Here is a 72,089-nt window from a genome sequence, read left to right on the forward strand (position 1 = left end):
GAGGACGGAACAGGGGAGGTCCAGCTCTACCTCCAGGACGAGGCGGTCTGGATCATGCTGGGTGTGTCTCGCGACCTCTGGGAGGCATTGCAGGGGCGGGTCCTCTCCCGGGGGATGGTGACAGTGAAGAGTCGGGGGAGAAGCGAGATGCCGGTAAGTGCACCGCGGAGCTCATTAAGGGCAATCGTAAAAAAAAAAAAAGCGCAGCAACAAATCAGTCTGGTAACACGAGCGCACTTTCTGCCGCAGAGTGAAGAGAAAAGTGAAGACCCTCTCGTAGACTATCTGACGTTCCTAATGTCCCGGGCAGGAGTCTCCCGCCCCTTAATTCTGACATTCAGACAGCGTGGGGGAGTTCTACCTTCAGGTGAGAGATGAGATTAAAAAAAAAAAAAAAAAAAATCACCATCAGCTAATTGATATGAGGAAATCCCATTTCTGGCACCAATGTCATTTATTATTACAGAATATTATTACACAGCGCCAACTTCTCATACCAGCTGGTGTCAATACAGTAGCTAAATGCAACTGGCTCTGCTGTATGACTCTCTATAGCGGTTTCAAGCCTCATATACTGTAAATCTCCGCAGTCTGTGTGTATATATATTATGTTGGTACACTTTTTTTTATAGGTCGCGGGCCCCACAAACCTTAATCCGGCCCTGATAGATAATATTGTTATCTAAAAATACATAGTAAATTAACCACATACCAAGAAACTATTCTTTGTTTAGAAGAAATCGCACATTATGCCTTTTTATCCCAAAGTGCTTACAATTTAACGTCCAAATCTGTTTTCCTGTAACGTAACTGACTATGAAAGATAGCCCCGGGCCTAATTCAGAGGTGTATACAGTGCCGCTATTTACACAGATGAGCAATTGCGAGTGTTCTGCACGTGAGTCATACTTTGCATGTGTGTAATTTCCACATTTGCATATTTTCACAGTCGTAGAAATTCGCAGATACGGTGGCATTAGTGTCCATCTTTGAATCGGGCCCCCTCCTGTTCTTTATTCCTATAGATATTAATGCTTTGTCTCCGCCCCCAGCATTGCCACAGCCGACGCACTTCAGACGGGGTGAGCGAAATTACGTCACCCGTGTTCCTCTGTCGCCTGTGGTTACCTGTATACAGCTGCAGGAGGTGGAGCCTCGTGCACTATGTCACATGTTCAGAGACCGCAGCCAATCAAATCTCAGGGAAATTATTGTGTGAGCAAGAATGAGGCTTCCATGTTTTTTTCAAGTTAAATATGACATTAAAACACTATTTTAATATATACGGCCATGCCTCTTCATTTCCTATCAAATTGCAAGGGAGGATTAACTGTACTGTAGACGTTGCTCACTTCCAGATACCATTATTATTTAAAAACTTGTTTCAGTAAGTGAAACAACGCAGCTAAAATGTATATGGAAATAATAAGAGTTATGGTATAACATACCTTTAGTTAACTCTTTTTTTCTTCGAAGTCCATAGGGTCCACAGGAACTACCTTGGTGGGTTATGTAGTTGGAGTAATCCATTGCTATATACCCCGCCCCCAGCCACAGGCATTCAGTTTCTAAACAAGCAAGAGACGGAAAGTGGAGAAGGAAGTACAATGTACACAAACGCTCTCAAAAAACGAAGAGGGAATCGGTGACACAAAAAGAAAAGAACATCCCAACCGAGGCCAGGTGTGTCAGGGTGGGTGCCCTGTGGACCCTATGGACCTCAATGAAAAAGAGTTAACTAAGGTATGTTATTCCATAACTCTTATTTTCTTCTTCAGGGTCCATAGGGTCCACTGGAACTACCTTGGGGATGTCCTAAAGCAGTTCCCTTAAGGGTGGGGACAATCCCCAGCAGAAAGGAGAATCTGCCGCCCAGAGGAAGCATCCTGGGAGGCAAAAGTATCAAATGCATAGAATTTGATGAAAGTGTGGACCGAAGACCAAGTCGCCGCCTTGCACAATTGTTCTGCAGAAGCGTCATGTCTAAACGCCCACGATGGTCCCACAGACCGAGTAGAATGTGCTGTCACCGTGTTTGGAACAGGGAGATCAGCCTGAGTATACACATGAGAAATAGTCTTACGCAGCCACGAGCCAGAGTCTGCTTGTTATATGGCTTTCATAAACGAGGCTGGCCAGCTAACACAAAAAGTGCATCCAATTTCCTGATGGAGCTGGCACGATCCACGTAGATACGAAGAGCTCGAACCACATCCAGTGAAGCTTTACCTACAGAAAGACTGAAAGGCTGGGACTACAATGTCTTCATTTATATGAAAACTGGTTACCACCTTTGGAAGGTAACCTGCCCTTGTACGGAGGACAGTTCTATTCTGATGAAAAATCAAAAATGGAGAGCGACATGAAAGTGCTGCCAAATCAGAAACTCTGCGAGCTGAGGAGATAGCGAGGAGAAAAAGGGTCTTCGCTGTCAACCATTTGAGGTCCATTGTGTCTAATGGTTCAAAGGGGGGAGCCTGCAGCACCCCGAGAACTAAGGATAAATCCCACTGTGCCACCGGAGGGACAAAAGGAGGTTGCAGACAGAGAACTCCCTGAAAAAACGGCTGGCAGAGTAGCAATTCTGCGCTGGAACCAAACTGACAAAACAGAAACCTGAACTCTCAAGGTAGCCAGACGAAGACTTAAGCCTAGTCCAGCCTGAAGAAAAGCAAGAACTCGTGAGACCCTGAAAACCTTAGGGTCATATTTTCTGTGGGAACACCAATGAAAAAAAAGAATGCCAAATCCTGTGATAGATGCGGGCTTCCTTGCCCTAAGCATCGTCTGGATCACGGAAGTAGAAACTGGTAGCGCTCCTCCTTGACTCCAAACCGGAGGAAACGATGGTGACTGTGTCAGATAGGCACATGTAAATAAGCATCCTGGATATCCAAGGAGGCCATGAAATCCCCCGGTTCCAAGGCCAAAATGACGGAGTGAAAAGACTCCATACGGAACTTGGGGACCCGCAAATACTTGTTGAGGTATTTGAGGTTGAGAATTGGGCGGAAGGAGCCGTTCGGCTTCTGAACCAGGAAGAGATTGGCGTAGATGCCAGTGCCCCTCTGATCCTGAGGGACAGGAACTATTACCCTGGAGGCTAGTAGAGAGCAAATTGACTCCCGCAGCGCTTTTGGATTTCCTGGAAGTCCGGTGGTAAAAAAACGTGCAGGAGGATGCCTCCTGAACGACAGAGCATAGCCCTGCGAAACTACGCCACGAACCCAGGCGTCTGACGTGGATGTCATCCAGATGTTGGAGAAAAGCAGAAGCCGGCCTCCTACACTGGGGACCCCCAGGGAGAGGCCCACCCTCTCAATTGTTAGGCTTGTTCGGCTGGTTTGGCCGCCGGACATCTGGTAGGCTAGGACTGCTTGCTTCTGGACTTGCAGGTCTTAGTGGAAGGATTCTGGGACCTTGAAAAGGACTGTCCCTTGTGGGCGAAAGGAGGACGCACGAGGTCTAGGTGCTGCTGCTGAAGGTAGAAACGCTGTCTTGGAAGTCGCCATTTTATCCAATTCTAGCTAAAGTAGAACGTCACCAGAATAAGGAAAGGCCTTCTTAGAGTCAGAGTCAGCGTGCCAAGAGCCCAGCCAGAGGGCACTTCTGGCCGACACAGAAGAAGCTGACACCTTTTGCAGTTAGGAGCGGTCCAAGCCTCAGCTAGTATTTCCTCAAGCTGTTCAGATTTAGGAAACTCCACTGAGATCTTCTTCTGACGCTTGAAAACAGGAGTCCTTGGTTTAGGAGCCGGTTCCTCGTCCTCCATAGAAAGGACCGATCTGACTACTCTAACGAAGGCAACAACATCTACTTGAGAGAGAGGCACCTCCTGAACAGACAAGGTTTTATTCTCCGAGGCATCGGACAAATTACCTTCCTGGTCCGAGGAGAGCTCGAAATCAGAAGAGTCAACCGTCTGGAGGACAGATTTTTCACACCTGGACGGTCTGCGTCCAGAAGTATGGTCCCTTTTCCAGCATCTGCTGAAAGGAGGCAGAGACCTGAGCTAAACCTTGCACTGACTGGGAGAAGGTGCTCATCCATGGGGGTTCCTGCACAGGCAGCTGCAATTGAGGCTGCAAAATAGGGGCGGCCTGGACCCCCAAAGTAGGAAGGACAGAGGCAGGAGCTGTAAGGCGATCCACCAACTGCGACAAGTTGGCGGCCCATGTTGTGTCCTGGTTGGAAGCAGTAGAAGAGACATCTCGCGGTGTGTCTGAGAAACACCGGATACAGAGACCATCCTGGACCGCATCTTTTGGGGAAAGACCAGCAGAATCGTGTCTACATGTACGCAGCAAAGGAGCCTCCACCTCCTTGGGCGCTTTGTTCCTGAAAGACATTGTACACAGGAGCTCATTCAGACCTGCTCGCTAGATGCATTTGCTCACTCCCAGTGTATGCAAATCTAACGCACGCCTAGCAAGGCAGGCAATCGTACGGCAAGGCATTAGCATGCCCACTATGTCTTGGCGTGCTATCACTTTGTATGCAGATGCCACTAGCCTTTCATAAGATGCCCACTTGCGCACATCATCTCCTGGAAGTGCATCGAGCACCATCGGATGCGCTAACAGCGCTTGCGGTTGACTATACCTTGCTGCAAGCACTGCGATCACTTCAGTGTGAAATACAACCAGGTGACGTGTACAACGATGCTGCCTGTTAATTATGCATGCCTCTGAAACGGCGTTGAAACACTCAGGCACGCCTGCGTTCGTACCTCCACTCCCCCGTTTCTAGTGGCCTGCCCTTGTTACCACCCACAAATGGCCTCTCCTGTCACTCATTCAACTGGGCTGTCTATGCTGGGCGAGCGAGCGCTTCCCGATCTTTCGTAGAGGTTCGCTCACATTTGCATGCGCAGATTCTAAATATCGGCCAGCTACGAGCGATCGCATCCTAGCGAGTGGGTCTGAATCAGCTCCCGTATTCCAAGAAAGGTCCCACACGCCTAGTTATATAACCGGGGTGCGCAATAGGGAACAGTGCACTGAATGTAGGGGGCCACACAAATTTGATAATGAGGGGGAATTAACCCCTTTCACAGCTATAGCAACAAAAAATAGATGGAGACAATAGTGTGAAATCTGAGAACAAGCACAGTCACATTCAATGCAATATAATAGGCATAAAATGCTCAACAATCCAACCCCAGTTGGCTGGAAGGAGCTAGACTGTATAACCTGACCTGAGGGGAAGTATACAGGGAGACAGGAGCCAAACCTCTCTGGAGACTAACTGTCGCCAGCACCTCTGTAAAATGGCTGCTCAGCGTCTGCCTGAAGGAGAGAGGAGGAGGAGGAGGAGTAAGCCCATGGTGGGAAGCCTCCGTGAGGGAACACACCAAGGGACAGGGGAGGGGCTAACGGGGGAGAGCCTACCTCCCCCTGCTGACATTGCCACGGGAGGGCAATGGCCGCCTACAGTGTCCTGCTGGCAGCACTGCAGACCCCCCGCTGCCTAAGTGCCCTGGTGGTCTGCTGCTGCTCCCTGTATAAGGGAGCCGTGTCTTACCTTATCGCTGCCCCGGCGTCCGGCTGCGGGCCTCTGTGCTGTGAGAACCCGGCCGAGGTCGCCGACCCTTTGGTGCCCAGACTCCGCCTGCCAGCCTATGCTCCAGCGTAGTCCCTGTGTCCCCTATGACCTAGTGAAGAAGAAATAATCCTTTGCCACCTTCTGACGCCTAAAAAAAACGGAGTCTTAGATATACTTCCTCTATACTTGGGACAGATCAAACTGCTCTTACCAGAGAAGGGATATCTACTGAGGATTGGTGGTCTTCCTCAATCGAGTAAGAACCGGAACTCTGACTATCAGAGTCTGATGATGATGCCATGTGAGGATCCTGAGGCAAAGCCTGAAGGGATGCTCTCATATTCTTTTGCTTTACCACCACTGGACTGTTTGCCTGCATTACCTGCTGAGCGGCTATAGATGGCAGCATACTCTGACTAGAGTGAGCATAAGTATCAAACCAAAAAGGATTCATGTGAGACATATACATAGATGGATATAACTGTTGTGGGTACCCCACAGAGGGATGCAGCAGGCGCCTGTGAAGCTGCTGCACGGTGCACTAAATTCGACAAGACCTGAAACTATGAGGCCACCCAAGGTGGTTCTTGTGCAGGTGTTGGTGTACCATAATGGAGAAGAGGCTGTTTACAACAGGCCCTACATAAGCCATCTTGCACAAAATCCTGTTCTAGACATAACAGTGTATCACAGGTATAAAGTATAAATGTAATGTGACCGTCTTCACATGTAAATGTGCAAGACTATGAAAAACCCCACACACCTGTACAGAGGGATGAGAAACAAAGTGATAGATTTAACTCAATACAGCAGCTAGCGTTAAGTCACATACAATGCAAATATATTACATATACCTCGCAAATGTAAATAGGCTCTGACTCAACTGACCAAACCCCCCGGGGGGCTTTGTAGGATATAGAGCACTGTATACCTGACCCAAGGGCGAGGCATACAAGGATAACAGAGAAAACGAACCCTGAGCACAATCTAAATTGGGGAACACAGTCTAATATTGATATAATACAAATGTCCGTTGACACATGGACTAAAATTGTTCTGAAATGTACTTAATAGGGAGAGATTTCCTCAAATTCCAAAATACCGGTAGGTAAAAAGGTGAAAATAGCTTCTTAAAATCCAGTCAGTCAGCCCAATCAAATTTTTCACTTTATCCTCTTCTCACACCAGTGTGCATATCCCTTGTTCCTCAAATGATAAGAAGGGGAACAAAACGGGTCGCAAATAGTGTGATACAATTTTTTATTATGAGGTAAAATTCTTTAAAACAATTGTGAATAAGCGTACCTCAAGACCAGGTGTATACAAACACCATCAAGCGTTTGATATAACATACACAGGATACCTCCTGGGATCAAGAATCTACCTGCTGTAACCCAGTGTGGATGGTCACCTCCTCACAACTCCACCACCAACGCGTTTCTGCTTGTAAAAGCCTTTATCAAGGTGTATAGGGCTGTACTGACTGTTACCTATAAATACCCCTCCCTCCTCATTCATTGGTTCATTACTTGAGGGGATAAATATTCTTAAAAATACCTTAAATTCATAAAATAATACAAACAATATACACTATATCTTTATCTCTTAACTCACTCGTGGAAATTCCTTTGTTAAACATAAGAAATATTGTACATATATCATTTGCGTTCCACTGCATCATGCACGTGGAACGCATACATTTCCGGTTCCAGTTTGCAGGCTTGTTTTTAATGTTGTCCCTATAGTGCTAAACAACTATAGCTGGACACCGATCTTACATACTGGGGCCATCATTTCTTATGTGGAAAGACTCGCCCGGTCCCCATATGTGCCTCTAGATCGGAGTGTTCCATTAGTGTTGTATGCGTTCCACCTGACAGATCCCGTGGAACGCATACACTTCCGGTTTACGGAAGTACTTCGAGTAGGTCAATATCCTCTATTGGTTGTAAGTGTTGTGTGCGTTCCACCTGTCAGATCCCGTGGAACGCAATCTCTCCGATGTGCGGAAGTGCTTAGGGAAAGTTAATGTATTCCACTTTCTAGCCAGCGGAGCGCATGTACGGGGCATGGAACTTCTTTATATATCTTGTATGTCATACTTATTCATAACACTCTACCTTTATGAGTGTGTACCAATCTAAAAACATCCCTTTTTAAAATATTAGTGGGGATAAGGTATAAGTATGTAAATAAGTAAAATATAAAAAATCTACCTTCTTCTGCATGTGTCCCATTCAAATTATGTGGACATCAGCATATAAGCAGAATTAAAAGACATCAGTAAATAAGTAGAATTAAAAAATAAACCCAATATATTAGGATAAAAATGGATATACATAAAATTATATAGTCTATAAAAACTATAAAAACCATTTTAATTCAAAGTCCATATTCATACCCTTCGGATGTAAAGTGCCTAATTCATAAATCGTTTTCATTTCCATTTTCGCAAGATTACTATCAAGTTTTCTTTTTCTCCAATGTTTTTCTACTATCTGAATGCCCATAACCTTACGAACTTCCCTGATGGAGCTGTTATGATGTTCCTTGAAGTGTAACGACAATGAATGTTTTTCAAAGCCCTTTTTAATATTTCTAACGTATTCGGACCATCTTTCTTTTAAAGTCCTAGAGGTTCGTCCGATGTATTGGAGTCCACAACTACACTCTATTAAATATATGCAATTCATACTGTTACACGTTATAAATTGTGTGATGTCTCGTGTTACTCCAGTTGTCTTGGAACTATAATTTACAAGTTTATTGGGTTGGTTAACATGGTTTTTACACATTTGGCATAAGCCACAACGATAAAATCCTTTAGATTTTATTCTATTCGTCCTCTTTATTGGGATAGCGCTTTGAACTAATCTGTTTTTCAAATTTTCTATATATAAAGGTAGGTCTATCAGAAATAACAGGGTTTAAAATTGGGTCCTTTTGTAATAGATACCAATATTTACGTATCATTTTTTCCACTAATTTATACTGGCCGTTAAAAGTGGTAATAAACGGTATTTTTAACTTTTCATCTTCCTTTCTTTTATTTGTAATAACAAACCCCTGTCTATTTCTTTCATTTCCTTGACTGGGATTTCCAGTTTTTTGGAGTATCCTTTAGCCACAAATTTCTTTTTTAAATTTTCTGCTTGTTCAGTAAAAACTTCCACTTCAGTGCAATTACGTCTTATTCTTCTTAATTGACCTTTTGGTATGTTTCTTAACCATACTGGATGGTGGTTGCTTGTCGTATTGATATATGCATTACTGTCTGTAGGTTTCATATAGTTTTTAGTTTGTATTTCATTATTTTTAATGTAAATGTTGAGATCTAAAAAATGTATCTCCACTTTACTGTGATTATAAATTAAACGAATGTTAAAATCATTATTGTTTAAAATCTCATAAAATATTTTGAGTTCTTCTTCACTCCCATCCCATATAAAAATAATATCGTCAATAAATCTGTACCATAACTTAATATTTTCTTTATAGATATTGTTATTCCATATGTGATGTTCCTCCCAAAAACCCATGAAGAGGTTTGCATATGATGGCGCGAATCTAGTGCCCATAGCTGTTCCTCTTATTTGTTCATAAAAAGTGCCATTGTGCCAAAAGAAATCCCACAATAGTACTTGCTTGAACTTCCGAAGCACTCGAGGAAGTAGGGAGATTGGAGGAAACAGATACGCAAACTGGAAGGTCCACTTGACTGACAGAGCATCTACCAGAAGAGCCCCTGCGTCTCTTGTTCTGGACCCGTACATTGGCAGCTTGTGGTTGTGTCGGGAGGCCTTGAGGTCCACTGCCGGAAGGCTTCACTTGTCCACGAGGAGTTGAAACATGTCCTGGTGAAGAGACTATTCCCCAGGATGCACGTCGTGATGGCTGAGGAAGTCCGCTTCCCAGTTGAGCACTCCTGGTATGAACACCACTAATATGGCTGGGAGATTGCCTTCTGCCCATGTCAGAATGCATGACACCTCCAATATGTTGATTGGTAGAACAGACTCCTCTGCTGTCCACCGACCCTGAAATGAGTGTGGACCCATCACTGCGCCCCAACTCCAGAGACTGGCGCCTGTTGTCAAGAGAATCCAGTCCAGAATCCAAAAGGGGTGCCCCTTGGTGAAGTGACCCGTCTGTAACCGCCAAGCCAGAGACAGACGCACCTCCGGAGAGAGCACCATTGTTTGTGTCCTTATCCGATGATGAGATCTGTCCCACCTGACTAGGATCAATTTCTGCAGAGGCTGGGAATGAAACTGGGTATAGGCCACCATGTCGTAGGTCGACACTGTGGACCCCCGTAATCTCATTGCTGAGTGAATGGACACTCGGCGACAGTGGAGGCATCTGCGTACTCACGTCTGCAAAGTGGAGATCTTCTCTGTGGTTAGACAGATACTTTGCTGGTGAGAATCCAACAGAGCTCCCAGGTGGAGCATCCTCTGGGAAGGAGTCAAGGAGGACTTCTTCCAATTTATCAACCATCCGTGAGTCTGCAGAACTGATATTGTCAGCTGTAGATGGTATTGAAGTACCTCTGGCGACCCTGCTAGTAGCAACAGGTCATCCAGGTAGAGTAACAGGTGGACCCCTTGCAACCGCAGATGGGCTGCCATCGCCACCATAATTTTTGTAAATACGCGAGGGGCAGTAGAAGGCCGAACGGCATTGCCTGAAACTGGAAATGCTGGTGTTGCACAGCAAACTGGAGAAAATATTGGTGAGATGAAGCAATTGGAATATGCAGATATGCATCCTGGATATACAGCAACACCATAAAATTCCCAGGTTCCATAGCCAGTATAATGGAGGGTAGGGTTTCCATCCTGAACCGAGGTACCCTGAGGAATTTGTTCAGAGTCTTGAGATTGAGGATAGGTCTGAAAGATCCATTCGATTTCTGAACTAGAAATAGACTGGAATAGTAACCCATCCCCCTTTGGGGTAATGGGACCGGTACAATGACCCCCTCTTGAAGCAAGGATTGTATTGCCGTCTGAATTTGTAAGACCTTGTCCTTGTTTGAAGGCCTGTGCAGAAAAACTGATGGGGAGGTCTTCTGCGGAAGAAGAGGGCGTACCTGTGAGAGACCACTTCCCTTACCCAGTTGTCTGTGGTAGTCTGGTACCAGAACTGGGCGTACTGAAGAAGTCGGCCTCCCACCCTGGGGTCCCCCAAGGGGAGGCCCGTCCCATCAGGCTGAGAATTTGTCGTCAGATTTAGCAGCCGGACGTCTAGCACTCCAAGCCTGTTTCTTGGGCTTTGGGGATTTCTTGTTGGTGGACTGTCTAGGAAAGGACTGAGCTATTAGGCTTGCCCTGTGGCCGAAAGGACGAGGATCTGGCCCCCAAGGGGGCAGGAGCAGAAGGCAGACAAGCAGATTTAGCTGCTGCCAATGTGTCCACAATCTTGTCCAAGTCTGGTCCAAGCAGGACTTGACCATTATAAGGTAAACCTTCCAAACCTTTCTTGGAATCCGTATCAGCTCTCCAAGAGCGCAACCACAGAGAGCGCCGAGCAGAAATTGCTGCAGCCGAAACCCGTGAGGTGTTGAGACAGACATCAAAAGCTGCTTCATTTATGTATGTAGCCGAATCTTGGAGATTACCCACCAGAACCACTTGTTCCGTGGTAGCATCCGAGGCAAACGACTCCTCCAAAGAGTCCGCCCAGCGTTCCATAGCTCTGGCCACCCAGCAGATAACCATGGCTGGTCTAGTAGCTGCCCCTGACAGGGAATATAAGGACTTCAAACAAATCTCCACCTTCCTGTCCATAGTATCTTTCAGAGAAGATATTGACGGCATAGGCAGGGTCGCACTCTTGACTGAGTGAGTAACATTAGAGTCCGCCTGAGGGGATAGCAAAGGGATAGGCATAAGCTAGGCGCCTTTGGGGCTGGAACCGTTACCAGGAGATTTCCATGCCTCCTCCACATGTTCCATTAGTTGGCCTGACGGGAAAAATGGCCGCTGAAGCCTTTACATCCTTGAAGTAAGCATATTTGCCTTTGGACGCTGGAGGCTCCTCGTCTTCTATAACCATGGCCAAACAGACCGCCCGTATCAGGCCTGGAATATAGATTTTTGACCTAGACTCCGTCTCCCGCAAGGAGGGCTCAGAGTCTGATGGTTTATCCAGAATTTCTCCATCATCTGTCATCATCATCATAATAATAAGTAGATAGAGAAGACAACAACAGTCTCTTAGCCGGTCTATGTGAGGATTCTCCCTGTAAAATCTCCATCAGATTTTTCACCGTAGAGAGAATTTACCCACACTGGGTCAGAACTCCCCTGAGCCGGCTGTTGTGGAAGGCTCTGGGCCACCATCAACTGCCCAGGGAAACCTTGCAGAGGAGACAGGGTTCCCCAGGTGGTCACGCCATCTAGGGAAACACAGGAGGAGCTGCCACATGGTCTGCAATTGAAGTCAGAACCTGCACAAAGCAAGCCCAAGGAGGTTCTTGAGCCGCACCAGAAATAGAGGGGCCAGCCAGAGTAAAGCATGCCCCATATAAGCCCTCCTGGACCAACTCTCCCTGCCCTATTCCTGCCTTACATTTTATGTATGAAAGCAGGACAGGGGCAGGATTTTGCAAATTCTCAATATCAGACATTGTAGAAACAGAGGGGATAGAGCACACCGTATGTGACCCACCCCACAGTAAAAGTAACTTTTGGGCAATATACCACCCTGACAGAACAAGTACTGAAAGGGGCTATGAACCAGAAAGGAACAGGGAAAGTAAAATGGCTGACAGAAGAAAGTAAAGATACAGTCACATACAATGCAGAATTACTCTAGCACAGATTACACTACCAATCAACTACACAGACTCAGTGTCTGGTAGGAAATAGTGCTACATACACTGACCCTTGTGGAAGAGGTATGCAGGGGGACCTAGACTTCGCACTCCCCTGAGTGATCTATGACAAAGCCCAGAGAAAATGGCTGCCAGAGACCTCGGAGGGGGTGGGACCAGAGTTGGAAAGCTGCAACAACCAGCCGGAATGCAGTGGAAGGCGCGCTGTGCAGCGGGGAGGAGCTTCCTGTCCAACAGGGAAACCAGCCTCCCCATGCCAGCATTTAACCCCCGTGACGCTGGAGCTCCTACAGTGCCCTGCACCTGCCAGCTTGTGTCTCCAGTGGGCCTGTGGAAGTGCAGGTCTCAGTGCTTGGCTCCACCGCTGTCCTATCCGTGGAGCGTCCAGCCCTGAGGGAATCAGACTGTGTTCGGCGGGTCACCGCCGCTTACCTTAGTCCCTATCCAGTCCAGGGATCCTCCTGGGCCCTTGCTAGCCATCCCCGGATCTGTAACGGCGTCGATGGGGTGACTGAGCAAAAGCGCTGGAGTCTTGCTGGACTGCCCGCGCTGTCCACTCTGCAAGAGCTTTAACAGAGGATGGTACAGGAAGGCCCTCATGAATGTAAGCCTCAGAAATCGCCATGCGAATCCATCCTGCCAAAGTTTGCTTAGTGGTAGGCCAACCCTTCTTACAGAAACCATAGAGGACAAACAAGGAGTCCGACTTCCAAAATGAATTGGTACGGTTGAATTGAGAGGTCTGGGGAATTAAAGGCTGGTACTATAATTTCCTCATTAATGTGGAAACTAGATACCACCTTAGGTAGGAAACCAGGGCAAGTGCGAAGCACCGACATATCCCTATGAAAAATCAGAAAGGGAGGGCGACATGAGAGAGCCCCCAAATCTGACACCCTTCTGGCCGAAGCAATGGCCAGAAGAAAAACAGTCTTAGCCGTAAGCCATTTCAAATCCACTGAGCCCAGTGGTTCAAATGGCGGTCCTTGGAGAACCCTCAGGACCACAGCCAAGTCTCAAGGAGCCACTGGTGGAACAAAGGGAGGCTGAATGCGAAGTACACCTTGCAAAAAGGTGCGGACATCAGGAAGAGTAGCAATCCTACGCTGAAACCACACTGAGAGGGCAGAAACCTGCACCTTCAGGGAAGCAAGGCGAACATCGTGATCTAAGCCTGTCTGTAGGAAAGCCAAAACCCTGGATATCCTAAACACCTGAGGATCATAGCCTCTAGGGCGACACCATTCAAAGAAAGTATGCCACACCCTGTGGTAAATTCTTGCAGAAGCCGGCTTCCGAGCTCTGCGCATGGTGTAAACTACAGAGCTGGAAAAACCCCTGGACCTTAAGAGGGCAGTCTCAACAGCCACGCCATCAAAGACAGACGACCCAGGTCCGGGTAATGGCAAGGACCTTGAGACAACAGGTCCGTACGTTGAGGCAAAAGCATCAAAGTGTCTATGGAGAGACTCCGAAGATCTGAGTACCAGTGGCGTCTGGGCCACGCTGGAGCTATCAGCCTTCTTGCTTGAATTTTCGTAGTACTCGAGGAAGAAGGGGGAACGAAGGGAAGTGGTACGCAAACTGGAAGGTCCACTGGACCGACAGAGTGTCTACCAGAAGAGCCTCCGTGTCTCTTGTTCTTGACCCGTACACCGGCAGTTTGTTGTTGTGTCGGGAGGCCATGAGGTCTATCTCTGGAAGGCCCCACTTGTTCACCAGTAGTTGAAACACCTCCTGGTGAAGAGACCATTCCTCTGGATGCACGTATTGACGGCTGAGAAAGTCTGCTTCCCAGTTGAGGACTGCTGGTATGAACACTGCCGAGATGGCAGGGAGATTGCCTTCCACCCAAGCCAGAATGCGGGACACTTCTGTCAGTGCCGTCTGACTTCGGGTTCCTCCTTGGCGGTCTATGTAAGCCACCGTGGTGGCGTTGTCCGACAGTACCTGCACAGGTTTTCCGTGGAGAATGTGCCTTGCTACTGGAGAGCTTTGAATACTGCCCGAAGTTCCAAGATGTTTATTGGAAGCACAGATTCTGCCGGTGTCCATCATCCCTGAAACAAGTTTGGACCCGTCGCCGCTCCCCAGCCACGGAGACTGGTGTCCATCGTCAGAAGGACCCAGTCCGCAATCCAAAAGGGGTGAGCCTTCTGTAGCCACCAGGCCAGAGACAGACATACCTCCGGGGAAAGCACTATTGTCTGTGTCTTTATCCGATGGGGCAACCCATTCCATCTGGAGAGGATCAATTTCTGCAGAGGTCTGGAGTGAAACTGGGCATACTCCACCATGTCGAACATCAACACCATGGAAACCAGTAACCTCATTGCCGAGTGAATAGACACTCAGCGACACTGTTGGCAACTGTGTACTTTTGCCTGTAATGCAGAGATCTTTTCCTCCATCACAAAGATCCTCTGATGTTGGGAGTCCAACAGGGCTTGGAGATGGAGCATCCTCTGTGAGGAAACCAGGGAGGACTTCTTCTAGTTTATCAGCCAGCCGTGATTCTGCAACACAGATATTGTCAGTTGCAGATGGCACTGAAGCATCACTGGAGACCCTGCCAACAATAGGAGGTCTTCCAGATAGGGTAACAAGCGAACCCCCTGCATCCGCAGGTGGGCTGCCATGACTTTGGTAAACACACAAGGCGCTGTGGCCAGACCAAAGGGCAGTGCCTGAAACTGGAAATATTGATCGACCACTGCAAACCTGAAGAAACGCTGGTGTGCTGAGAAAATGGGGATATGCCAGAGTAAGCATCCTGAATATCCAGCGACACCATAAAATCCCCAGGCTCCATTGCCAAAATGATGGAACGCAGGGTCTCTATCCTGAACCGAGGAACCCTCAAGGACTTGTTGAGGGACTTTGGATTAAGGATGGGCCAGTAAGACCCATTTGGTTTCTGTACCAGAAAGATTGGAATAATACCCCATTCCCCTCTGGGGCAACGGAACAGGCACTATAACTCCAGCCTGGAGCATAGAGTGCAACACTTTCCGGAATTCCAGGGCTTTGTCTTTCTCTGACTGAAGGCCTGTGGTGAAAAACCGGCTGGGAGGCCTTCCCCGGAAGGAGAGGGCGTACCCCCGAGAGACCACTTCTCTTTCCCAAGTGTCCGTGGTGGTCAGACACCAGCACTGGGCGAACTGAAGAAGTCGGCCTCCCACGGGGAGGCCCGTCCCGTCAGGCTGAAGGCTTATCGTCCGTCTTGGGAGTAGGACGTCACGTACTCCAAGCCTGCTTCTTTGGCTTGGCAGATTTCTTGGCCCCTGATTGTCTCGGAAAGGACTGTATTTTGGACTTAGCCTGGGCCCTATAGGGCCGAAAGGACAAAGCCCCAGACCCTGATGGGACTGTAGCCGATGGCAGACATGCAGATTTAGCTGCTACCAGCGTGGCCACAATTTTGTCCAGATCAGGGCCAAACAGGACCTGTTCATTAAAAGGCAAGCATTCCAAACCCTTTTTGGACTCAGCATCTGCTGTCCAAGAGCGCAACCACAGGGAGCGGCGAGCCACTACTGCTGCCGGGGAGATTCTGGAAGTGAGACCTATATCTAAGGCTGCCTCATTAATATACGTAGCCAAGTCTCTGAGATTGCCCACTAACTTCACCTGCTCTGCTTTCCAGCACACGCCCATAGCTGGTCTGGAAGCCCCTCCAGCAAGGGAGTAAATGGATTTCAGGCATATTTCCACCTTGCGATCCGTAACATCCTTTAAGGAGGACATAGAGGACATGGGCAATGTTGCACTCCTCACTAGGCATGTGACATGAGAATCCACCTGTGGAGGGGTTTCCCATTTGGAAAAATGATTATCCGCAAAGGGGTATGCAAAGGCCAAGCGTTTTTGAGGATGGAACAGTTTTCCCGGATTTTTCCACGCCTCCTCTAAAATGATCCACTAACTGACCAGAAATAGGAAATACAGTGGCATCTCCCTTAACATCCTTAAAGAAGGCATATTTGGATTTGGCCACGGGGGGATCCTCATCCTCAATAACCAAGGCCGCACAGACTGCCCGTATAAGGCCAGGTATATAGACTTTAGTCTTAGACTCCGCCTCCTTAGTACGAAGGGGCTCTTGGTCTGAAAAGTCAAAAATCTCACAGTCATCAGACGTCATGTCATCCTCATCGTACTGAACTGTCTGAGACACTAAAGGCTGCTTAGAAGGCCGCAATGGTGACTCCCCCTGAAAAATGTCCGTCAGGTGCTGTACCGTATTGGACAATGAATTCACCAACACAGGCTCCTGCGAGACCTGGGGGGGGGCGAAAGCAGGAGACACTGGGGTACCAGCAACTGCCTGGAGAACCCCTGCATGGGTGATGAGACCACCGCCTGCTGCGATAACCCCATTTGGGGAAACGCAGGGGGCGTCACCAGCTGGCCCACAAGGGTTGTAAGTGCTTTAGCAAAACAAGCCCAGGGCGGTTCCTGCACAGACGCAGTGACAGAAATCGGGCGTGATATGAGATAACATGCCCTACATAATCCCTCAGAATTCCCATCTCCCTCCGCTAATGGTACATGTGGTACACTTTAGCTGAAGAGGAAAGTCATGTTCCCTCTCGGACATGTTGAGTGTAATGGAGCAGTATGTGACTCCCCTCACAGAAAATACTTTTACTGTGAGGCAATAAACACCCTGCAACACCGCACCGCAAGGGCTTTAGCAGAGGAAGAACAGGGATAGTAAAATGGCTGACAGAATTGAAAGTACAGACAGACAGCGCTAGTAATAGTCACATACAATGCAGAATAACCTGCAGTACAAACACTACAACTACACAGAGCCTGGTAGGAAACAGCGCTGCATACTCTGACCTTATCGGGGGAGAGGTATGCGGGGAGACCCGGACCGCGTTGCCACCTGTATCAAGCGTCCAGCAGTGTTTGCGCACTCCTTAAAAATGGACGCCGAGGAGGCGGGTCCAGGGGAGGAGCGCTCACACAGCCCACCAGACCGCAATGGAGAGGCACTGTGCAGCAGGGGAGGTGCCGGCTGTTAGCATGCCAGGGGAGCACGCCTTCCCTGTTTATTAACCCCTGGGACGCTGGGGCATATCCATACTGCTGCAGCCCGCTGTCCCTGGTGGTCTAGTGGAAGGCGCAGGATCAGTACCTGGCCCCACGCGCTGCCTGTCCCCAGGGAGCCCCCTGCCTGAGGACAACATGGACTGTGAATTGGCGGGTACCCTCCGCTTACCTGAAATCCCCTTGCACCCGGTCACAGTACGAGTGTTCCTGGGTCCCCGGAAACCCACCAGCATCCCTGGATCAGTACCGGCGTTCTGAAGGAGCGACAGCATAGATGTCTGTAATGACTGTCTATGCTGTACAGCTCATCTTGTGCAGCCAAATCTGCCTCGAAAAGAACTTCAGGGGCCTTTACAGCCCCCCTCTGCATATGGTGATCCGACTCCGAGCCGGGCACCTACGAAACTGATTTGCCTTGGCTCAGGGCGGGGTATAGGAAAGGGACCTATCCTGGGAGGCTGAAAACTTTAACTCTGTGGTGCCCGATGTCTGCCACCATCGCCTATACCCCAAGGTATCCTGTGGATACCCTATGGACCCTGAAGTAGAAAAATATACATACACATACAGTCAGGTGCATACATATTGGGACATTGACAGAATTTTCATATTTTGGCCTCTATTCACCACCACAATGGCTTTGAAATGAAACAAAAAAAAGATGTGCTTTAACTGCAGACTTTCAGATTTAATTTGAGGGTAATTACATCCAAATCAGGTGAACGGTGTAGGAATTACAACGGTTTCTATATGTGCCTCACACTTTTTAAGGGGCCAAAAGTAATGGGACTATTAACTCAAAATCTATTTCATGGACAGGTGTGGGTTATTCCCTCGTTATTTAATTATCAATTAAGCAGGTAAAAGGTCTGGAGTTGATTCTAGGTGTGACATTTGCATTTGGACTCAGTTGCTGTCAACTCTCAATATGAGATCCAAAGAGTTGTCACTATCAGTGAAGCAAGCCATCATTAGGCTGAAAAATCAGAACAAACCTACAGTATCAGAGAGATAGCAAAAACATTAGGTGTGGCCAAATCAACTGTTTAGAACATTCTTAAAAAGAAAGAATGCACTGGAGAGCTCAGCAACACCAAAAGACCCAGAAGACCACATAAAAAAAACTGTGGTGGATGACAGAAGAATTATTCCCCTTGTGAAGAAAAACCCCTTCACAACAGTTGGCCAAATCAAGAACACTCTCCAGGAGGTATGTGTATATGTGTCAGTCAACAATCAAGAGAAGACTTCACAAGAGTGAATATAGAGGGTTCACCACAAGATGTAAACCATTGGTGAGCCTCAAAAACAGGAAGACCAGATTAGAGTTTGCCAAACAACATCTAAAAAAGCCATTACAGTTCTGGAACAACATCCTATGGACAGATGAGGCAAAGATCAACTTGTACCAGAGTGATGGGAAGAGAAGAGTATGGAGAAGGAAAGTAACTGCTCATGATCCAAAACATACCACCTCATCAGTGAAGCATGGTGGTGGTAGTGTCATGGCGTGGGCATGTATGGCTGCCAATGGAACTGGTTCCCTTGTATTTATTGATGATGTGACTGCTGACAAAAGCAGCAGAATGAATTCTGAAGTGTTTCGGGCAATATTATATGCTCATATTCAGTCAAATGCTTCAGAACTCATTGGACGGCGCTTCACAGTGCAGATGGACAATGACCCGAAGCATACTGCAAAAGCAACCAAAGAGTTTTTTAAGGCTAAAAAGTGGAATGTTATGCAATGGCCAAGTCAATCCCCTGACCTGAATCCGATTGAGCAGGCATTTCACTTGATGAAGACAAAACTGAAGGGAAAATGCCCCAAGAACAAGCAGGAACTGAAGACATTTGCAGTAGAGGCCTGGCAGAGCATCACCAGGGATGAAACCCAGCGTCTGGTGATGTCTATGCGTTCCAGACTTCAGGCTGTAATTGCCTGCAAAGGATTTGCAACAAAGTGTTCAAAAGTGAAAGTTATGGAGCATACACACGGTCGATTTTTGTCAGACTTGTCAGATGAACGAGTTTACCAAAGTTTTGAACGATTTGAACGATTTTTGACTGCAGTAAAATGAATGGAATCGTCCAAGTCTGACTGCAAACACATCAGATGTCAGATATCGTTATCTGACAAACGGGAACGCACATCGTTGATCGTCCATCGTTCAGGTATGTCAGATTTTCCTTCAGATATGAACGACTGAACGATTTTTAAATCGTTATCGTTCATATCTGAAGGAAAAATCTGACCGTGTGTATGCACCATTAGATTTAGGATTGTTTAGTTTGTCCCATTACTTTTGGCCCCTTAAAAAGTGGGAGGCACATATAGAAACCGTTGTAATTCCTACACCGTTCACCTGATTTGGATGTAATTACCCTCAAATTAAATCTGAAAGTCTGCAGTTAAATCACATCTTGTTTGTTTCATTTCAAAGCCATTGTGGTGGTGAATAGAGGCCAAAATATGAAAATTCTGTCAAATTCCCAATATTTATGCTCCTGACTGTATATGCGCCACTTTGTGAAGTCTGCCTCCTGGGCGCTTGTGGATATTAGAGCAAGACTCGTACACTATTCCCCTGTGCAAGTGGAGGGGGGCATTATCCCCTTCCCAAACTAGCAGCGCACACAAGGTTCCCTTTATCATGCCCAGCAGACCATTTCTACCCCTCCTAGCTGGCATCCTCACCCTAGGACTCCCTCTATGTACACTGGACTGCCCAACACCATCCCAATGACCCATGCCAACACCCAGAAGCTGTGCTCACCAATTACTGGTATTGTAATGAGAGGGAGTCAGCGGTCCTGTCAGACCCGTGGCCCGCTGATGGTTACTGTAGTGCAGACCGCAGTGAGTGCAGTCACTCTGCACTACACACAGAAACAAGCACACCGCCACCGCCGGCAGTGCGTTTGCTTTGGCAGCCAGCCAATGAGAGTCAGACTCTCACTGGCTGCTGCGCCCACTGCGGGAGCCGGGCTGGAGCTCACTCATGACGTCTCTCCCATAATGCAGAGCGGGCTGGCCCGGGAGGAAGGAGAAGCGGACGGTCGGCAGGAGCGGGGATTCAGGTGTTTTTTTTTTACGTATGTGTTGGGGGCACTGCATTGGGGGGAGGGGGGGCTACTACTGGGGGCACTGCATCGGGGGGAGGGGGGGCTACTACTGGAGGCACTGCATCGGGGGGGGCTACTAATGGAGGCACTGCATAGTGGGGACTACTACTGGGGGCACTGCATAGGGGGTGACTACTACTGGGGGCACTATATAAGGGGCAGTGCATAGGGGGGGGATCACTACTGAGGGCATTGCAGAGAGGGGCAGTAATGGGACATAATTAAAATTGTAGAAGGGGGCAGTTATGGGTCAGAACTGTGTGAGGAGAGGGCAGAGTCTAAATACCGCAGTATAGCTTAGTGGCCCTCGGCTTTGTCAAATTTTTTTAATGTGGCCCACACTGCCTTATAGGTTGAAGACCCCCGTGTTAGACATACATGGCCATATGGGCATCCTCCATATACTTTATATCTGGCTGGACCTGCAAGTAGACATATGCAGGAGACCAAAACCACTTCCCAAATTTGCACACACGAAGAGGGAATTAACTACAGGGCACACGGAGCTTCGACAATGAGGGGCTCATTACTACCAGCTTACACTGAGGCCCATTCACGTGGGCATCGGGCTGCAATATTCAACTGTACGTACAGTCCTAGGGATCCAATTGAGCATCTAACTGGCGATATATATCGGTCCAACTGTCTCATACAGATGGCCGGTATCGCAGCTTGTGCAGTGTGAGCACCAAAAACTAGCAACAGCACCGGCGTCCGCTATTTCCGGCCCACGGGCTGGCCAAGGTCAACGTATTGCAACAGACCTTAATGTACACGGATGGCGTTACGCAGACCAAGCGAGTTCCCCCCTGTCACCTTAGCACAGCTACGTTCTACCGTGTGATCCGCAACTTATGATGAAGATGTGTTACAGCTACATACTCGGTACAGTGCCAACCACTGTGCCATCATGGCAGCGCCCGGTGCTAGACTCCTAGACCATACGATTGTGGGAAAAGGGAAGGGCCAACTGTTTCCTGTTGGTTTTTGTTGGGGGGGGGGATAATTACTCAGCACGCTCATGAAATAAAAAAAAACAACAACAGGAGATCTTTATTTACAAAACCGTACAAATGGCGGGGACAACTAACCGTTGACCCACACTCCCCCAATACACATAACCAGACCCCTCCCCCTCCCCCACCCCCCAACCTTCACACAGCGATGATAAATTAAACAAACAGTTTACAAAAATATATCTAGAGAAAATAAACCTCCATCATGTATTTCGACTGTGTCCCTGTCATCCTTCACAATGGCAGGACAGATTTAGCAGCCATGTCTTTGTAGCACGCGCTGGTGACGACGCTAGACTGATTTAAGAGTTCTAGAAGATTTACGTCAGTTCCCCCCCGAGTCCGTCCCTTGACTTGGGAAGGAGGAGATGAAAAAAAAAGTGTCAGCTGTACAGCCCACCCCCACCCACCGCTCAAGGCATTACTGTGTGGGTGCTTCAGTCATACCGGCGAATGAATCCTTGTGGAATGATGATGAATAAGGCAGTTTGGGATTGTCAATGGTGAGCTGAGTAATGAGGGGGAAATTCAGCTAGTTGCCCCCTCCCCCCACTGTACATTCCCCCCCCTCTTCCATCATTATCGACAAATCCAGGTCTTCGTCGTAACTGGTTGCATCCGGCGAGCAGCCTGTGCAGGACTGGAGGCGACAATAAAGGAAATGTTATACAGAGATCGTACCGAATGACAAAACAGCAGCAAAGACAGAGGGGAAAAAAAAACAAGGGTACTCCCATCTCTGAAATACGTTTTACTGCAGTGACATGAGGCCTTGGGTAAATATATACTATTGTACTGTGGCCCTGATTCAGAGCCAGACGCTCTGACAGAGTGCTCGCTCTGAATCAGGGCCAGCCTTCTGGTTGTTTAGAGCGGTCCAGTGTGACCACCCACAGCTATAGCGATCGGGCAGGAAGATGGTCGCGATGGTCAAGACCATGGCAACCATCGGGCTTGCAACATGACCCTTGTGGTAGGGTCTCGTTACCGCAAGTCCCAGAGAGATTTCGGCTCTCTCTCGTGATGTCAGTGGGGCCGTCCCCAAACGGAGGCGTTCACATGGGAACGCCTCCGTCTGGTCAGCCAAACCCCGGCCGCCCACCAAAGGGGGCGTACTGTCACTCAACATCGACAGCACGCCCCCTTTGGTACGAGACCCGGAGCGACTGTTTGCCCCTCGCTATCCGGGTCTCGCGCATGCGCACTGGGCCACCATCGACCCGCTTGCGAGCGCATAGCGGTCTGAATCAGGCCCTGTGTTTGCACTATAATTACACATTTGTGGATGGGACAGATGTTCAAAAGCAACATAATCCAGTCACTAAACACCAGAGGCAGCACAAGGGCAAAAGCTCCCCGATGCAGTCACTGATACTTCAACCATGATCATAGGACATCAGTTCAACCAGCAAAATGGTTGCTACCACCAGTACACGACTCTTGTGACGCATAGGACAATTTGGTGAGGCTTGTGCTGAAATGTAATATGGTGTAGTGTCAGCTTATAGCCTGTAGGGGTTGCTATAGACATGAAGACAGATCCAGCCTCAGACTCAACTAGGGATGGCCATCAGACCTCGACGGTTGATGGTTTTGCCATCGATGGCAGAGAGACAATGGTTTTCTGACACTGAGCTTAGCCCAGTCCCATTTTTTTATTGGCCTGCAGCTAGCCAAGCACCCGGCAACGGTGGCCAACAAGTGGTGCAAACCATCAATGGTTCACCATACATGGTTATTGCACCATCGATGGAAAACCACCAATGGCCATCCCTAGACTCAACCAATACAATTTATACGATATAAGAGAGGCAATCTCGGTGTCTGTATCATAATCACTTTCTCGGGGCCTCTCTCACTGAGCCTATAAGTGTGCCGTATGGAAGTCAGAGGTGCTCATCAGCATTCACATAACCACGTAGATACTCACGGTAATGTTGAAGACATTGGGTATTTGGCCTCTCCTGACCCACTGATGGACCTCCCCCAGCTCCTTCATCTGCTCCTCGCTGAACCTGGGTTGGTTCCTCTGTAGCTGTCGGAGCTTCTCCCGGTCTTCCCGAAGGACGCTCTCCATGTTTCTGTGAGGACCAGTCAGATGAGCCTTTAATAAGATGGAACTACACGGACGCCTCACATACTCAAGACATTACAGACCTAGCGGTCTAACCTTGATGGGATTTGGTAGGACATCATTACTTCATGGTCAGTGTTTGCCAAAAGCAGCCAAAGTGGGTCCTGCATGACGCATCTGATCACCTCCCTCTCCGCCTTCTTGACCCTTAAGTCCGTCTCCGAAGAATCAATGCTCCCAAAATATTTGCTGGTGTTGCTGCTCTCGCTGCTCCCTAGGAGGGGATTGAAATGGATTTTACTTTTATTGCTGCATTTTCATGGGAGGAAAATGGATCTATTCAAGAATTCTTACCACTGATCACCACAAACTACTCGAATTATATACGCAAAAAAAAAAAAAAACTAACTAATTTCCATGTTCTACAGATACTACAACATCAGCAGTGGAAGTGTGAGATCCACTCTTTCTGGAAACTGTCCTCAGCAGATTATACTCACTAGTGCCACAAGCAGAAGTGCTGCCCCCGTTCGATCCCATGGACCCCGAGGCCGCAGATCCTGTGCCAGAGCAGGAGTCCTCATGGAGCAGGAGATCGAGAAGGTCACTAGAACTGGAGAGAGCATCGTTGTGCGACGATGACTCCTGCTGGTCACCCTGAGAAAAGACATGAAGGGGAGAGGAGGTCATTGGTCAGGAGAGATGGACATAAAAAGCTAAGAGGTGGCGGGGTCAATTAACTGGACAGGAGGACAATCTGGCATATTGTAAAGCGATGGGAGATTTGGGGTAAGCAAAGAGAATGCTCACCATGCAGTTGTCAGGCTGTCGGTCTTCTTCTCCACTCCCTGAACTGGCATTAGATCCTCCAACGGTAACATTTCCCGAGGCCACTCCTTTCCCTCCCTTTCCCTCCTCTTCCAAGTCCCATTCCGCTCCTCCTCCCGTTGCGACACCGGGCTGCGGTAACTCCTCAAGCTGCAGCAAGTCTAACTGTAAGGGGGAGCTGCACCTCGATGGGAACAGGCGTTGGGGAGGGGAGGAGGAACGGGAGGGTGGAGGACAAGTCACAACGGGTGCGGGAGGTGCAGGAGTCGGAGCCATTGTGACAGGACATGGAGCTTCAGAAGTTGGTGAGAAGGGAGGAAAGCCAGATACTCCGGGATAAAAAGGAGGTGCCACTGGGGTAGGTTGGAAGAGATAGTTGGGGAGCACCAACGCCACTATGGGCGTGACAAGAGGGTATCTAGAGAGGGGCGGGGTAGCTTCTGGACAAGGATCCTGGGGTGCCTGAGGCGGAAACATAGGGAGAGGATAGCCAGGCATGACTGGTGGTGGAGGAGGAGGGAGGAGAAGAGCCTCAGGATTTTGGGATGTCGGCAGGGAGCTGGGGGATAGAGGTTTGCCTTGCTTTGGGCGCTTGGCTTTTGATTTTCGGCTTTTGCCTCGATGTTCTCCTGTATTTGTACCTTTCCTGGATGAGGGCGGGAGGTTCCTAGCAGAAGCATGGTGTTGGTGGGAACGTGAGGGCTTATCAGCTGCCAGGGAAGAAAGAAAAGGAAACTATTAGGGAGAAACGGTGAAGGGAACATCTAAAAAAAAAGTGCCAACCACCACATCGAAGAGAACCAAATGCATCATAATCACCACAAAGTAACAAAGAACCAACCTCTCAGGCCTCGCGGGTTCTGCTCTTCCCATACGCCGGCAGGTAGAGGGTCGAAAACCCTGAGCTGGCTGAGATTATGTACTCGGGTAAGGAAGGCCTGCTCCTCTCGCTGAGTGTGGGCCGACAGAACCTCTTTGGTCAGACCCAGCGGGCACAGTGGAGGAGCGGGCGCTGCCGGGCAGGACATCTCCTCCAGCGGCACCATTTCAGCTGCAGTCAACAAGGTGGGGGGGGGGATAAGAGGAAGGATGACGATACGTTAGTTCACAAAACAAGGCAAACGTTGCCCCAAAACAAGATACAACAGCTAAAAAAAATATGTGGAGACATATGAAGATTATAATAGAAGCTTCCCCCCCCATGTCCCCACATTTTTTATGCCATTGTCCCAACTCTTTAGCGATTATAGTCAGTCTAAGCATTTACCCGAATCTGGTGGCTTTTTGTCTCCTACGTGGACTATGGTGCTGCTGAAGCTTCCTTGGCTGGTGATGGAAACCACACTCTCCGCCTTGCTCAGCGGTAGAGGCGGCAGAGGGGCGAGAGGAGAGGAACCCACCGCAGCGGGTGTGGGAGGGGGAGGCAGGTGCTGCCGCCGGGTTAGACCAGCTGCGGGATCTGTGAAGAGATATAATCTGTGAGGCCGACCCCTTAAGACCTTCATCGATATATATCTATTATCGCAACGGAATTTGCTGCGCTACTACGAAAACTGTTAGTAAATAAATAATAAATTAGCTCTATCCACTACCCTATCCGGCTATATGACCAATGTGCCTCCTGAGACTCACCTTCCTTCACACTTTCCTGGGTCCTCGGTTTCTCCTCGGAGGAGGTGGACGAGGTGTAGGAAGAGGAGCCGCACTTTCTCTTCACGGTGCTGGGGAGGTTGCAACTTTCCAGGTATCTAAAGAGGAGACAAAGGGAGTGTGTGTGAGAGAGAGAGAAGACGACATTCGGCAAAGATGAAGTAGACGATAGAGATGCGGAAACAAGTCTAAGCGACCTACGGTTAGAAGAGATATTGGTCGACAAAAAGCCGCCACTCACCGTACGATGCTGTCCAAGCAGTTGATCTGCTGATAAGAATAGTTTGAGTTCTCTTTTCGCACAAGCTCTTCTGGGGCACAGGGGATTCGGGGGGTCACAGTATCAGGCGGAGTGCTGTATACACCAGCTGAAGGGATCGGGCGAGGAGGGCCAAGGGCTGGAAGGAGGATGGGTGAAGTCAGATTTACACCCAGCACAAAGAGATTTCTGTGCCGCGTGGGGGGAGGTGACATACCTTGAAAATGTCCTCTTTTGGGCTGACGTATCACCCTGGATCCCAGGAACTGCTGCTGGCCCTGATTCTTCACCATATGCGCATTCTGGCAGAACTCCTGGAATGTCATCTGCTGGAACAATACAGACATTTGTACCCATCTCTGTGTTACCCTGCAGGGGGAGGGACAAGCTCATAGCTCCCTTCTGTCTGTGTCACCCTGCAGGGGGGAGGGACAGGCTCATAGCTCCCTTCTATCTGTGTTACTGTGTCACCCTGCAGGGGGAGGGACAGACTCATAGCTCCCTTCTGTCTGTGTCACCCTGCAGGGGGAGGGACAGACTCATAGCTCCCTTCTGACTGTGTCACCCTGCAGGGGGAGGGACAGACTCATAGCTCCCTTCTGTCTGTGTCACTGTGTCACCCTGCAGGGGGAGGGACAGACTCATAGCTCCCTTCTGTCTGTGTCACTGTGTCACCCTGCAGGGGGAGGGACAGACTCATAGCTCCCTTCTGTCTGTGTCACTGTGTCACCCTGCAGGGGGAGGGACAGACTCATAGCTCCCTTCTGTCTGTGTCAGTGTGTCACCCTGCAGGGGAAGGGACAGGCTCATAGCTCCCTTCTGTCTGTGTCACCCTGCAGGGGGAGGGACAGACTCATAGCTCCCTTCTGTCTGTGTCACTGTGTCACCCTGCAGGGGGAGGGACAGGCTCATAGCTCCCTTCTGTCTGTCTGTGTCACCCTGCAGGGGGAGGGACAGGCTCATAGCTCCCTTCTGTCCGTGTCACCCTGCAGGGGGAGGGACAGGCTCATAGCTCCCTTCTGTCTGTATCACTGTGTCACCCTGCAGGGGGATGGACAGACTCATAGCTCCCTTCTGTCTGTGTCACTGTGTCACCCTGCAGGGGGAGGGACAGACTCATAGCTCCCTTCTGTCTGTGTCACTGTGTCACCCTGCAGGGGGAGGGACAGACTCATAGTGCCCTTCTGTCTTTGTCACTCTGCAAGAGGAGGGGCAGACTGATAACTCCGCCTCTATCTGTATAATGACAAAAGTAGGAGGAGGAGCTAGGAGTCTCTCCCCATTCATAAACACAGGAGTCAGGGTATTAGTCTGGTCTTACTTACAGGTTTAGGATCTGTCCCCTCCTCGGTGACCATGGCGTTGCTGTCGCTGGACGACGTGTTGCAGCGAAACGGCTCCTGTGAGATGTTGCTGCCACCGCTGCCGTTACCACCGGAGGTTGCGCTGTGTACGGGCTGTAAGACATTACAGGTAAGATGATGGAAGAGAAACACCCGGCTACTCGCTGAACACATCAGTAACGCAGGTCCAGGTGTGGACGGACACAGATAATGCGCCAGAGAGATGCAGACCGGTCAGTACCTGCATCAGAATCCGATGAATCTGCTCAGACAGCTCCTGAATGTCGGGATCCAGAGGTTTAAGCTCTGCCCCTTTTGGAGCGGTAAAGATATCTTCATTAAGAGGACTTCTGTGCAAAAGAACAATACATGGACCGGGTGAGACAGAAGAGAGACACGTGTGTGTGTGTACGTGTGTGTGTACGTGTACGTGTGTGTGTCCCGCATAAAGCAATAAGGCAGTGGGGACTAGAATTCACATTCAAACATTCTTCCTGCAGGAAAGATATTACAATAAGATGGGCAGATCTCTAATTCTCACCTATACTCTCAATATTTGCACAAGGAATGAGGGAGGAGGGGGGCGGGGAGACTTACGTGCGAACTTTATGCCTCCCGAGGATGAAGGAAACCTTCCTGCTCCAGGGATTCACAAAACTGCTCCAGCTTGTATCGATAGTCACGTAGGCTCCGGAGCGGGCACACAGGCGGATGGGAGAGTGATCAAACGGCTGGCCGGCCTGCTGGAGGACTGAGGGGAAAGAACGATGAGACACTAAAAAAAATACTCTGCTGGCACATAAGGTTCAATCCATTCATCAACTCAGCAAAGGGATCAATTATAGTTATTATTATGCATCTCTGCCTCCATCGGATCTTAAGTCTAAGGGCCTGATTCAGACCCGCTCGCAAGCGGGTCAATGTTTGCCCTCTGCGCATGCGCGAGCCCCAGCGAGTGACTTAAATTCAGTCGCTCCGGGGCTCACTACAAGACGGGGCGGCTGTCGATGGTGAGTGACAGCTCGCACTGTTTTGTAGGCGGGGAGGGGGGGTGGCTGCACAAACACAGGCGTTCCCTTAGGAACGCCTGGCGTTTGTGGGCGGCCCTACTGACATCACTCGTGATGTCAGTAGTGGACTTCCTGCTCTATTAGAGCAGGGAGTCCACTTGGACTTGCGAGAGCTGAGACCCTACCACAGGGTCTCCTCGCAAGCCCAATGGTGGCGATCATCGCGACCATCTCCAGCCCGCTCGCACAAGCTGTGGGTGGTCACCCACAGCTTAGTGTGCGGGCAGGTGAAAAAAAAATGAAAATCCCCGCCCTGATTCAGAGCGAGCACTCGCAAACAGCGAGCGGGCCCTAAATTCCGTACCACACACACACACGGATAGAAAGACGGAACGTACACAACCCTTAAAAAACATTATTATACTTATTGTTCTTTTTTTTGGGGGGGGGGGGGGGTATATAGGAATGCTCATATTTACCTTTCTTGTGTATGGCTAGCATTAGCGGCCGGTCCTCAGGGTGGATGAAGAAGAGGACAGGCATGCCGATGAGATCCTGCGGCAGGTACCCGAGTAGGGGAATGGCTCTGCAGAAGAAGAGGACAGGGGGACATCAGACTGATAGATGGACAGGCCTGCGGACATCACACAGACGGACATGCGGGACAGTGGACTCACCTCTCATCCACCTCTTGGAACATACAGCTGGGTGTATGCCTGGTGGTGAAAATCCGCTTATCTTGGGGGATTCGAGGTGCTGAGGAAAAGGGAGGGTTACCGGTCAGACAGATAGACAGACAGACAGAAAAGGAGATACAAAGCCGCCTCCGGCTGTCTGACTTCACTGCTCTTCCCCATCCTCCCTCTCACTGGTAAATATCCCCAAAGTACCCCGCATGCACTAGGTACTCTGGCACAGCAGAATAGATGCCAAGCTGAGCCCTTGGTCCCAATGTGACAATATCACACAGCGGCTGTGTTCTCCTCAAGTCCTTTTACACCAGAGACCCAGGTAATATCCCTCTACTGCTTAACCTACACCCACCCCATTATCTCCCACACGGTGCCCGAATTCCCCTTACACCATAGGCAGATGCCTCTCCTGCCTAACCCGCAACTCAGGCCACGGCAATATCCCTCTACTGCTTACCGTACAGTCCCCCCCTCTCAGCCTTTATTTCTGTCCTCTCACCTTCGTAACCAGAATGTATTTTCTCTGCAATAAGCAGACAGCACGGCTGCCCCTCGGCGTTGTCCGAATCTCGCACCTTCATCAGGTACGGGGAGAGGCGGAACGGGTGATAGTGGATGTTCGTATCCCGCTCTCGGCCCCCACTGAAAACACACACCTGCAATAAGACCAGAGCCGGGGAGACCACAGCAACACAGGGCGGAGAGGTGAGGGGCCGTATGTCAGCGTGAAGAGTGGAGGGGAAATCGTGTGATGACAAACTGGGGGCTTTGGGGGTTTTGGAGAGAATTTGCGCACGTGTTTCTGCCAGGACTGGCCGCTGTGTAATCCCCCATCTGCAGAAAACGGTGCGCACCTTACCCTAATAAGTGGCATTGCACGTTTATTAACATAGGTCACCCACAGACATACATGACCGCCACCTACATTGCCCTCCAGATTCCAATTGAAGCCACTCGCCCTTACTTACACAGCTCTTTAAGCATCTCAAATCTCATCTCTAAACACTGTCCCTCTCCGCGATCTGCTTCGATCTACCCCTGAACCACGTCGGGTCTCTCACACCCACCTACAAGGCTTCTCCTCTGCTGCGATCCACTTGCGGAATTCCCTACCGCCCCCGATCAGGTTTTCCCGGAGCCTTTACGTCTTTTAAACGCTCTCCGGAAACCCCCATCTCCTTATTAGGGCCAGCTCTGCTCCCACTTACACTGACCACACGCGTAGCCCCCGCAATTCGTCCAATCTCCTCTTGCACCTGGTTTTTGCCGTGTCCTCGTCCTATTAGATCGCAAGCTCCCTCCCTTAGCCATGGTCCTCCCTACGCTGTGTTTTCACGTCCACATTTATTTTGCCTCGTTTTTCCCGCTGCCTGTTGCTGGGGAGCAATGTGGCACCTTACTACTATGAAAATAATAAATATCAGGCAAAGTAACTGAGTTAGCAGGTGATGACGACCTAGCCCCCACCCCAGCATCAGCACAGGGTGCAGGTAGGGACTCAATATACAGCTTTAGTTCACCATATACAATAGGGGAAACACATGTAAGTAATGGCTGCTGTGTAGAAAGCCTCTCGGAGAAAGGGTTACACACAGCGAGTCTACAGAGTGGGGGTGTTGTGTGGGTGAGTGACGCAAGTTGTGTCAGTATGTTAATTAAAGGGGGCTTTGTGTTACAGCGGTGTGAGCAGAGACTTAATGAGGGAGGTGAGAGGAGAAGGGCTTCCGGAGCGTAGGAGATAGCTCCCTGTGTATAAGACAGGCTCCCCTCTCTATATACATGTGTTACATAAACCAGCCAGTTAGGTATGTCCTCAAAGACAGAAGATAACTTGTATCCACAATATACTATTCGGTCTGTCCTCTCTGTGTATATGCAGTGTGATAGCTCAGTCTGTCCTCTCTGTGTGTGTATATACAGTGTGATAGATCAGTCTGTCCTCTCTCTGTGTATATACAGTGTGATAGATCAGTCTGTCCTCTCTCTGTGTATATACAGTGTGATAGATCAGTCTGTCCTCTCTGTGTGTATATACAGTGTGATAGATCAGTCTGTCCTCTCTGTGTGTATATACAGTGTGATAGATCAGTCTGTCCTCTCTGTGTGTATATACAGTGTGATAGATCAGTCTGTCCTCTCTCTGTGTGTATATACAGTGTGATAGATCAGTCTGTCCTCTCTCTGTGTATATATACAGTGTGATAGATCAGTCTGTCCTCTCTCTGTGTGTGTATATACAGTGTGATAGACCAGTCTGTCCTCTCTGTGTGTATATACAGTGTGATAGATCAGTCTGTCCCCTCTCTGTGTGTGTATATACAGTGTGATAGATCAGTCTGTCCTCTCTCTGTGTGTATATACAGTGTGATAGATCAGTCTGTCCTCTCTGTGTGTATATACAGTGTGATAGATCAGTCTGTCCTCTCTGTGTGTATATACAGTGTGATAGATCAGTCTGTCCTCTCTCTCTGTGTGTGTATATACAGTGTGATAGATCAGTCTGTCCTCTCTGTGTGTATATATACAGTGTGATAGATCAGTCTGTCCTCTCTCTGTGTGTGTATATACAGTGTGATAGATCAGTCTGTCCTCTCTCTGTGTGTGTATATACAGTGTGATAGATCAGTCTGTCCTCTCTGTGTGTGTATATACAGTGTGATAGATCAGTCTGTCCTCTCTGTGTGTATATACAGTGTGATAGATCAGTCTGTCCTCTCTCTGTGTATATACAGTGTGATAGATCAGTCTGTCCTCTCTCTGTGTGTGTATATACAGTGATAGATCAGTCTGTCCTCTCTCTGTGTGTATACAGTGTGATAGATCAGTCTGTCCTCTCTCTGTGTGTGTATATACAGTGTGATAGATCAGTCTGTCCTCTCTCTGTGTGTATATACAGTGTGATAGATCAGTCTGTCTCCTCTCTGTGTGTATATACAGTGTGATAGATCAGTCTGTCCTCTCTGTGTGTATATACAGTGTGATAGATCAGTCTGTCCCCTCTCTGTGTATATATAGTGTGATAGATCAGTCTGTCCTCTCTGTGTGTATATACAGTGTGATAGATCAGTCTGTCCTCTCTGTGTGTATATACAGTGTGATAGATCAGTCTGTCCTCTCTGTGTGTATATACAGTGTGATAGATCAGTCTGTCCTCTCTCTGTGTGTGTATATACAGTGTGATAGATCAGTCTGTCCTCTCTCTGTGTGTGTATATACAGTGTGATAGATCAGTCTGTCCTCTCTCTGTGTGTGTATATACAGTGTGATAGATCAGTCTGTCCTCTCTCTGTGTGTGTATATACAGTGTGATAGATCAGTCTGTCCTCTCTCTGTGTATATACAGTGTGATAGATCAGTCTGTCCTCTCTGTGTGTATATACAGTGTGATAGATCAGTCTGTCCTCTCTGTGTGTATATACAGTGTGATAGATCAGTCTGTCCTCTCTGTGTGTATATACAGTGTGATAGATCAGTCTGTCCTCTCTGTGTGTATATACAGTGTGATAGATCAGTCTGTCCTCTCTCTGTGTGTATATACAGTGTGATAGATCAGTCTGTCCTCTCTCTGTGTGTGTATATACAGTGTGATAGATCAGTCTGTCCTCTCTCTGTGTATATACAGTGTGATAGATCAGTCTGTCCTCTCTGTGTGTATATAGTGTGATAGATCAGTCTGTCCTCTCTGTGTGTAATATATAGTGTGATAGATCAGTCTGTCCTCTCTGTGTGTATATACAGTGTGATAGATCAGTCTGTCCTCTCTGTTTGTATATACAGTGTGATAGATCAGTCTGTCCTCTCTCTGTGTGTATATACAGTGTGATAGATCAGTCTGTCTCCTCTCTGTGTGTATATACAGTGTGATAGATCAGTCTGTCCTCTCTGTGTGTATATACAGTGTGATAGATCAGTCTGTCCCCTCTCTGTGTATATATAGTGTGATAGATCAGTCTGTCCTCTCTGTGTGTATATACAGTGTGATAGATCAGTCTGTCCTCTCTGTGTGTATATACAGTGTGATAGATCAGTCTGTCCTCTCTGTGTGTATATATACAGTGTGATAGATCAGTCTGTCCTCTCTCTGTGTGTGTATATACAGTGTGATAGATCAGTCTGTCCTCTCTCTGTGTGTGTATATACAGTGTGATAGATCAGTCTGTCCTCTCTCTGTGTGTGTATATACAGTGTGATAGATCAGTCTGTCCTCTCTCTGTGTGTGTATATACAGTGTGATAGATCAGTCTGTCCTCTCTGTGTGTATATACAGTGTGATAGATCAGTCTGTCCTCTCTCTGTGTATATACAGTGTGATAGATCAGTCTGTCCTCTCTGTGTGTAATATATAGTGTGATAGATCAGTCTGTCCTCTCTGTGTGTAATATATAGTGTGATAGATCAGTCTGTCCTCTCTGTGTGTATATACAGTGTGATAGATCAGTCTGTCCTCTCTGTGTATATACAGTGTGATAGATCAGTCTGTCCTCTCTCTGTGTGTGTATATACAGTGTGATAGATCAGTCTGTCCTCTCTGTGTGTATATACAGTGTGATAGATCAGTCTGTCCTCTCTGTGTGTATATACAGTGTGATAGATCAGTCTGTCCTCTCTGTGTGTATATACAGTGTGATAGATCAGTCTGTCCTCTCTCTGTGTATATACAGTGTGATAGATCAGTCTGTCCTCTCTCTGTGTATATACAGTGTGATAGATCAGTCTGTCCTCTCTGTGTGTATATACAGTGTGATAGATCAGTCTGTCCTCTCTCTGTGTGTGTATATACAGTGTGATAGATCAGTCTGTCCTCTCTGTGTATATACAGTGTGATAGATCAGTCTGTCCTCTCTCTGTGTGTGTATATACAGTGTGATAGATCAGTCTGTCCTCTCTGTGTGTATATACAGTGTGATAGCTCAGTCTGTCCTCTCTGTGTGTGTATACAGTGTGATAGATCAGTCTGTCCTCTCTGTGTGTATATACAGTGTGATAGATCAGTCTGTCCTCTCTCTGTGTGTGTATATACAGTGTGATAGATCAGTCTGTCCTCTCTCTGTGTGTGTGTATATACAGTGTGATAGCTCAGTCTGTCCCCTCTCTGTGTATATATACAGTGTGATAGATCAGTCTGTCCTCTCTGTGTGTATATACAGTGTGATAGATCAGTCTGTCCTCTCTGTGTGTATATACAGTGTGATAGATCAGTCTGTCCTCTCTGTGTGTATATACAGTGTGATAGATCAGTCTGTCCTCTCTCTCTGTGTGTGTATATACAGTGTGATAGATCAGTCTGTCCTCTCTGTGTGTGTATATACAGTGTGATAGATCAGTCTGTCCTCTCTCTGTGTGTGTATATACAGTGTGATAGATCAGTCTGTCCTCTCTCTGTGTGTGTATATACAGTGTGATAGATCAGTCTGTCCTCTCTCTGTGTGTGTATATACAGTGTGATAGATCAGTCTGTCCTCTCTGTGTGTATATATACAGTGTGATAGATCAGTCTGTCCTCTCTCTGTGTGTGTATATACAGTGTGATAGATCAGTCTGTCCTCTCTGTGTGTATATACAGTGTGATAGATCAGTCTGTCCTCTCTCTGTGTGTGTATATACAGTGTGATAGATCAGTCTGTCCTCTCTCTGTGTGTGTGTATATACAGTGTGATAGCTCAGTCTGTCCCCTCTCTGTGTATATATACAGTGTGATAGATCAGTCTGTCCTCTCTGTGTGTATATACAGTGTGATAGATCAGTCTGTCCTCTCTGTGTGTATATACAGTGTGATAGATCAGTCTGTCCTCTCTGTGTGTATATACAGTGTGATAGATCAGTCTGTCCTCTCTCTCTGTGTGTGTATATACAGTGTGATAGATCAGTCTGTCCTCTGTGTGTATATATACAGTGTGATAGATCAGTCTGTCCTCTCTCTGTGTGTGTATATACAGTGTGATAGATCAGTCTGTCCTCTGTGTGTGTATATACAGTGTGATAGCTCAGTCTGTCCTCTCTGTGTGTATATACAGTGTGATAGATCAGTCTGTCCTCTCTCTGTGTGTGTATATACAGTGTGATAGATCAGTCTGTCCTCTCTGTGTGTATATACAGTGTGATAGATCAGTCTGTCCTCTCTCTGTGTGTGTATATACAGTGTGATAGATCAGTCTGTCCTCTCTCTGTGTGTGTATATACAGTGTGATAGCTCAGTCTGTCCTCTCTGTGTATATATTCAGTGTGATAGATCAGTCTGTCCTCTCTCTGTGTATATATACAGTGTGATAGATCAGTCTGTCCTCTCTCTGTGTGTGTATATACAGTGTGATAGCTCAGTCTGTCCTCTCTGTGTATATATACAGTGTGATAGATCAGTCTGTCCTCTCTGTGTGTGTGTATACAGTGTGATAGATCAGTCTGTCCTCTCTGTGTGTATATACAGTGTGATAGATCAGTCTGTCCTCTCTCTCTGTGTGTATATACAGTGTGATAGCTCAGTCTGTCCTCTCTCTGTGTATATATACAGTGTGATAGATCAGTCTGTCCTCTCTCTGTGTGTGTATATACAGTGTGATAGCTCAGTCTGTCCTCTCTGTGTATATATACAGTGTGATAGATCAGTCTGTCCTCTCTGTGTGTGTGTATACAGTGTGATAGATCAGTCTGTCCTCTCTGTGTGTATATACAGTGTGATAGATCAGTCTGTCCTCTCTCTCTGTGTGTATATACAGTGTGATAGCTCAGTCTGTCCTCTCTGTGTGTATATACAGTGTGATAGATCAGTCTGTCCTCTCTCTGTGTGTATATACAGTGTGATAGATCAGTCTGTCCTCTCTCTGTGTGTATATACAGTGTGATAGATCAGTCTGTCCTCTCTGTGTGTATATACAGTGTGATAGATCAGTCTGTCCTCTCTGTGTGTATATACAGTGTGATAGATCAGTCTGTCCTCTCTCTGTGTGTATATACAGTGTGATAGATCAGTCTGTCCTCTCTCTGTGTGTGTATATACAGTGTGATAGCTCAGTCTGTCCTCTCTCTGTGTATATACACAGTGTGATAGCTCAGTCTGTCCTCTCTGTGTATATACAGTGTGATAGATCAGTCTGTCCTCTCTGTGTATATACAGTGTGATAGATCAGTCTGTCCTCTCTGTGTGTATATACAGTGTGATAGATCAGTCTGTCCTCTCTGTGTGTATATACAGTGTGATAGATCAGTCTGTCCTCTCTCTCTGTGTGTATATACAGTGTGATAGCTCAGTCTGTCCTCTCTGTGTGTATATACAGTGTGATAGATCAGTCTGTCCTCTCTCTGTGTGTATATACAGTGTGATAGATCAGTCTGTCCTCTCTCTGTGTGTATATACAGTGTGATAGATCAGTCTGTCCTCTCTGTGTGTATATACAGTGTGATAGATCAGTCTGTCCTCTCTGTGTGTATATACAGTGTGATAGATCAGTCTGTCCTCTCTCTGTGTGTATATACAGTGTGATAGATCAGTCTGTCCTCTCTCTGTGTGTGTATATACAGTGTGATAGCTCAGTCTGTCCTCTCTCTGTGTATATACACAGTGTGATAGCTCAGTCTGTCCTCTCTGTGTATATACAGTGTGATAGATCAGTCTGTCCTCTCTGTGTATATACAGTGTGATAGATCAGTCTGTCCTCTCTGTGTGTATATACAGTGTGATAGATCAGTCTGTCCTCTCTGTGTGTATATACAGTGTGATAGATCAGTCTGTCCTCTCTCTGTGTGTGTATATACAGTGTGATAGATCAGTCTGTCCCCTCTGTGTGTATATACAGTGTGATAGATCAGTCTGTCCTCTCTCTGTGTGTATATACAGTGTGATAGATCAGTCTGTCCTCTCTCTGTGTGTATATATACAGTATGATAGATCAGTCTGTCCTCTCTCTCTGTGTATATACAGTGTGATAGATCAGTCTGTCCTCTCTCTGTGTGTATATACAGTGTGCGCATGCGCGAGACCCGGCTAGCGACGGGCGCTCTGTCGCTCCGGCTCTGACTCCAAAGGCGGCGAGCTGTCGATGGCAATTGACAGTTCGCCGTTTGGTAGGCGTGGCCGGGGGGTGGTTTCACAAACGGAGGCGTTCCCAAGTGATGTCAGTGGGAGAGCTTCCGGCTCTATTAGAGCCAGAAGCTCTCTGGGGCTTGCGGCCACAAGACCCTACCACAAGGGTCTTGTCGCAAGCCCGATGGTCGCGATGGTCTTGACCATCGCGATCATCATCCTGGCCTATCGCTATAGCTGTGGATGGTCACCCACAGCTATGCGAGCGGCCAGGAGACCGAAACAAAAAATACAGTGCCCGCCCCGATTCAGAGCGGGCGCTCGCTTTTTGCGAGCCCTTTGTGTGTATATATACAGTGTGATAGCTCAATCAGTCTTCTATGTAAAAAGGGGACAGCACACCTCTTTATTTTTTTACTTGCCCCTACTTTACAATACCCACCTGATCCGGCAGAATACAGATTTCTCCTGAGTGTAGTCCATTGATGCTGTATCTGTAGGAAAATAAATAAGAGTGTAAGGTGGAGGGACAGGCTCATAGCTCCCTTCTGTCTGTGTCACTGTGTCACCCTGCAGGGGGAAGGACAGGCTCATAGCTCCCTTCTGTCTGTGTCACCCTACAGGGGGAGGGACAGGGTCATAGCTCCCATCTGTCTGTGTCACCCTACAGGGGGAGGGACAGGGTCATAGCTCCCATCTGTCTGTGTCACCCTACAGGGGGAGGGACAGGGTCATAGCTCCAATCTGTCTGTGTCACCCTGCAGGGGGAGGGACAGGCTCATAGCTCCCTTCTGTCTATGTCACTGTGTCACCCTGCAGGGGGAGGGACAGGCTCATAGCTCCAAACTGTCTATGTCACCCTACAGGGGGAGGGACAGGGTCATAGCTCCCATCTGTCTGTGTCACCCTACAGGGGGAGGGACAGGGTCATAGCTCCCATCTGTCTGTGTCACCCTACAGGGGGAGGGACAGGGTCATAGCTCCAATCTGTCTGTGTCACCCTGCAGGGGGAGGGACAGGCTCATAGCTCCCTTCTGTCTATGTCACTGTGTCACCCTGCAGGGGGAGGGACAGGCTCATAGCTCCAAACTGTCTATGTCACCCTACAGGGGGAGGGACAGGGTCATAGCTCCCATCTGTCTGTGTCACCCTACAGGGGGAGGGACAGGGTCATAGCTCCCATCTGTCTGTGTCACCCTACAGGGGGAGGGACAGGGTCATAGCTCCAATCTGTCTGTGTCACCCTGCAGGGGGAGGGACAGGGTCATAGCTCCCTTCTGTCTATGTCACTGTGTCACCCTGCAGGGGGAAGAACAGGCTCATAGCTCCCTTCTGTCTGTGTCACTGTGTCACCCTGCAGGGGGAGGGACAGGCTCATAGCGCCCTTTTGTCTGTGTCACTGTGTCACCCTGCAGGGGGAGGGATAGGCTCATAGCTCCCATCTGTCTGTGTCACCGTACAGGGGGAGGGACAGGGTCATAGCTCCCATCTGTCTGTGTCACCCTACAGGGGGAGGGACACGGTCATAGCTCCCATCTGTCTGTGTCACCCTGCAGGGGGAGGGACAGGCTAATAGCTCCCTTCTGTCCGTGTCACTGTGTTACCCTGCAGGGGGAGGGACAGGCTCATAGCTCCCTTCTGTCTATGTCACTGTGTCACCCTGCAGGGGGAGGGACAGGCTCATAGCTCCCATCTGTCTATGTCACCATGCAGGGGGAAGAACAGGCTCATAGCTCCCTTCTGTCTGTGTCACTGTGTCACCCTGCAGGGGGAGGGACAGGCTCATAGCTCCCATCTGTCTATGTCACCATGCAGGGGGAAGAACAGGCTCATAGCTCCCTTCTGTCTGTGTCACTGTGTCACCCTGCAGGGGGAGGGACAGGCTTATAGCTCCCTTCTGTCTGTGTCACTGTGTCACCCTGCAGGGGGAGGGACAGACTCATAGCTCCCATCTGTCTGTGTCACCCTGCAGGGGGAGGGACAGGCTTATAGCTCCCTTCTGTCTGTGTCACTGTGTCACCCTGCAGGGGGAGGGACAGACTCATAGCTCCCTTCTGTCTGTGTCACCCTGCAGGGGGAGGGACAGGCTCATAGCTCCCATCTGTCTGTGTCACCCTGCAGGGGGAGGGACAGGCTCATAGCTCCCATCTGTCTATGTCACCATGCAGGGGGAGGGACAGGCTCATAGCTCCCTTCTGTCTGTGTCACTCTGAATGGGAGTTATGGCTCCTTCTGTCCATCTTACCTCCAGAGGTGCAGCTGCTCCAGGACGGGAGATGATAAGGGGCTGTAGAACCATAGAAGACACTGACATCTTGTGGGGCCAGAAACTCTGCAAAGGTTGCCCCCTTAAATACGTCCCTTTTACAATGAAGGATGAGAGAGGCCTGATCGGAGATGTACACAATGCGGCCGGTGATGAAAGAGACCGCCACGGAGAAGGTGTCCTAAAAAAACGCTTTGGTTACAGACGTAGCTGTTGTACAATTCAGTTTACTATCAGTAGACACCAGATCATTTATCAGTCATTTAATAAGCAGCAATGACCCTAGAAGCTAGACTTACGAAGCGGCAGCTTGGATCTGAAAACGTAAAGCTGCGCTCACCTTCAGTGTAATGCCCAGTGTGCTTTACCCTGAATGCGAGTGCCACTTTAAAAGTTTCAGTTCCGACCCGCCAAGACGCGCCTGGTCTGAGTAAGTATTGATGTCACTTACGGGATTCTTCAGGGTGTACTCCGACGTGACGCTCTCCACCTCGTCGATGGTAAAGCTGGACATGTCCAAGCTGCACGGCTGGGACTCATCGATGGTCCATTGCTGGTAGTATTCCTGGTTGGCTGAGAGTACATAATAATAAAAGTATATATGAGTCAGAGGGAGATAACTGGGCCTATGAAATGAAAGCACTGCTCAGTGTAAGCTCAATGTCAGTAAGCTGCTAGAAAGCCTCACAAAACATCAGCCACAGGCTTCTGTCCTCCCATTCGCACCTATAACCACAAGCCGTCTGCTCACCTCGGACTTGTTTGACGCAGGAGAGGGCGTACTGAAGGGTGGCGAGCGTCCCCGAATTGCCTTTCCCCCTCTTCTCGGATGGGAGACGTATTTTCAGCTCTTTTAGGGCCTTCATTAGTTCTTTCTGATTTTTTTCTCGGGCTGACTGTTCACTACTACAGGGGGGGGAGGGCGGAAAGAACACGGTGAGGGGGGGGGGGGGTGGCAGATAGAGAGACAGGGGGCTGCTGTAAGTGAAGTCCAAGTGGGAGAGGCGCAAAAGGTGTTTTGTAGGAAGAGATGGAACAGGGCTTGTAGATAAGATCATTATAGACGTACCTGCAGCCACTGGTGGAAGGATTGTCCTGCTCGGAACTCCCACTCAGGAGGCTATAAGCAATGGAACTGCTGGGCGGGGACGGACTGTTCGAGTTTGTGCTGCGGGTACGGAGAAAACGTCATAAACATTATTTTTGGGGCTCTTACCACGTCCCGTAGGCTCTCCTCTTCGGCTGGTCTCCCCCCGCCTCACCTTTTGCTGCTCTCGGTGGCTTCCAACATGGCCGAATCCTTCCCGTTGCCGCTCGTGCTGCTGTGCGAACTCCGGCTCTGCCGCGACTCATTCCCATTAGATTCGTTGCCGCTGGACCCGTGGCTGTTGGTGTCCGTCTCGTCCTGCTGGGTCCCCTCCATCTCCCGGGCGGCCCGGGTTCTCCTCGCCCTCTCCCCAAGAGGGGGCGGAGACGTGCAGGACCCGTTCATCCCCTCCATCTCGGCCAGTCGGTGGCGTGAAGAAGCAGAGAACAGTTGTAGAATGGAGACGGCCTGGAGTCAAAAAGGAGAGGAACGTGGAAAAAAAGAGAGAAATAGTGACTACAAATAAGGGACAACGTCCGTAAGGAGCACGAAAAAGGACGACACACAATTCTTATCTATCCTGTTGACTACCTCTTGCAGAACAGATACATGGGACCGCATGGGCTTAACCTAGCAGGGCATTGCCCCCCCTTGGCTTAGCACTGCAACATAAAAGCTGCCAATACACCGTAGTCCGAGCTGGATCAATGGATATGCAGGCCCAGCTTGCACAGGGAAGGGCTTTTCAAAACAATTAAAGTAACCAGTAAAACATCAACTACAACAAAATATTTCTTACGAAGTTTTGATCCCCACCTTCCAAGTAACCATGATTGCACGGTATTAACCCATGGCGGTTTGAACCCATTTACCCTAGGACCTGTAGGGATTTATGGACCTGCTGCTGCACGGTGTTTTTAACCCCACTTCATTGATTAACATGAGTTCATTTCCAGGCCGCAGTTTTACGTATCCAGCACGTTTCATGTGTGCGGGGAAAAGCAGAGTCACTACGCTGCCTCCAGGTCTGGTCATGAAATCCGAGGCATTACGCGACCTGTCCGGCTGCTCTGAAAAGAGAGGTTATGGGTCACCCATAGTGGGGTCTCTCAACAGACCCCCAAAAAGTCTTCTTAACTAAAAATAAACCACACTGGTTTTTTTTTAATGAACTGGTGATGGTTTAGGGTCATACAGGAAGTGACTGGGATGGTTCAAGTTCTATAATATTTCATCGTAAATACGTATGTTATGCATCGAATGCAGATTGGATCTTGGCCATTTTGCCTGTTCTCTAGAGCAGCCACGTCGCGATTCCCAGCCTGCCCGGATTATAGTGGATTATTGCGGGTGCGTACACGGATACACCATTTACATCTCTTTATGTAATATTAGCGCATTCCGTAACGCTTGACAATTGGGAACGGCGTAACGGAGAGAGACCGGGCAACGACAGGCAGACGGAGAGGTACGGGGGGGCCCTGCTCCCAGGCTTACACTTTATGGACCAGACCCAGAAGTAAACTATGGCTGGCAATATAAGGAACACGCCGTGATGTAACCATTAGGAAAATACCTTGCGTTACCGTGGGCTTATCATGGTGTCCTAGTGATGCGCACTGTACGTTTGTGCAACAAATTGCCTCAGCAAAATAAAAAGAACTTAAAATATATATATATATTTTTTAAATAGCATAAAAAGTACATAAATAATAATCCCACATTACTCTCTGCCGTGAATAAGGTCAGCATTGTAAGGACAGGATGTCAGCACCAGTTGTAATGGAGCCTCACCTGTATGTACATTATTAGTCATGTGCACATTTTATAGCGCTATATTTATCCAACAATTACTGTAGCCTGTCCCGGTAATGTAGTACAAGATTGCACCTGTGCGACTAATAGTCCCGTGAATGTAAATAACCCACAGAGCTGGGACAGGGAATGGCCACGTCCTCATTCTGAGCATCTCCTCGTGTTCCCAACAGGACCAGATAAACCAGTTTAATGATAGCAATAACACATTCGTGCACGTACTAATCATGAGGGACAGAGTTCTCTTTACTTGTGGGGAAGGAGAGTACTGCTTTCATCTACTGTGGGTGCAATTATCTCATTTCACATTGGTACAAACATTTAACAGTCTCCAACAGCCACTCACCAGCCAGCCAGTCATCACCAATAGCAACCCATCAGCCAGTCATCACCAATAGCATCCCATCAGCCAGTCAGTCATCACCAATAGCATCCCATCAGCCAGCCAGTCATCACCAATAGCATCCCATCAGCCAGCCAGTCATCACCAATAGCATCCCATCAGCCAGTCATCACCAATAGCATCCCATCAGCCAGCCAGTCATCACCAATAGCATCCCATCAGCCAGCCAGTCATCACCAATAGCATCCCATCAGCCAGTCATCACCAATAGCATCCCATCAGCCAGCCAGTCATCACCAATAGCATCCCATCAGCCAGCCAGTCACCAATAGCATCCCATCAGCCAGCCAGTCACCAATAGCATCCCATCAGCCAGTCAGTCATTACCAATAGCATCCCATCAGCCAGCCAGTCATTACCAATAGCATCCCATCAGCCAGCCAGTCATTACCAATAGCATCCCATCAGCCAGCCATCACCAATAGCATCCCATCAGCCAGTCATCACCAATAGCATCCCATCAGCCAGCCAGTCATCACCAATAGCATCCCATCAGCCAGCCAGTCATCACCAATAGCATGCCATCAGCCAGCCAGTCATCACCAATAGCATCCCATCAGCCAGTCATCACCAATAGCATCCCATCAGCCAGTCATCACCAATAGCATCCCATCAGCCAGTCATCACCAATAGCATCCCATCAGCCAGTCATCACCAATAGCAACCCATCAGCCAGTCATCACCAATAGCATGCCATCAGCCAGCCAGTCATCACCAATAGCATCCCATCAGCCAGCCAGTCATCACCAATAGCATCCCATCAGCCAGCCAGTCATCACCAATAGCATCCCATCAGCCAGTCATCACCAATAGCATCCCATCAGCCAGTCATCACCAATAGCAACCCATCAGCCAGTCATCACCAATAGCAACCCATCAGCCAGTCATCACCAATAGCAACCCATCAGCCAGTCATCACCAATAGCATCCCATCAGCCAGTCATCACCAATAGCATCCCATCAGCCAGCCAGTCACCAATAGCATGCCATCAGCCAGCCATCACCAATAGCATGCCATCAGCCAGCCAGTCATCACCAATAGCATGCCATCAGCCAGCCAGTCATCACCAATAGCATGCCATCAGCCAGCCAGTCACCAATAGCATGCCATCAGCCAGCCAGTCACCAATAGCATCCCATCAGCCAGCAAGTCACCAATAGCATCCCATCAGCCAGCCAGTCATCACCAATAGCATCCCATCAGCCAGCCAGTCATCACCAATAGCATGCCATCAGCCAGCCAGTCATCACCAATAGCATCCCATCAGCCAGCCAGTCATCACCAATAGCATCCCATCAGCCAGCCATCACCAATAGCATGCCATCAGCCAGCCAGTCACCAATAGCATGCCATCAGCCAGCCAGTCACCAATAGCATCCCATCAGCCAGCCAGTCACCAATAGCATCCCATCAGCCAGCCAGTCACCAATAGCATCCCATCAGCTAGCCAGTCACCAATAGCATCCCATCAGCTAGCCAGTCACCAATAGCATGCCATCAGCCAGCCATCACCAATAGCATGCCATCAGCCAGCCAGTCATCACCAATAGCATGCCATCAGCCAGCCAGTCATCACCAATAGCATGCCATCAGCCAGCCAGTCACCAATAGCATGCCATCAGCCAGCCAGTCACCAATAGCATCCCATCAGCCAGCCAGTCACCAATAGCATCCCATCATCCTCTTGCAGCCAGGCAGACACCAATAGCATCCCATCAGTCAATCATAGATATTTCTGCTGATCTATAACATGACATCATGGACCGTGTGCAGCCCTTCAATGCTCTTCCACCACTGCGGCGGTAAATAATACAGTAACAGGTGTGTGAAATGTGGTTATTGAATTCAGTCTACAAGTTGCAGCCACCGTAATACAAATACCAGGAGAGAACAAACTATAAAATGCACAGGTAGCGCACACTCTCCATCAGCCTATAGGAAGCGCAGTAATCTCTCTCCATCAGCCTATAGGACGCACAGTAATCTCTCTCCATCCATCAGCCTATAGGACGCACAGTAATCTCTCTCCATCCATCAGCCTATAGGACGCACAGTAATCTCTCTCCATCAACCCATAGGACGCACAGTAATCTCTCTCCATCCATCAGCCTATAGGACACACAGTAATCTCTCTCCATCCATCAGCCTATAGGACGCACAGTAATCTCTCTCCATCCATCAGCCTATAGGACGCACAGTAATCTCTCTCCATCCATCAGCCTATAGGACGCACAGTAATCTCTCTCCATCCATCAGCCTATAGGACGCACAGTAATCTCTCTCCATCCATCAGCCTATAGGACGCACAGTAATCTCTCTCCATCCATCAGCCTATAGGACGCACAGTAATCTCTCTCCATCCATCAGCCTATAGGACACACAGTAATCACTCTCCATCCATCCCCCGATCAGATGCACAGTAATCTCTCTCCATCCATCCCCCGATCAGATGCACAGTAATCTCTCTCCATCCATCCCCCGATCAGATGCACAGTAATCTCTCTCCATCCATCCCCCGATCAGATGCACAGTAATCTCTCTCCATCCATCCCCCGATCAGATGCACAGTAATCTCTCTCCATGCATCCCCCGATCAGATGCACAGTAATCTCTCTCCATCCATCAGCCTATAGGACACACAGTAATCACTCTCCATCCATCCCCCGATCAGATGCACAGTAATCTCTCTCCATCCATCCCCCGATTAGATGCACAGTAATCTCTCTCCATCCATCCCCCGATCAGATGCACAGTAATCTCTCTCCATCCATCCCCCGATCAGATGCACAGTAATCTCTCTCCATCCATCCCCCGATCAGATGCACAGTAATCTCTTTCCATGCATCCCCCGATCAGATGCACAGTAATCTCTCTCCATGCATCCCCCGATCAGATGCACAGTAATCTCTCTCCATGCATCCCCCGATCAGATGCACAGTAACCTCTCTCCATCCATCCCCCGATCAGATGCACAGTAATCTCTCTCCATCCATCCCCCCGATCAGATGCACAGTAATCTCTCTCCATGCATCCCCCGATCAGATGCACAGTAATCTCTCTCCATCCATCCCCCGATCAGATGCACAGTAATCTCTCTCCATCCATCCCCCGATCAGATGCACAGTAATCTCTCTCCATCCATCCCCCGATCAGATGCACAGTAATCTCTCTCCATGCATCCCCCGATCAGATGCACAGTAATCTCTCTCCATCCATCCCCCGATCAGATGCACAGTAATCTCTCTCCATCCATCTCCCGATCAGATGCACAGTAATCTCTCTCCATCCATCCCCCCGATCAGATGCACAGTAATCTCTCTCCATGCATCCCCCGATCAGATGCACAGTAATCTCTCTCCATCCATCCCCCGATCAGATGCACAGTAATCTCTCTCCATCCATCCCCCCGATCAGATGCACAGTAATCTCTCTCCATCCATCCCCCGATCAGATGCACAGTAATCTCTCTCCATCCATCCCCCGATCAGATGCACAGTAATCTCTCTCCATCCATCCCCCGATCAGATGCACAGTAATCTCTCTCCATCCATCCCCCGATCAGATGCACAGTAATCTCTCTCCATCCATCCCCCGATCAGATGCACAGTAATCTCTCTCCATCCATCCCCCGATCAGATGCACAGTAATCTCTCTCCATCCATCCCCCCGATCAGATGCACAGTAATCTCTCTCCATCCATCCCCCCGATCAGATGCACAGTAATCTCTCTCCATGCATCCCCCGATCAGATGCACAGTAATCTCTCTCCATGCATCCCCCGATCAGATGCACAGTAATCTCTCTCCATGCATCCCCCGATCAGATGCACAGTAATCTCTCTCCATCCATCCCCCGATCAGATGCACAGTAATCTCTCTCCATGCATCCCCCGATCAGATGCACAGTAATCTCTCTCCATCCATCCCCCGATCAGATGCACAGTAATCTCTCTCCATCCATCCCCCGATCAGATGCACAGTAATCTCTCTCCATCCATCCCCCGATCAGATGCACAGTAATCTCTCTCCATCCATCCCCCCGATCAGATGCACAGTAATCTCTCTCCATGCATCCCCTGATCAGATGCACAGTAATCTCTCTCCATGCATCCCCCGATCAGATGCACAGTAATCTCTCTCCATCCATCCCCCGATCAGATGCACAGTAATCTCTCTCCATCCATCCCCCCGATCAGATGCACAGCAATCTCTCTCCATCCATCCCCCGATCAGATGCACAGTAATCTCTCTCCATCCATCCCCCGATCAGATGCACAGTAATCTCTCTCCATCCATCAGCCTATATGATGCACAGTAATTTATCTGTTAGTTTATGGGAAGTAGTTCTCACTCTGTAGATGAGATAAAGTATTGTGTATCCCATAAACCAAACACAAAACCGCACAACAAAATGCTCCTTGGTGATGTCAGGCATCTTGGCTTCCGCCGAAGTGAATTGGTTTGAGATGCAGGACGGTGTTGTTGGTGGAACACCAGCCAATAGGAGGAGCAGGGGGATCTGGGGCTAGTAGGGCCTAGTGCTGAAGGTGGTGTAAAGTCTACATTACACTTTGCAGAGACACAGTTCTAAAATGACAGATTTTCACTATGCAATTTGCACCAACTCACAGGTAGCAGAGTTCGGTTCTTTTCCTTTGCTTTAATGGGACTTCAGCTAGGAGTGCATTTGTAGGCAATCGATGATGAGCTCTGTCTCTCATGATTAGCTCCAGGTGCCTCTCTCTCAGAGTGCCTGCTCCCTCTCGCTGTCGACTCATGGGGCACCCACCTCCCTCCCAATAGCGTGCACCACTGTCTCTTCTAGCCTGGGATGTACAGTTCTCAGTCTCCATCAACCTATAGGATGCACAGTACTGTCCTGTGACTATACAATACACAGTGCAGGATGCTCTGCATTAGCCTACGGGAGGGGAGACAGTCCCTGAGATACCTATGCACAGATATCCCCCTCTGTACAGCTCAGGGGTAAGCCCACCTCTCTCGCAACTCGCCTCTCTCTCTCTTTCCCAGCCTATCTCAAACATCTAGCCCTCTCGCTCTCCTCCAGCCTGTCTCTCTCACAACTCGCCCTCTCTCTCTCTCCCAGCCAGTCTCTCTCTCACCTCGCCCTCTTTCTCTCCCATCACCTCACAACTCGCCCTCTTTCTCCCAGCCCATCTCTCACAACTCGCCCTCTCTCTCTCTCTCTCTCTCTCCCAGCCCATCTCTCACAACTCACCCTCTCTCCCAGCCCATCTCTCACACACAACTCGCCCTCTCTCTCTCCCAGCCCCTCACAACTTGCCCTCTCTCCCATCCCCTCTCTCACAACTCGCCCTCTCTCGCTCACTCTCCCAACACGCCCTCTCTCTCTCTCCCGGCCCCTCTCTCTCACAACTCGCCTTCTTTCCCAGCCCCTCTCTCACAACTCGCCCTCTCTCTCTCCCAGCCCATCTCTCACAACTCGCCCTCTCTCTCTCTCTCCCATCCCCTCTCTCACAACTCGCCCTCTCTCTCTCCCATCCCATCTCTCACAACCCGCACTCTCTTCTACAACTCACCCTCTCTCCCAGCCCCTCTCTCACAACTCGCTCTCTCTCACTCACTTTCCCAGCCCATCTCTCACTACTCGCCCTCTCTCTCTCTCTCAGCAAATCTCACACAACTCGCCCTCTCCCTCTCTCTCTCTCCCATCCCCTCACACACAACTCGCCTTCTCTTGCTCACTCTCCCAGCCCATCTCTCACAACTCGCCCTCTCTCTCTCTCCCAGCCCATCTCTCACAACTCACCCTCTCTCCCAGCCCATCTCTCACACACAACTCGCCCTCTCTCTCTCCCAGCCCCTCACAACTTGCCCTCTCTCCCATCCCCTCTCTCACAACTCGCCCTCTCTCGCTCACTCTCCCAACCACCCTCTCACAACACGCCCTCTCTCGCTCACTCTCCCAACCCCTCTCTCTCACAACTCGCCCTCTCTCTCTCTCCCGGCCCCTCTCTCTCACAACTCGCCCTCTTTCCCAGCCCCTCTCTCACAACTCGCCCTCTCTCTCTCCCATCCCCTCTCTCACAACTCGCCCTCTCTCTCTCTCTCCCATCCCCTCTCTCACAACTCGCCCTCTCTCTCTCCCATCCCATCTCTCACAACCCGCACTCTCTTATACAACTCACCCTCTCTCCCAGCCCCTCTCTCACAACTCGCCCTCTCTCACTCACTTTCCCAGCCCATCTCTCACTACTCGCCCTCTCTCTCTCTCTCAGCAAATCTCACACAACTCGCCCTCTCTCTCTCCCAGCCCCTCTCTCACACACACTACTCGCCCTCTCTCTCTCTCCCGGCCCCTCTCTCTCACAACTCGCCCTCTTTCCCAGCCCCTCTCTCACAACTCGCCCTCTCTCTCTCCCATCCCCTCTCTCACAACTCGCCCTCTCTCTCTCCCATCCCCTCTCTCACAACTCGCCCTCTCTCTCTCTCTCCCAGCCCCTCTCACACACACTACTCGCCCTCTCTCTCTCTCCCGGCCCCTCTCTCTCACAACTCGCCCTCTTTCACAGCCCCTCTCTCACAACTCGCCCTCTCTCTCTCCCATCCCCTCTCTCACAACTCGCCCTCTCTCTCTCCCATCCCCTCTCTCTCTCTCTCTCCCAGCCCCTCTCTCACACACTACTCGCCCTCTCTCTCTCTCCCGGCCCCTCTCTCTCACAACTCGCCCTCTTTCCCAGCCCCTCTCTCACAACTCGCCCTCTCTCTCTCCCATCCCCTCTCTCACAACTCGCCCTCTCTCTCTCTCTCTCCCAGCCCCTCTCACACACACTACTCGCCCTCTCTCTCTCACAACTCGCCCTCTTTCCCAGCCCCTCTCTCACAACTCGCCCTCTCTCTCTCCCAGCCCATCTCTCACAACTCGCCCTCTCTCTTTCTCTCCCATCCCCTCTCTCACAACTCGCCCTCTCTCTCTCCCATCCCCTCTCTCACAACTCGCCCTCTCTCTCTCTCTCCCAGCCCCTCTCACACACACTACTCGCCCTCTCTCTCTCTCCCGGCCCCTCTCTCTCACAACTCGCCCTCTTTCCCAGCCCCTCTCTCACAACTCGCCCTCTCTCTCTCACAACTCGCCCTCTCTCTCTCCCATCCCCTCTCTCACAACTCGCCCTCTCTCTCTCTCTCCCAGCCCCTCTCACACACACTACTCGCCCTCTCTCTCTCTCCCGGCCCCTCTCTCTCACAACTCGCCCTCTTTCCCAGCCCCTCTCTCACAACTCGCCCTCTCTCTCTCCCATCCCCTCTCTCACAACTCGCCCTCTCTCTCTCTCTCCCAGCCCCTCTCACACACACTACTCGCCCTCTCTCTCTCTCCCGGCCCCTCTCTCTCACAACTCGCCCTCTTTCCCAGCCCCTCTCTCACAACTCGCCCTCTCTCTCTCCCATCCCCTCTCTCACAACTCGCCCTCTCTCTCTCTCTCCCAGCCCCTCTCACACACACTACTCGCCCTCTCTCTCTCTCCCGGCCCCTCTCTCTCACAACTCGCCCTCTTTCCCAGCCCCTCTCTCACAACTCGCCCTCTCTCTCTCCCATCCCCTCTCTCACAACTCGCCCTCTCTCTCTCTCTCCCAGCCCCTCTCACACACACTACTCGCCCTCTCTCTCTCCCAGCCCCTCTCTCACACACTACTCGCCCTCTCTCTCTCACAATTCCTGAGTTTCTTGGGCTGTATGTGTTTGGCCCTCGCCCTGCACCCAATGCTCCTCTTCCACACACCACAGGTGGCCCCAATCACGACCTCACCACCTCGGGGGCCCATAGGCTGCAGCCCTCTCCTATGGTATTCCCCTGCCGGTCCATGCATTTCTCCCGTGCAGGTCCTGGGAGCAGAGCGGTCTCTCCCAGTCAGGGGCTGCAGGTTGGGCCCCTCTCCTTCCCCAGCAGCAGTCTCTGACATGATGCAGTCACACTGCGCCCCTCACCTTGTCTGTCTCATCCTCCGCTGTGTCTCTCGCCTCTCCCCTCTGTCAGGTCTCTCTCAGTCTATCGCTCACCAGCACCTCAGCTCCCAGCTGTTCTCCTCACAGCCCCGCCCACCCCGCGCTCCCATTGGCCGCCTGCCCCGCGGTGTCACCGCCCCGCCCTGTCAGGTAATCAGCCCGCACGTGGATCGCAGTGCTGCTGCCCCCCCCTCCCTGATTGGAAGCGGCGACGGGCCAATCGGAGAGCAGCTCCTGCGTAACATGCAAATAGGGAGCATGTTCCTGCCACAGATTAACCCTTCCCCTGCTGGGGAGAGCAGGAGCAGCACCGGCACCAGCCTGACGCCGGCCCCGCAGGGGATCCGCTCTAACAGGTGCCCGGACCCGCACACATTGTTTGCGCGGCTAGGCCCCTGTGCAGCCTCCATCCGGACAATTGTCCCACTTTTTTTATGGGGGGGGTGGAGTGGGGGCGGGGGGCGTTTGCACATCCACAGCCACCCGTGCACCTGCAAAAGTAACCAAATAGCCAAAAGGCTGCAGAGCATCGCTCCCTTTAGACCCACCATTATAAGGGTGCAGAGCATTGCTCCTTTTTTTTCACCTTATAGAGAAAAAAAAAGCCCAACTGGCAGCACCTGCATGCAGAGCATTGCACCAAAACAGCCCTTTTCCCCAGCTTCAGAGCAGCCAGAGAGTCGCTGATTTAACCCTTCTCCTGCCAGGAGGAAATAGGGAGCATTGCACCTTTAACCCTTCTCCTGCCAGGAGAAAATAGGGAGCATTGCAGCTTTAAGCCTTCTCCTGCCAGGAGGATATAGGGAGCATTGCACCTTTAACCCTACTCCTGCCAGGAGGAAATGGGGAGCATTGCACCTTTAACCCTACTCCTGCCAGGAGGATATAGGGAGCATTGCACCTTTAACCCTTACTCCTGCCAGGAGGATATAGGGAGCATTGCACCTTTAACCCTTCTCCTGCCAGGAGAAAATAGGGAGCATTGCAGCTTTAAGCCTTCTCCTGCCAGGAGGATATAGGGAGCATTGCACCTTTAACCCTACTCCTGCCAGGAGGAAATGGGGAGCATTGCACCTTTAACCCTACTCCTGCCAGGAGGATATAGGGAGCATTGCACCTTTAACCCTTACTCCTGCCAGGAGGATATAGGGAGCATTGCACCTTTAACCCTTCTCCTGCCAGGAGAAAATAGGGAGCATTGCAGCTTTAAGCCTTCTCCTGCCAGGAGGATATAGGGAGCATTGCACCTTTAACCCTACTCCTGCCAGGAGGAAATAGGGAGCATTGCACCTTTAACCCTACTCCTGCCAGGAGGATATAGGGAGCATTGCACCTTTAACCCTTCTCCTGCCAGGTGGATATAGGGAGCATTGCACCTTTAACCCTACTCCTGCTAGGAGGATATAGGGAGCACTGCACCTTTAACCCTACTCCTGCCAGGAGGATATAGGGAGCATTGCACCTTTAACTCTTCTGCTGCCAGGAGGAAATAGGGAGCATTGCACCTTTAACCCTTACTCCTGCCAGGAGGATATAGGGAGCATTGCACCTTTAACCCTTCTCCTGCCAGGAGGATATAGGGAGCATTGCACCTTTAACCCTACTCCTGCCAGGAGGATATAGGGAGCATTGCACCTTTAACCCTTCTCCTGCCAGGAGGAAATAGGGAGCATTGCACCTTTAACCCTACTCCTGCCAGGAGGAAATAGGGAGCACTGCACCTTTAACCCTTCTCGTGCCAGGAGGATATAGGGAGCATTGCACCTTTAACCCTTCTCCTGCCAGGAGGATATAGGGAGCATTGCACCTTTAACCCTTACTCCTGCCAGGAGGATATAGGGAGCATTGCATCTTTAACCCTTCTCCTGCCAGGAGAAAATAGGGAGCATTGCAGCTTTAAGCCTTCTCCTGCCAGGAGGATATAGGGAGCATTGCACCTTTAACCCTACTCCTGCCAGGAGGAAATAGGGAGCATTGCACCTTTAACCCTACTCCTGCCAGGAGGATATAGGGAGCATTGCACCTTTAACCCTTCTCCTGCCAGGTGGATATAGGGAGCATTGCACCTTTAACCCTACTCCTGCTAGGAGGATATAGGGAGCACTGCACCTTTAACCCTACTCCTGCCAGGAGGATATAGGGAGCATTGCACCTTTAACTCTTCTCCTGCCAGGAGGAAATAGGGAGCATTGCACCTTTAACCCTTACTCCTGCCAGGAGGATATAGGGAGCATTGCACCTTTAACCCTTCTCCTGCCAGGAGGATATAGGGAGCATTGCACCTTTAACCCTACTCCTGCTAGGAGGATATAGGGAGCATTGCACCTTTAACCCTACTCCTGCCAGGAGGATATAGGGAGCATTGCATCTTTAACCCTTCTCCTGCCAGGAGAAAATAGGGAGCATTGCAGCTTTAAGCCTTCTCCTGGCAACTACAGTACTGCAGCTCACACCAGACAGAGGCACACCCAGAGAAAGAGACAGACAGACAGAGGGAGTGTGCCACTGTGCCAGGGACAGCGTGTTCTAGGGAAAGCAAACACAGGAGGGAGGGAGAGACAGGCAGAGAGAGAAGAGGGAGAGGACCTGGAGGCAGCAGCAGGTGGAGGAGAGCTGGGGGTATCCCCATAGGTGATGTAAGCACCCACACACTGAAGCTAATGAGCTGCTCGCTATCAGGTTACCACCAGGCCTTACATAAAGGCATGCCAGGGAGGGGGGCACAGCGCACAGTGTAGCGACAGTGGCTTATATAAAGTGACATTATGTAAAAGTGTGCGGGACAGTGAGAGAGGGGATAATGTCAGGACTCTCTATCAGCTACAAGCATCACAGCAAAAGCCATTTGCACAAGCTGGCTTCATATCCATGTGTCGGTGCTGGGTGGTTATGTAATACAGGTGTATAAGCAAGCAGTCCTGGTAGCAAGCCTCCCTATGTGCCAGTCACAGGTACCAAGCCCCTGGACATATACCCAGGACTTGGGTATGAGCAACAACCAAGCCTTTACGCTACACGTCTTCCCAAACAAGGCCACGCTCTGTTACCGGAAAAAAAACTGGCTAATGTCCAATATTATGGTCTCCTCCCATCACTGTTTGGCTATTTATAAAGTTCCAAGGTCTATCCCTACACTGTGTAATAACACCCGCCACGTGGAAAACATGTTGCGGAAAGAGCAACTCAAACGCCTAACTGCTGGGAATCCTGCCCCACGCCGAGGCCCAGCGTCCTCTACAGCTCTCGTGGCGTAACGAGTCGGCGGGCATCCTGATTGTGGCGGAGGTCTACGCCGTGTCGGCACACTACACTCAAGGCCTTGTGTAGGGTTATGAGTGAGTGCAGCTAGGAGGCGCACACTTAGCACCCTGGCCCCACCATAGATCACAGCGTTCAGATAAAGCTCTGCATAAAAAAAAAAGCAAAAAATCCAGCAAAAACACAGAACATGGCCCTTACAACACTATGGGCAGGGTTCAGAGTTGCACGTAAAAGCTCACGCAGCTGCGTCTTTTGGCGGTCGCCCGCCTGCGACTTTATGCAAATGCTACAAACTCCTCCCCTCGCGTACTTCCATGCGGCCAAATATGCAAGGACTGAGACGCCCACATTTAGTTGCTGAGCACGCTGTAATACCGATCGGTGCATCCTTAGACGCCGCCATCGGTCGCGCCATGGAAATTTGCACCAGCCCCTGCGGCAGCGGCAGTCTCTCTGTCTGATCACGGCCTCCTTATGCTGTGCGCGCCTGTGAGTGCAGCCGCTTGCATTGACACGACCGCGAAACTCCCGTAACGCGCCCACTGAACGGACCGCTTGAGCGTGCACTGCTAGCCACCTCCCAGTCACCACGCAATCGCAATAGCGCCTTTGTGCATACGCTCCTTGTGTAACACATCAAGTCTTTTAAAAAAAACTAAATTAATTTTTTTTTTTTTTGCAAGAATTTAAACATTTCAAAAAGTTCTGTTATTACCAGACAGGAGCTAAAGGGCCTATTCTGTAACAAGGGCCTGGAGCTGCAACAAATCCCTTAGGTTACGTAGAGCAGGACAGAGCACAGCACGATATTATCACCGGCCTGTAATAATTGCGCCGGTATTCATTTTCTCAGGGCCCAGCGACGTTTTCCGGGCCCCATGTTTTGCGCCCTTTTGTGTAACACGCTCTTGCGGCACAAACACAGGAGTGGCGACTCCAATTCAGCAGCGTGATCCATGGGGGGGTTTGTGACACAAAAATGAAGGCAGCAATAACATCATAACAAAAGAGAGAGATATATTAAACTCATGCAGACGTCACTGCGTGTGACCTTAGACTAGATCACCTGGGGGCGGGCGCCATCCTCTGATTGGTTGCTTTGAACGCTGGAGGTGGAAGTGCACGCTCAGAGACACGAGCCTACGCTAGGCTCCTGCATACCTCTCTCTCTCCTGCTTGCTGCATCCTCTCCCTGCCCCCAGGAGGAGCTGGGTTATTGGGGCAGCCGATAACACCGCAATCTCACACACACACACACACACAGTAAAACACGGCCTAGACATGCATTGGGGGTATGTGACGCGCGCTGGTATTCCACGCGTCATACAATTTAGGCCCGTCACTCAACAGGTCAGAAGATGGGTAGTATGAATCGACAGGGTGAGGGGGGGGTAAGTCTGGAAGGGGAGAGAGAAAGCGATAGTTGTGAAATAAACAGCATTTCACGATATAATAAAGTTTGTGGTTGCCGCAGAGATGGAGATGCCTGAAGCCAAGAACGTGGGCAATGGGTGGTCCCATCCACGGATCAGGAGGAAGAATCACCCCCTCGCTCCTATTTCTTATACAAGAAAAAAAATATTAGCTCCGGGTTAATGGCGTTTTTTTATTCTTCTTTGTGCAAACCCCGCTGTAGCTGAACAGCGGACCCCTCGCTGATGGGGGTCACCGCACTTTGGGGGGGGTTTCTCAATACCACGGGCACCAGTTATTTTGGCCTGCAGCATTGTATTGCCCTCCGACGCGAATTATCAGCACTGCGCTGGGAAGTGCCGTAGCGGTCAACGGGCTTACGCCCCCCCACAAGAGCTATATTTGCATCCGAAAAAGGCCATTGAAGGTGGCGACCGTTATCTTTGATGCCACCAACTTGGCTTGACCGCGACAAAGGAAGCTGGAAGCGGCGTACAGAACAGACCGGTGCAGTAGACGCCAACGCCAGTACATTTAAGGCTTGGGCACTGTGGGAAGATTTTCGGCTGCCAGTGGGCTGTAAGACTGCATCTGGGAGAATCCGCTGGAAGAGAGCTGGGTGCGGAGATTAAAATCAAATTCCTGACAGTACGTTGTCTACGGAAATATTGGAGAAGAACATGGAGAAGCTGTGTGAGGATGCACACAAGGACGGGGTGGGGGGTAGTGCATTATCCGAGAGACAATAATTTGTTATATAACAGGAGCCAGGGTGACATAATGTGAGGGGTGGGAGGGGGGGAGATGTCATATTACAGGAGAGAGGGGATGGGAGATTGCCGGAGACTGATGAATACTAATAATTGGGAGTGTAGCGAGGAGGGGGTAAGAGAAGGGGGAAGGCGTTGACATCGAAAAGGAAAGGGGCTCAGCAATTTACACCCAGGCCCATGCTGCAATGGAAGAACAGGCCCTACTGTCTAACATGGCAAAAAAGGAATCTTGAAACCCCCTCCCCCATGGTGTATATAAAAATATTATCAACAGCTATCATGTGTCAGGTACTTTAGGGAGAGTGTATTTACCACCTTATCTGTTCTCTGGCGCTCAGATCGGATTGGCTGGTGAACGCGGCATTGCGAATGAGGCTGGGCCCCAGATGCCCGTTCTCCTACAGTTCCCGTGCCATCCCATAAACTATATTCTTGCCGGTCAGCAGCGGTCACAGTCTGACCACACTGTCCAACATTTTTTTAACTGCAGACGCGGGAATCTCCAACTTTAGAGCGTATCCGACTGAACGGTTGACGGCGGATTTATTTAATATGAGGGTTAGCGGTGCATGTACACAGACACCAATATATGAAAATAATATCCAGGGGCTCTTTGCTGCTGGGGAAGACGCATCGCCAGGCACAGCGCCCACGGTACTGCAAACACTACAACCCCCATCATGAGACTATTTACCTGAATGTAACTGCAATGTACTTTTCTGCACCTGAAATCTGCCTCTTTAGTAAACGTCACTATAATATTGCTAGAAAAAGAGAACAACGTCTAACAACAGGACCAAGGCGAATAATACTGCGCTTATGTTTGAGGTCGGTAAATACGGATTTTTCTAAGGACGACTTTTAAAACCTGGGACCGTCCCTTTACAGATGACAGCTACATGCATGACAGGACAATATATACAGTACAGAGAAACCAGTCTGATAATAGAACACACAAAGAAAATAATGACATTTAAGCACATTAAGGACCCAGTAAACTAACGGTTGTGACGGCAAAAAAGTGTTATTTTACTTTTTTATCTTTGTGGTGAAAAATTACTTACTGACATAAGCCATATATAAATTAATTTATTTACAGCTGTAAGATAAACTGATTTTGGTGAAAATGTAGAGAGTGGGAGCTGTCAGCGCTGGGAGATAATGGAAGGGGGGGGGGGGGGGTAAATGTAATACAGAATCAATGGGTGCCGAGATGAAATACGCTGCAGAAAATCTATATCTGCCGGCAGGAGGAATAAATATATATATATATATATATATATACACACACACACACATATACAGTATATAATTTTTTCTTTTCAACACAAAATACATTAGCGGTAATAATTATAAATCAGACTACGAGGGTCCTTAATCTTAAAGCCCCCATACATCAGAGATTGATTGCAGCAATCGTGCAATTTGCAATCGATTGTGTATAAAAATCTTTCCCTTTTTCAATCGATTGCAGAATTGCAACAATCGATTGAAAAAGGGAAAGATTTGTATACTCAATCGATTGCAAATTGCACGATTGCTGCAATCGATCTCTGATGTATGGGGGCCTTTACATAACTGGCAGCAAATTATCAGATGCTGTGATTAACCCTGCGAGGAACAGTGCTGCGAGAGGGCAGAGTGACTTACTGTGTCCGGGGAGCAGTCTTGTCACGGGTGGGATCCTTGGCTGTTGTGTTGTTGTGTATAGGAGACCACTGTATATACACTTCCTACAGCCTGTGTCTCATCCCTTATACACCAGCCCAGCTGTTACTGATTCTATACAGCTCAATGTACTGATGGGACTATAGGTTCCCAACCACTAACACTCTCACCTCCAGGACCCCAGCTCTGTCCCTGTGTTTCACTCCCCAGCTCTGTCCCTGTGTTTCGCTCCCCAGGACCCCAGCTCTGTCCCTGTGTTTCACTCCCCAGGACCCCAGCTCTGTCCCTGTGTTTCGCTCCCCAGGACCCCAGCTCTGTCCCTGTGTTTCACTCCCCAGCTCTGTCCCTGTGTTTCACTCCCCAGGACCCCCAAGCACTGTGTGCCTCTGGGACTGCTGGGCACAATCAGGTCCCAGTCCCTGCCATTCCCAGCTCCACGTGAGAGCGAATCTGACAGTCACACACCCCTCCGCGCTGACTGGTCGCCCCAGTTGTCTGTGCACACCCCAGTGCTGTGATTGGCTGGGGCGAGAGCCGGATCACAGGGATGTGAGGAAACACGTGTAATACACAGTGACAGGAGAACACAATGACAGCACATGGGGTGACACAGTTGTACAACCTGCCACTCACAGCTACACAACCCGGCACTGTGTGACACAGATACACGACCCAGCACTGTGTGACACAGCTACACGACCCAGCACTGTGTGACACAGCTACACAACACAGCACTGTTACAGCTACACAACTACACATCTCTAACACTGTGTGACACAGCCACACAACACAGCACTGTGTGACACAGCCACACAACACAGCACTGTGTGACACAGCCACACATCTCCAGCACTGTTACACAACTACACATCTCCAACACTGTGTGACACAGCTACACAACTCCAGCACTGTGTGACACAGCTACACATCTCCAGCACTGTGTGACACAGCTACACACCCCAGCAGTGTTACACAACTACACATCTCCAGCACTGTGTGACACAGCTACACAACCCAGCACTGTGTGACACAGCTACACATCTCCAGCACTGTGTGACACAGCTACACATCTCCAGCACTGTGTGACACAGCTACACAACCCCAGCACTGTGTGACACAGCTACACAACCCCAGCACTGTGTGACACAGCTACACGTCTCCAGCACTGTCACACAACCCAGCACTGTGACACAACTACACATCTCCAGCACTGTGTGACACAACTACACATCAACACTGTGTGACACAGCTACACATCTCCAACACTGTGTGATACAGCTACACAACCCCAGCCCTGTGTTACACAACTACACATCTCCAACACTGTGTGATACAACTATACATCTCCAGCAGTGTGTGACACAGCTACACATCTGCAGCACTGTGTGACACAACTACACCTCTCCAGCACTGTGTGACAGCTACACATCTCCAGCACTGTGTGACACAGCTACACAACCCCAGCACTGTGGGTTCTATTTACTAAGCTTTGGATGGAGATAAAGTACCAGCCAATCAGTTTGTAACTGTCATGTAACAGACTGTATTTGAAAAATGACAGGAGCTGGTTGTTTGGTACATAGACCCCACAGTTACAGAACAACACACAACAGCATTGTGTTAAACAGCTACACATCTGCAGCATTGTGTGACATAGCTACACAACCAAGCACTCTGTGATACAGTAAAACAACCCAGCACTGTGTGACACAGCTACACAACTCAGCACTGTGTGATACAGCTACACAACTCAGCACTGTGTGATACAGCTATGCAACCCCCACTGTGTAACACAGCTACATATCTCCAGTACTGTGTTACAAAACTACACACTCCAGCACTGTGCTACACACCCCAGCACTGTGTTACATAACTACACACAACAGCACTGTGTGACAAAGCTTCACATCCCAGCACTGTGCTACAGAGATATGCATTTCCAGCACTGTGTGACACAGCTACACAACCCAGCACTGTGAGACACAACTACAAATCTCCAGCACTGTGTGACACAACTACACATCTCCAGCACTGTGATACACAGCTACACACCCCACCACTGTGTTACATAACTACATACATCACTGTGTGACAAAGCTTCACAACCCAGCACTGTGCGACAGAGATACGCATTTCCAGCACTGTGACACAGCTACACAACCCAGTACTGTGTGACACAGCTACACAACTCAGCACTGTGATACACAGCTACACACCCCACCACTGTGTTACATAACTACATACATCACTGTGTGACAAAGCTTCACAACCCAGCACTGTGCGACAGAGATACGCATTTCCAGCACTGTGACACAGCTACACAACTCAGCACTGTGTGACACAGCTACACATCTCCAGCACTGTGTGACACAGCTACACAACCTCCCACTGTGTGACACAGCTACACATCTCCAGCACTGTGTGACACAACTATACATCTCCAGCACTGTGTAACACAACTACACATTTCCAGCACGGTGATACACAGCTACACACCTCAGCACTTTGGGGTCTATTTACTAATCTTTGGATGGAGATAAAGTACCAGCCAATCAGCTCCTAACTGCCATGTCACAGACTGTGTTTGAAAAATGACAGTTAGGAGCTGGTTGGCTGGTACTTTATCTCAGTCCACTTTAGATAGACCCACAGTTACATAACTACACACAACAGCATTGTGTGACAAAGCTTCACAACACAGCACTGGGTGACACAACTACACATCTCCAGCACTGTGTGACACAACTACACATGTACAGCACTGTGTGACAACTACGCATTTCCAGCACTGTATGACACAACTACACATCTCCAGCACTGTGTTACATAACTACACACAACATCACTGTGTGACAAAGCTTCAGAACCAAGCACTGTGTGACAGATACGCATTTCCAGCACTGTGACACAGCTACACAACCCAGCACTGTGTGACACAGTTACACAACCCAACACTGTGTGATGCAGCTACACAACCTCCCACTGTGTGACACAGCTAGACATCTCCAGCACTGTGTAACACAGCTACACATCTCCAGCACTGTGTAACACAGCTACACATCTCCAGCACTGTGTGACATAGCTACACATTTCCAGCACTGTGTGACATAGCTACACATCTCTAACACTGTGTGACACAGATACACAACCCAGCACTGTGTGACACAGCTACACAACACAGCACTGTTACAGCTACACAACTCTAACACTGTGTGACACAGCACTGTGTGACACAGCCACACATCTCCAGCACTGTTACACAACTACACATCTCCAACACTGTGTGACACAGCTACACATCTCCAGCACTGTGTGACACAGCCACACATCTCCAGCACTGTTACACAACTACACACCCCAGCAGTGTTACACAACTACACATCTCCAACACTGTGTGACAGAGCTACACAACCCAGCTCTGTGTGACAGCTACACATCTCCAGCACTGTGTGACACAGCTACACATCTCCAGCACTGTGTGACACAGCTACACACCTCCAGCACTGTGTGACACAGCTACACATCTCCAGCACTGTGTGACACAGCTACACACCCCAGCAGTTGCACAACTACACATCTCCAGCACTGTGTGACACAGCTACACATCTCCAGCACTGTGTGACACAGCTACACAACCCCAGCACTGTGTGACACAGCTACACAACCCCAGCACTGTGTGATACAGCTACACATCTCCAGCACTGTGTGACACAGCTACACATCTCCAGCACTGTGTGACACAGCTACACAACCCCAGCACTGTGTGACACAGCTACACAACCCCAGCACTGTGTGATACAGCTACACATCTCCAGCACTGTGTGACACAGCTACACAACCCCAGCACTGTGTGACACAGCTACACGTCTCCAGCACTGTTACACAACCCAGCACTGTGACACAACTATACATCTCCAGCACTGTTTGACACAACTGCACATCTCCAACACTGTGTGACACAACTATACATCTCCAGCACTGTGTGACACAGCTACACATCTACAGCACTGTGTGACACAACTACAAATCTCCAGCACTGTGTGACACAACTACACATCTCCAGCACTGTGATACACAGCTACACACCCCACCACTGTGTTACATAACTACATACATCACTGTGTGACAAAGCTTCACAACCCAGCACTGTGCGACAGAGATACGCATTTCCAGCACTGTGACACAGCTACACAACCCAGTACTGTGTGACACAGCTACACAACTCAGCACTGTGTGACACAGCTACACATCTCCAGCACTGTGTGACACAACTACACATCTCCAGCACTGTATTAAACATCTACACAGCCTGGCACTGTGTAACACAACTACACATTTCCAGCACGGTGATACACAGCTACACACCTCAGCACTTTGGGGTCTATTTACTAATCTTTGGAAGGAGATAAAGTACCAGCCAATCAGCTCCTAACTGCCATGTCACAGACTGTTTGAAAAATGACAGTTAGGAGCTGGTTGGCTGGTACTTTATCTCTGTCCACTTTAGATAGACCCACAGTTACATAACTACACACAACAGCATTGTGTGACAAAGCTTCACAACACAGCACTGTGTGACACAACTACACATCTCCAGCACTGTGTGACACAACTAAACATCTCCAGCACTGTGTGACACAACTACACATCTCCAGCACTGTGTGACACAACTACACATCTCCAGCACTGTGTGACACAACTACACATGTACAGCACTGTGTGACACAACTACACATGTACAGCACTGTGTGACACAACTACACATGTGTAGTTCTGTCACACAGTGCTGTACATGTACAGCACTGTGTGACACAACTACACATCTCCAGCACTGTATGACACAACTACACATCTCCAGCACTGTGTTACATAACTACACACATCACTGTGTGACAAAGCTTCACAACCAAGCACTGTGTGACAGATACGCTTTTCCAGCACTGTGACACAGCTACACAACCCAACACTGTGTGACACAGCTACACAACCCAACACTGTGTGACACAGCTACACAACCCAGCACTGTGACACAGCTACACAACCCAGCACTGTGTGACACAACTACACAACCCAACACTGTGTGACACAACTACACATCTCTCCAGCACTGTGACACACAGATAGACACCCCACCACTGTTACATAACTACACACATCATCACTGTATGTTAAAGTTACAGAACCCAGAACTGTGTGACAAAGCTATACAACTCCCACTGAGTGACACGGGATGTAGTTAGTATGCCAGTCTATCCCGAAGCCGGAATCTCAACAGCCGTTATCCGGCACATAGGTACACTGGGGTGTCTTAGCTGTTAGCCGCAAGTGAGGGGATTTAGGGCTAGGTACCACAGGGGTGTTAGGCTTTGGGGGGGGGGGGTTAGGGTCAGGCACTAAGTGGGGATGGTTAGGTTTAGGGTGCAAGAAGGGAGGGTTATTATACTTACCCGACCCCTGTCGGGATACCGAGCTTTGGGTTGCCGCTTTCGGCATTTTGACAGCAGGCATCCCGACTGCCGGTATTTCATACCCAACCCGTGTGACATAGCTACACATCTCCAGCACTGTGGGCCTGATTCAGAGCCGGACGCTCTGACAAGAGCGCTCGCTCTGAATTAGGGTCGTCCTAGCTCAAATAGGAGCGGCCTCCTGGCCGCTCGCATAGCTGTGGGTGACCACCCACAGCTTATGCGAGCGGCCAAAAAGATGGTCGCGATGGTCAAGACCATTGCGACCATCGGGCTTGCGACGAGACCCTTGTGGTAGGGTCTCGTCTGCCGCAAGCCCGGAGTGCTTTTGGCTCTATCAGAGCCAAAAAACACTCCCACTGACATCACTAGTGATGTCAGTGGGGCCGGACCCAGACGGTAGGCGTTCCCATGGGAACGCCTCCGTCTGGGCATCCACGCCCCCGGCACGCCCACCAAAGGGGGCGTGCTGTCAATCACCATCGACTACACGCCCCCTTTGGTGCGAGACCCCGAGCGACGGCTTCCCCGTCTCGCGCATGCGCACGACGGAGCAGCCTCCGTCGTGCGCATGCGCATTTGGGAAACATCGACCCGCTTGCGAGCGTACAGCGCTCGCCAGCGGGTCTGAATGAGACCCTGTGTTACATAATTACACACCCCAGCACTGTGCACAGCTGCACATCCCACGCACCGGTTCGCTTTGATGCCAGCCATCCCATCTTGGCCACCAAGGTACTAAAGGATTGTTCATCTTTCTAAAAACAAGAGTCTTATTAACGTACTTCTGAAGGGCCCTAATGAGAGAAGTGGCCCCCTGCAGACTGCACTCGGCGCCATGCTGGAATCATAAAAGCGTGACACGAGTGAATCCTGGATATCATCTGTAGCGGAAAAGAGGCTTTTAGCTGAAGTACAACGGTATCTTTACGAAATGAGATATTCAGAGGCGGACGCAGCCCCGGCTACATCTATTGGTGGTCGCCCCGTCTGCGACTTTATGCCAATGACGCTACAAAATCCTTCCCTGGTGCCGCTACAAAATCCTTCCCTGGTGCATATCCGTGGGTCTGAATGTGCAAAAACTGAGACGTCCACTGTCAGCGTCCGTAAACGCTGTAATACCGGTTGGTGCGTCTTAAAATGCATCATCGAACCTTGCACATTCCCTACGCAGGCGCAGTTTCTTCGCCCCCACTTATGACCTTCTATGTGAGCATCTGTGTACACAACCATGACACTCCCATAAAACACGTCCGTAAGACGGACCATCTCCCTGTCAGCGCCGGGGGAACAGCCACTACATTTTCAATTCAGTTCTCCATGCAGGTGTCTGAAACAGCAACCGCGGCTCTGTACGGATTCAATCAAGACGCAAGCACTGCAGCAAAAAGTCGCTCCACTAGGTCTGACATCAGCAGTGCGTCCGACCGATTCAGAATCATCTACAAAACAGAGCGCCCGACTCGGAGAAAGTTTTATTTATTTTTTTCCCCCCACACTACAAACTACAAATCAGCTGAGTCCAAACACAGAAATGTGTACATCTGTGAGGACTAGATATTGGGCCTGATTGAGCAAGGAACGCACGCTAGCAAACACACGCACTCGTTCGCTGCGAGAATATGCTAATCAATGCATACGCGCAGAGACCGCAGCACAAGATGCCTACGCCCAGCCCCACACTAAGCCGCCCATCTACCCTTACTCGCAGCCTGATCAGCATGCAAGATAGCGTAAACATCGGTAACATTGAGAACCATCGGATCCATTAGCATAATAGTGGTTGACCTGACCTGCCGCAGGATTTTGGCCACTTTCTGCGTACAGCTTACGGTATGGCTGTGTATGCCACCACACTGACTTAATTATGCACGCCCCTATAACGGCATTATAACGCCTGCGTTCACCTGACCACCACCCCCACAAACGGCACTTCCTGTCAATCAATATTGGAGGTGTCTGCGTACACACTGCGTGTAGTCTGCGTGCCCTAACCCTATCGCACTGATTTTTTCACGCACGCGCAGTGCGATGCATGCGCATTGCAAGAACATCAGCCGAGTGAGTGTGTGCGTTCTCTCCTGTGCGTTCCTTGCTGAACCAGGTCCATAATCTTATGGCGTCACTGGAGGAGTATACTGAGGTTGCCCATTCACCATTAAATCCTAATAAAAAAGAAAGTTTATGACTTAACAGGCCCAGTCTTAGAGGAAGACACCCCAACGAGACATTACCATGTTGAGGAAGTCCATGTACTACTATCTTTTTGACCAGTCTGGTACCAACAGAAGCACCAGACTGCCCTCTCTTACTATATTCTTTAGAACCAATGGAAGCATAGCTACCAAAAGGAACAGGTTAACCAGAGAAAACGTCCAAGGGAAACGGCTTCTGCCTGAACTTCCTTTAGATCTCACGTTCTTGACCAGATACACTTGTGGTTTTACCGAGATGACATCTTCATGACTTTTTTTCCCCCACTTTCGGATAAAGAGACCATTCTCCAGGGTCCACTTCCAATTTCTTCAGTCCTGTCATAAAAACCGCTCAGATTGCAGGAACATTTCATTCACACCCTGGAATTATCCTGGTGCTCTTCTTCCTAACAAGGAAAGTTCTTGGCGGATGACATGTGCTACCACCAGGACATCATCTCACTGAATTCTTATGCCCATTCTTTGTCATAGAGATTGACTGATTAGAGAATTTTCCTTCTGCTGTAAGCACATTTGTGGGGCGTTTTGACTCTTTTTTGAGTCGTTGAAGACAATGAAGTGCTACCGTCACAGCCCAGAGGACTGCCATCTATGTAAACACTGTCTTGCCCAAAATTACGAAGGATGATTTCCCCCGAGCCCCGCTGAGGTTGAGGAGCCACCATGACTGATGGATTCCTTGGGACAGTCCCACGAACAGGCTTGCAAAGACAGGGTGAGACTTATTCCACCGTGATATTAGCTCGATCTGAAACCGTGCTGATAGAACATCCTTTAAATTAATACCATAATCGCCCAAGACCATCATGAAAATCATAAAAGACTCTCCAACTGAGGGCCAACAGAAAATGTATTAGGTCTTTGTAATTATAGGAGTTTGCACTCTGTCAAGAGTGCCTTCTGCTGTGTGGGGTCAAACAGGAACCCTAAACAAATCATTAGTTGGACAGGAGTTGTTTTTTTGGTGATTGATGATACACTCATAGGAATCCAAGGTCTGGGCCATAAACTGTGCATTGATTGGAGCAAGTACATGGTACCCGCTTTGGTTAACAATTCGTCCAGGTAAGGAATGATTCACTCCACTGGAACTTGAAACCGTGGCCAGTACTGCCCCCAATCTTTGTAAATGATCACTGCGCTGGCACCAGGCCAAATAGGTAGAGCCTAAAACTGATAATGTTGACACGGGACTGTAGCCTTATGATTTTCAACTAGTTCAGATACAAACAACATTAAATCGCAAATAGTTTGGTCTGCTTGAAGACTCTAAAACACGCGGCACAATGTGACGCTTCCACTGATGCTGAAATACGATCCCCAATGAGACCTACATCACCTGGACACTCTGACACCTCATGTAGTCCATCAATGTCAACAGTTCAGACCTTGGTTTGCTGCAGCGCAAGCCTCCATGAAAGCGGTTCCGACTATATTTAAAGCACCTCGAGAACCAAAACCGATGCTATGTATATAGACTTTAAAATGTCTTCTCATTTTCTACATGTGCCCTCTTTAAGAAGAGTTGCATTTGGAATCAGAATAGTTGGGACCTTAATAAAGCTGTGGGCTTTCGTCAGTGAGGATACCCTGCCGAGATAGTGCTAAGTGCTGGAGACTAGCACATGTCCCTAGGGCCCAGTACAGATGTGACCTATGTCCAGGTGTAGAAGTCCCTACTATATACGTCTGTTCCTAGTATTGGGCTGATAGACTAGTACCCCAAACCTGACCCACCACCAAGTACCAGAGGTCCTGCACCATGTTCCAACGTGCAAGACTCAGTTTGCTAGAACTGACAACACCTTGGTTCCAGCAGGGAGAAGACACTTACCAACAGCTGCAGCTTCGATGTCTACTGTGACGCATCCAATGGTGCCCGAAGTCCTTGGGGGTCTATTTACCAAGCCTTGAATGGAGATTAAATTAACAGAGATAAAGTACCAACCAAACTGCTCCTAACTATCATTTTTCATACACAGCCTGTGACATGGCAGTTAGGAGCTGATTACCTGGTACTTTATCTCCATTAAAGGCTTAGGCTAACTGTGGCAGAAGTGACCAGTCCTCCCCCCTCCCCCCATCTGGAACATTTGGGTACTTGATGTATACTGAACGTCTCAGGGGAGATTTCAAAATCCCTCAGTGGTTTTTTTTTTTTTTTTTTTTTAAGTTAAATACAAAATCCTTAGTATACAGTCATCAGCATTTCTTATTTCATCAGGGAATCCGTGTCAGTGTGCCATTGTTCTGCAAACCCAAAAGAGAGGTGTTCTCCACCATAACATTGTACAGTGGTGCTTGAAAGTTTGTGAGCCCTTCAGAATTTTCTATATTTCTGCAGAAATTTGGCCTAAAAAACTACATCAGATTTTCACACAAGCCCTAAAAGTAGATAAAAGAGAACCAAATCAAACAAATGAGAAAAAAAATTAGACGTGCTCATTTTTTTTTTTATTGAGGAAAATGATCCAATATCACATATCTGTGAGTGGAAAAAGTATGTGAACCTTTCAGTCTCTGGTAGGACCCTCTTGTGCAACAATAGCTGCTTCTAAACGTTTCCGGTAATTGTTGATTAGTCCTGAACATTGGTTTGGAGGAATTTTACCCCATTCCTTTGTACAAAACAGCTTCAACTCTGCTATGTTGGTGGGTTTCCTCCCAAGAACTGCTCACTTCAGGTCCTTCCACAACATTTCGATTGGATTAAGGTCAGGACTTTGACTTGGCCATTCCAAAACTTTATATTTATTCTTCTTTAACCATTCTTTGGTTGAATGACTTGTGCGCTTTGGGTCATTGTCTTGCTGCGTGACCCACGTTCTCTGGAGATGCAGCTCATGGACAGATGTCCTGACATTTTCCTTTAGAATATTCTGGTATAATTCAGAATTCACTCACCCATCAATCACAGCAAGTCATCCTGGGCCAGATGCAGCAAAACAGACCCAAACCACGATACCATCACCAGATTGTTTCACAGATGTTAAGAGGTTTGCAGTGTTCGCCTTTCTCCAAACAGAACGATTCTCATTTAAACCAAAAAGCTCTATTTTGGACTCGTGTCCGCAAAACATTGTTACAATAGTCTTCTGGCTTGTCCAGGTGATCGCTAGCAAACTGTAGACAGGCAGCAATGTTCTTTTTGGAGATCAGTGGCTTTCTCCTTGCAATCCTGCCATGCACACCATTGTCATTCAATGTCCTCCTGATGGTGGACTCATGAACATTAACATCAGCTAATGTGAGAAAGAAAGACCTTCAGTTGCATAGAAGTTACCGTGGGTTCCTTTGTGACCTAGCGAACTATTAGACGCCTTGTTCTTGGTGTGGTCATTGTTGGTCGACCACTCCTGGGGAGGGTAATAATGGTCTGGAATTTCCTCCATTTGTACACAATCTGTCTGACTGTTGATTGGTGGAGTCCAAACCCTTTAGAGATGGTTTTGTAACCTTTTCCAACCTGATGAGTATCAAACAATTCATCTTCTGGAGGTCCTCAGAAATCTCCTTCTGTTCGTGGCATGATACACCTCCACAAACGTGTTGTGAACAGACTTTGATAGATCCCGGTTCTTTTAAAAAGACAGGTTGTCCACTCACACTAATTTCGCCTTCAAAATATTTGCTAAGCCTAAAGGTTCACATACTTTTGGCAAGTCACAGATATGTGATATTGGATCATTATCCTCAAAAAAAAAAAAAAGGAGCACGTCTAAATTTTTTTGTCTCATTTGGTTCTCTTTATCTACTTTTAGGACTTGTGTGAAAATCTCGGGTAGTTTTAGGTCAAATTTCAGCAGAAATATAGAAAATTATGAAGGGTTCAGAAACTTTCAAGCACCGCTGTATATCTGCCAGAAAAAAAAACAAGATTTTGGGCCATCACCTGTGATATAGAGAAATTATATTTTATATAATATATATATATATATATATATATAAATAAATAATTCTATAAGCTTGGCACTCAGGATGAAGTTTGTACACAGGCAGGGTGCCCTCCTGTAAATTGATATACAGATATATAACGTTGACACCGAAACCTTGATTATATATATATATATATATATATATATATATATACATACATACATACATACACACACATACACACATATTTCACTATTGTTAAAACAGTTTCAAATTAATGTTATAGTGCTGTGGGTGAATGCATATAGCTCAAAAGAATTTCAATTTGACATCATTAAAACAAATATTAAAGTGTTTTGTTTTAAGTGGAATTTCTCCAGATTCCAATGTAAGGTTTGTGACTGCTAGTTGTCAGATGTTCACGGAAAAACGTACTAGTTATAGGTCCACATAAGGAACGAGTGCCCAACACAGCAGACAGAAGATGGTGATGAACTATAGTGGTAAATTGAAACCAATGATAATGTTTACAGCTAGTGACACAAAGTGACTAGGGATCTATTTACTAAGCCTTAGGCGGAGATAATGTCCCAGCCAACCAGCTCCAGTCATTTTTCAAACACAGCCTGTGACATGGCAGTTAAGAGTCGATTGGCTGGTACTTTGGGGGTGATCCAGCTTAGGACGAAATTGCAAAGCTGCACGCAAGCTATAGATATGATGTATGCACACAAGCAGCTTTGCAATCCGTCCTTGCGAATAAGAAAATGCAGCAGGTGTCTGCAATGCCAGCACTGCGACCGCGGTTTCAGGCTGGGATAACCATCGGCATGCTGAATACGCAGTCTGGCCGGCTTGCGAGGCCAGGAAACTGCGTCCGTGGAAGCAGCCCCTGGCCTTGCCACTCCCCTAAAACGGGGCCGACACGTCCCCTTTTCCGGGGCCGTCGTGCGTAATCGGCTGCGTCCGATTACACACGACCCACTCTGCACATTCGCAGTACGGGCTCTGTGCAAGCGCAGATTCCCGATAATCAGGAATCTGCATTCAGCATTGCATTTACGAATTCTGAATCCTGAATTAGGCCTTTTATCTCTGTTCACTTTAAATCCATCTAAGAAAGGCTTAGTAAATAGACCCCAAAGTCTCTACCACACGGATAAGGGTTGAAAAACTTGGAAGGAAATATTTTTTTTTATTCTTAAGGTGCCCACACACTAGACGATATTTTACACGATTCGCCCGGTTTCGACGCATCGGAACGACAAATCGTGTAAAATATGTCCAAATCGTGAGTGTCACAATCACGATGCCGATACCCGCTGGTCGTACATCGCATCTTGCCTGCTGCAGGCAAGATTTGCCAATCTCATACACGATGTTGTGCACGATAGATCTTAAGTCAGATTGGACACTTTATAGCACCATATGGCATGGAGAGCACATAGCCTAGTGTGTAGGCACCTTTACAGACAAATCACACAAGCTGAAGATCTTGCTTGAAATTGGCGGAGGATTCCTAGCTCCAATCGGTTTTATGTGCATTGTTGGTGAAGCAGCCTGCAATGAGCGCTCAACGATTTTGTGGAGTAAGTGGAAGTTAATGAGAACCAGTGGCTGGGTCAATTCTTCTCACTCCCTGCAGCAGCTGTGGGATATGCTCCAAGTGCATTATGGGTGAATTGTGTAAATAAAATACATAATGTACATACAACATATGTAAAGGCTGAATGTTCTAAACTTGTGGTCTACAGGCAGAGGCGTTGGGAGGGGGGGGTTATATAAAGGTACCACCTTCAAGTGTTGGGCAAGCCAATCAATCGGAAAGGCTCAAGTGTCACCAGAAGGCAATGTAAGTGATGATAATCTACTGACAGAGAGTAGGCACACCTTAAAAAAAGAACATATACTGGTTGAAACACGTTGGTGTTGTATCCTGTGCAGCATGTATTGTGATATTACAATGCAGGTCACAGCCTTATATAAAGAATGCCCAGCTACTGGCAGCCATTTTGTGGTACTACTGTACATTGAGACTCTCTGAGTAGTTCCTGCTTTGTTTAGGCAACTTTGGATAATGACTAATGATGTGAACTTTGGATTATATCTTCTAATAAAGGTCCTGAACAGCAACATCTTAAAAAAAAAGAATCTGAATAACATCTTCAGGTAAGGACTTTATAATACATTTTGGCTTGTCACCCTTACCCCTTCAGACACCTCCCTCCATTTTATGTGCAGTTTTTAATATACTGTAGAAACAATGGATAAAGCAAATTATTCATTGGATATGACATTGCATGACTTAAGATGGATAGACACTTGTCCATTCCTCCGGGGATCCAACTCCAGACCAGACTGTTGACAGAACCCTACTGGAGACCTGGACGCAGAT

At 48.9% G+C, this 72,089-nt stretch overlaps 2 protein-coding genes across 3 annotated transcripts in view; one reads left to right on the plus strand and one right to left on the minus strand.

The window, feature by feature from the left end:
- Positions 1-1,262, plus strand: part of CTC1 (CST telomere replication complex component 1) — a 27,987-nt gene extending 26,725 nt beyond the window's left edge. The window contains 3 exon segments of the mRNA XM_088446023.1: positions 1-153; positions 250-367; positions 1,053-1,262. The exon segment at positions 1-153 is cut by the window's left edge and continues 10 nt beyond it. Of these exon segments, the coding sequence (XP_088302149.1) occupies positions 1-153; positions 250-367; positions 1,053-1,219 (438 nt within the window). The 3' untranslated portion in view covers positions 1,220-1,262.
- A 20,463-nt stretch (positions 1,263-21,725) lies between these two features.
- Positions 21,726-51,076, minus strand: PER1 (period circadian regulator 1). Of its 2 annotated transcripts, none has more exons than XM_088446135.1 (23): positions 50,999-51,076; positions 40,990-41,282; positions 40,797-40,895; positions 40,479-40,633; positions 40,179-40,300; positions 39,707-39,908; positions 37,904-37,955; positions 29,944-30,086; positions 29,430-29,508; positions 29,232-29,338; positions 28,340-28,493; positions 27,984-28,092; positions 27,725-27,856; positions 26,617-26,725; positions 26,382-26,538; positions 26,123-26,238; positions 25,758-25,949; positions 25,332-25,541; positions 24,473-25,200; positions 24,163-24,319; positions 23,759-23,936; positions 23,519-23,669; positions 21,726-22,228 (listed from the first exon to the last, which is right to left on the minus strand). In XM_088446135.1, exons 2-23 carry the CDS (start codon positions 41,226-41,228, stop codon positions 22,121-22,123), a joined length of 3,699 nt encoding a protein of 1,232 aa, XP_088302261.1. In that variant the 5' UTR covers positions 41,229-41,282; positions 50,999-51,076; the 3' UTR covers positions 21,726-22,120. The 2 variants fall into 2 exon arrangements, with proteins under 2 accessions (XP_088302261.1, XP_088302260.1); XM_088446134.1 differs by having other exon boundaries at positions 26,617-26,728.
- Positions 51,077-72,089: the final 21,013 nt, after the last annotated feature.

The sequence above is a fragment of the Taudactylus pleione genome, unplaced genomic scaffold (genome assembly GCF_031769625.1).
Source record: "Taudactylus pleione unplaced genomic scaffold, aTauple2 ptg000393l, whole genome shotgun sequence".
NCBI lineage: Eukaryota > Metazoa > Chordata > Amphibia > Anura > Myobatrachidae > Taudactylus > Taudactylus pleione.

Coding starts and splice junctions, on each gene's coding strand:
- PER1 (XM_088446134.1), bottom strand. CDS start 41,228: ATGGAGGGGATGAACGGGTCCTGCACGTCTCCGCCCCCTCTTGGGGAG. Junction 37,956..39,706: donor GAGCAGCTGCACCTCTGGAG/GTAAGATGGACA, acceptor ATTTTCCTACAG/ATACAGCATCAATGGACTAC. Junction 23,670..23,758: donor TCCTACCAAATCCCATCAAG/GTTAGACCGCTA, acceptor TGGTCCTCACAG/AAACATGGAGAGCGTCCTTC.